Source organism: Physcomitrium patens, chromosome 3 (assembly GCF_059467195.1).
Source record: "Physcomitrium patens ecotype Gransden chromosome 3, ASM5946719v1, whole genome shotgun sequence".
Lineage (NCBI taxonomy): Eukaryota > Viridiplantae > Streptophyta > Bryopsida > Funariales > Funariaceae > Physcomitrium > Physcomitrium patens.
This window is the reverse complement of record NC_143412.1, coordinates 25,588,204-25,660,292: the sequence shown is the minus strand read 5'-3', so window position 1 is coordinate 25,660,292 and position 72,089 is coordinate 25,588,204. Positions and strand designations below refer to the sequence as shown.

At 36.2% G+C, this 72,089-nt stretch overlaps 3 protein-coding genes and 2 long non-coding RNA genes across 26 annotated transcripts; 1 reads left to right on the top strand and 4 right to left on the bottom strand.

Annotated features, from left to right (window-relative positions):
* Positions 1 to 29,677: 29,677 nt before the first annotated feature.
* Positions 29,678 to 31,358, bottom strand: LOC112279750 (uncharacterized). The gene is made up of 3 exons (XR_002969137.3): positions 31,056 to 31,358; positions 30,669 to 30,828; positions 29,678 to 30,236 (listed from the first exon to the last, which is right to left on the bottom strand). It is a non-coding gene; the product is annotated as an uncharacterized LOC112279750 (long non-coding RNA).
* A 3,688-nt stretch (positions 31,359 to 35,046) lies between these two features.
* On the top strand, positions 35,047 to 37,668 carry LOC149989615 (uncharacterized). Of its 3 annotated transcripts, XR_016502374.1 has the most exons (4): positions 35,078 to 35,415; positions 35,550 to 35,922; positions 36,051 to 36,782; positions 37,063 to 37,668. It is a non-coding gene; the product is annotated as an uncharacterized LOC149989615 (long non-coding RNA). The 3 variants fall into 3 exon arrangements; XR_016502375.1 differs by lacking the exon at positions 37,063 to 37,668 and having other exon boundaries at positions 35,047 to 35,415; positions 35,543 to 35,922; positions 36,051 to 36,622; XR_016502373.1 differs by lacking the exon at positions 37,063 to 37,668 and having other exon boundaries at positions 35,087 to 35,922; positions 36,051 to 36,622.
* Positions 37,669 to 40,310: 2,642 nt separating this feature from the next.
* Positions 40,311 to 42,988, bottom strand: LOC112279546 (uncharacterized). 12 transcript variants are annotated; one of them, XM_024514113.3, is made up of 4 exons: positions 42,731 to 42,988; positions 41,726 to 41,958; positions 41,153 to 41,583; positions 40,311 to 41,034 (listed from the first exon to the last, which is right to left on the bottom strand). In XM_024514113.3, the coding sequence occupies exons 2-4, from the start codon at positions 41,844 to 41,846 to the stop codon at positions 40,588 to 40,590; spliced, it is 999 nt and encodes a 332-aa protein (XP_024369881.1). In that variant the 5' UTR covers positions 41,847 to 41,958; positions 42,731 to 42,988; the 3' UTR covers positions 40,311 to 40,587. The 12 variants fall into 12 exon arrangements, with proteins under 12 accessions (XP_024369881.1, XP_024369874.1, XP_024369872.1 ...); XM_024514106.3 differs by having other exon boundaries at positions 40,311 to 41,049; positions 42,509 to 42,935; XM_024514104.3 differs by having other exon boundaries at positions 40,311 to 41,049; positions 42,731 to 42,935.
* Positions 42,989 to 54,959: 11,971 nt separating this feature from the next.
* LOC112279545 (phototropic-responsive NPH3 family protein NPY4) lies at positions 54,960 to 61,596 on the bottom strand. Of its 9 annotated transcripts, none has more exons than XM_090249370.1 (8): positions 61,083 to 61,596; positions 59,688 to 59,839; positions 58,581 to 59,310; positions 58,373 to 58,442; positions 57,639 to 57,980; positions 56,587 to 57,522; positions 56,261 to 56,389; positions 54,960 to 56,050 (listed from the first exon to the last, which is right to left on the bottom strand). In XM_090249370.1, the coding sequence occupies exons 3-8, from the start codon at positions 58,637 to 58,639 to the stop codon at positions 55,604 to 55,606; spliced, it is 1,983 nt and encodes a 660-aa protein (XP_090105496.1). In that variant the 5' UTR covers positions 58,640 to 59,310; positions 59,688 to 59,839; positions 61,083 to 61,596; the 3' UTR covers positions 54,960 to 55,603. The 9 variants fall into 9 exon arrangements, with proteins under 9 accessions (XP_090105496.1, XP_090105497.1, XP_090105492.1 ...); XM_090249371.1 differs by having other exon boundaries at positions 59,688 to 59,829; XM_090249366.1 differs by lacking the exon at positions 61,083 to 61,596 and adding an exon at positions 60,782 to 61,076 and having other exon boundaries at positions 59,688 to 59,866.
* A 4,122-nt stretch (positions 61,597 to 65,718) lies between these two features.
* On the bottom strand, positions 65,719 to 72,006 carry LOC112279735 (BTB/POZ domain-containing protein At1g67900). Its single transcript, XM_024514410.3, has 6 exons — positions 69,867 to 72,006; positions 69,279 to 69,348; positions 68,625 to 68,966; positions 67,291 to 68,241; positions 67,004 to 67,132; positions 65,719 to 66,812 (listed from the first exon to the last, which is right to left on the bottom strand). The coding sequence occupies exons 1-6, from the start codon at positions 70,064 to 70,066 to the stop codon at positions 66,354 to 66,356; spliced, it is 2,151 nt and encodes a 716-aa protein (XP_024370178.1). The 5' UTR covers positions 70,067 to 72,006; the 3' UTR covers positions 65,719 to 66,353.
* Positions 72,007 to 72,089: the final 83 nt, after the last annotated feature.

Sequence of the window (72,089 nt, the reverse complement as noted above, 5' to 3'; positions counted from 1 at the left end):
GAATTCATGGAACTTCCAAAAGTCAATAATATTATCACCACAGATGAGATATTATATTTAGTGAAAGGTATTAGTACTGTTATTATCAGAGAAATATACTGTGAATTCTTTTTCAAAGAAAGGATATCATCGAAGACAATCCCTAAGTTCAATGCGGAGATTGTATTATTCCTTGAATAAAAATATTACAAAGAAGAAGGGATGGCATTAAGAATTAAAAGAAACAAAGAAAGAAGTAGAATAAGCCATGAGAAGTTCAAGATTAACTCAACAAGGATCATATCCAAAGCACATACTCATTGCAAGATAGAACTTGAAAAGCTAGATGATGATTGTGAGACTAAGCTTTAAGAACTTACACTCGAACATACGAGACCTTCTACAATTCTACAAATATTCAAACTAATCAACAAGCTCATATCTAGTCTTGATCTTTGAAGCTATAGATTTCCAAAGCTTGTTGATATAACAATAAAAGAGCTTACGAGGAACTACTCATCAAGAGGATCTATATCTCTAAAGCTTGATGGCACAAGATTATTCCTTACATGCTATGAAGCAATTGTATATGCTATATCAACTAAAGGAGAAGAGATAGTTATCGACTCAAGTCTTTGTAATTGTAACTTGCTTACTCTCTTTGATACAGAAGCTGTTGATAATATGTACTATGCATTTAATATTGTCATATTGGATGGAATAGTGGTTGCTAATAAGCTATTAATCGAAAGGATAAGGATGATACCTCAAGCATGCTTAACAATCAATAAAGCTACTCAAAGGAGATTGATAGTTGCAAAAAGACATTTTATGTTTAAGACATTCTTTGTATTGTTTAGACAACATCAGATACTAGAAAAGTAAATCTAAGAAAATAAGTATGATGGTCTAACATATATGCACTTTCAAACTTACCTTGATCATGTTATAAGGTAGAAACCTCAAAAAACTGTTAATCTATTATATCAAGGAAAGGTTTTAATGGCATGTAATAAGAAAAAAAATATAAATTCTAGGCTCAAGATATCACAAGATAGTATAGAACCAAAAGAGAATGTTATTTTAGAGTTTGTTATAAACCTTAATGGGACTGTAACATTACTAAGGGAAAGAAATGATAAGGCGTATCCAAATTCTATTCCAATAGTAGAAAGAATCAAAAAGATAATAAGAGAAGAGAAGAATATATTTAATATCTTTAAAGGATTAACACTGTCCATAATGAGATCCTATTACAATGAAGTTAAAAGATCTCTTTTAAAGAAGGGAACTAATTATTTGTTAAACGTTGGATCAGGATTGGAAGGAGACATTACAAAGTATGTTCATTATAAAAGCATTAAGTGCATAGATCCGTCTCATAACAACATCAAAGAGCTTTAAAGAAGGCTTCGTACTAATAAAAAAAATAAGAGTGATACAAACAAGAATAGAACACTTAAGAAGATTTGAAAAGTCCATAATAATGTTATTGTGCTTCTTCTGCATTACTCTTATTGGCATTGACAAGCTTATTAGAATTGCTCAAAATATATTCTCTGACAAATATAAATACATATTTTGACGTATCGCTATGTCCAAGAAGTATATAATGGAGTTCTTTGAAACAAGAAAAATAAGAGAATACACATATGAAGCATATTCTAATAAGTTACAAAGTAGCAATAAGGTATACATACATATTCTTAATACTATTGTGATAGATCAAATAGAAGATTTAGTAGACGTAGATAAGTTGATGAAACAATTCACTAGTATAGGATTCAAGTTGGAAACAAGAAATAGACTTAACAAGAATAAGTTTATATCTTCCAATGAGTATTTACTATCTTGCATGTACAAGTCTCTAGTAATAATAAGAACAAAATAAATTTAATCCAATAGTAAACTAGTTGTAATATAATAGATTTTTTTTATCTATTAGTGCCAATGATTTTTTTATTATATACTACAAAAAAGTATCATCTATTTTTGTTATAAACATTCATCAACATGGAGACCAAACGTAAAATCTTAACATTGATACCTATACTACTAAGTAAGACATCCAAGAAGGTATATCCTTCATCTCTACAAAAGTCTTACAAGTACTTTTCATAGAAGGTTGAAGATACAGACACATCAGAGGTATTCACCTACATTCCAAAGAAGGTCCTTTGTAAAGAAAAGATCAAGTATGTTGTATCTCAAATAATTACTAAAAACATGCTTATAGCGATTGACCTTTTCAAGCAACTAAAGAATACCAATAACATTAGTAACATCAGTAGTGCAGACTTTGAAGCTCTTATCACTAAACCTCTTGATAAGTTTTTTGATGGAAGAGTAGTTAAGAAGCAACAAGAAAGAATAAATCCGTTTGATATACCTAGAGATGTTACAGATTCCTTTCAAGTTCTTGAGTATACTCAAGTGATAAGATACAGATGTCACAGCTATCAAAGTTAAGGACAATCAATCATCATTGTCATCTACATCAAGATTGCTTAGGATGTACATATCAAACAATCTAGAGAAGAATGGAAAACAAATAGTACTTAATATTACACTCAGGAATCGCTTTACAAAAAACCAAATAGAAGAGTTGTACAACAAAAATAAAGAAGACTTTATAATGCAAGGTCATATATAGAAGCTAGCATCTCTTTTGGTAACAAAAAGTGTATTAAAAAAGTTTTATTTTATTCTAGATTTAATCTATACTTCCATCCGTTAAGATCACAAATCTTCATATCTTTCTTTGATAGAAGTATCATCTTATCATCATACATATGTCGAATAGCCATCATCTTATTATCGATCTCAACAAATATGAACTTGGTATTTAGATCAATATATACATCTTCCATGTGTTCAATAGGTCGTAGCTTCATTTCTACTGGTGATTTTCTTTAGTGCTTCTTTATACCAATGGCATCATGGAAGCTATTTATTTGTTTCTCCTTACTTTCATTAAGGAGTCCATCAACTTTCATCATCATATTCAAATGTTTCTTACAGAAATCAAAGTTTATAGTTCTTGGAAGAGAATACTTCCTACCTATACTGGCACCACTTTGAAGTACCTTCTGATAGGTTTTTACATCGTTTCTAAAGGATTTAGAACTGGACTCTATCACAATGGAGATATGAGCAGACTAAAAAGTCCTCGATGCTACATTATTTATGATGTTAGTGTGAGCTTCAAGATTTGGTATTTTCTCTATCAGGTTTGCAATAAAGTTTTGGCATAAGGCCCAACTGAGTTGGACATTAACATCTTTAAGGACACTTTTTAACTTATTTATATCAAAGGAGTCCATATCTTATTGCTTATACCTACCTTGAAATAATCTTAAGAATAAATAAACTAATACAACAATCAGTATGTCTAACGAAGAATTAATAATACATGCTCCTCTACTATCTTATATTAAAGAGGCATGTACAAGACAATCTCATTGTCAGTTACAGAAGCTTAGTGAGAATAAAAGAGAGACATTCATTGCAAGGTACTCTCAAGTTGAAGTGTGCCCTAGGGAGGATGTAAGTGTCATAGCAACACAATCTATTGGACAATCAACTATTTAGATAGCTCTCAGTTCATTTCATAGTACTAGTACTACAGCCATAGAAGTACTTGAGGGTATATCTAGACTAGAATCTATTTTGAATTGTTGATTCAAGTAATCGACATCAACTATATGTACTACAAGAAATACAATTCCTTCAGACTTTGTGTATCTAACCATTCTTGATATAATGTCATTTTATTATATAGAACACGATTTAGACTCTTGGTGGTATACAATAGTAAAAAAATATTGTTTCTATGCAACTCCTACTAGTTACAATGAAGGTGTAGTATTTAGGATGATTGTTGATAGCAAGAAGATGAAAGCTTACAAAATAAGCTTGAAGTTGACAAGAGATAGGATTGTTGAGTCAATGTATGGAAATAATATTATACGTATACTCATCTCTTTGGAGTTTAAGTATACTATAGATATAGCAATACAACATGCAACAAAAAGTAAAGACATAGAAATATATATATATATATATATATATATATATATAATCTAGTTAAGTCTATAATATTTCGTATACAAATGCCACAAATTATCAACAAAGGTATAGAACATGTAATTATCAATAATGATGAAGTAAAGACAAAGGATTCTAATCTAGTAAGTACATTGGGACTTGATTTTGTAGATGCTAAGCTTACTACTTTTGACTCAACTGTGGATATTCTAAACTGTCTAGGAATAGAAGCTGCAAGGAATGTATTGATAAGAAAATTATCAAAGGTACTCAAAGGCAATGTACGATTTGATGACAAGCATATTAATCTACTTGCAAACTTTATGACAAATAATGGTAAGATGATACCTGTAAATATATTTGGAATAGTTGAGAGAGGCCACAACTACCTGACTAGAGTATCTAATGAATAGAAAATAATAGAGTTAGCTAGAGCTGCATGCAAGGAAGTAGTAAAATTAGTACAAAGTATATCTAACAGTATAATAACACATAGTACATCAAAAGTATGAACATGCATTATTGATATATTTCATCACACTTAAAAATATTATATAATTTTTATTATTTTTATTATTTTTATTTTTTATTTTTTTTTATTATAAGACATTGATGTTAAGTGTACTTTAGACCCATTCTTATGTTAGCTATAGATAATTCTTGAGCTAGTAACTTAGAGCTATTAGATAATTGTTGTTCCTTCATATTCCTTTCATTGCAATTAATACATGGACTACTAGAGCATATTGTACTACAGTCATGACATATCCATATCTCACATAAATCAAAAGTGTTCTTTAATTTTTCAAGAAGCATCAATGTTATTCTATGTACTATAAGACAATCCTTCTCTATCTCTTTAAATTGCAGTTGTATTTTTCTTAATTGTCCTTCAATTAGTTGTTTTGTAAGGCCTTATATGATACCTTTAGATATTGAATGCACTTTGTCTCTAGCTTGATGCCTAAAAGTGTGATAGTAACATATATCAGTTGCAACTCTTGCTTCTATAGGTAATCTTGTAGTACCACAATATATCTTCTCTTTAGAGAATCTAGTTATATTAGCTTCAAAGCTTCTATGAGCTCTATTAAATGTTGTTGCATCTATACAATTGCTCTCTCTAGACTTTGGCTTTAGAGGAAGCATTGGATCTTAAACATTATTTAAATCTAATATGTAGATTTTACCCATCACCATCTCTAGTATGTGATCCATAATTATCCTATTAGGTATTCCATCAAGGTTGATTATAAGATGACGTACTATTCTATCTTTGATAAATTATAAATCTTCTTAAGATAGAATAGCTCCTGTTACACCTTTTTGTGAATGTCGTGATGTAAACTTATCTCCTACAATAGAAAATCTGTATAGCAGTATCCTTACTATAACTATTTTGTTTCTTTCAACACTTGTGTACTTAGTTACCTTATCAATCCATCCTGATATAAAGCTCATTAGTACTATCTTCTCTATGCTTTATTTTTATTTTTATTTTTTTTCTATTATTATTAGTTTAGTAGCAATAGTATCACAATCTTTTACTTGTTGACTAACTAATATAATGCCATCATTATCATATAAGATATCTCCATCTGGAATGTATACAAGAGTTTCATTCATGAATTTATTCTCTACAATCTCAACAACTTCATATTTAATGCTTGAGAATAGTCCTCTGTTTATTAATGACTTGTTAAACAATAAAGAGTTTTCTTTATTGTATCTAGAGTATGACAATACAACAATCACAACATTTACTCCATTGTATTTCTTAATTATATTTAATATAGTTGTTATACATATTGGCTTTTGAGCATATGTTAATATCTTAGAATTTGATACCATGCTTGTCATTATATCGAAAGTGAGAGGCATTTCTTGCTTGTTCATAGCTAATTGAAATACTATTCTTGATGATTAGTTGAAGTTAGCATAGGAAGTCATAGATATTGATAATTCAAACATAAACAATAGATGTAGTTCAACATGTATATGTTGATTTCAGATATTATTATATGTTGTAGCAATAAAATATTGCATCTGTTCTATTGCATCTATCATCTCCAACATGCCAGACTTATTTAGATCATCAACTATAGCATTGCTACAGACTGGTACATTTCCATTAATACAAATTAATAGAGGCCTATATTTACTTCTAATTGTTTGAATATGTATTTCTTTATCTGATGAATAGTATGCAGATACAAATATGAATGCTTCTTCTTTTCACTTGTATGCCTTTATGCTTCTAAGTATGTTATCCTTTGATGTCTTTGCAACAAATAATCCATTGATAAACAAAGCATCATTTCTTCAAGGCAATACACCAAGATAATTTAAAATATCATTAGGATCAATGTACGATGTTATTGTATATGTTGATGATAAGTACTTAACAGCACTTACATCAGGACCTTCTAATATTTTATAGGGACTTATATATCCAAGCTGAGTTGGATGTATTTATCTCATTACAACACTTGCTCTTCCTTTGGAGCTAATTTTAACTCTCCTAACATGAAACAATGAATCAAGAGTAGACTTTCAAGACAATGCTTGAGATTTAGTTCTTTTATTGTTACCTTGGGTGTAGCCTTCTCATATGCTTGTCTTAAAGTTGTTTTGGATATCCTTTGATATTCGATTTAGTACACTTATTATTACTACTATTAAAAAATACAGAGAGATATTTTAAAGAAATGATTTTATGATATAGTAAGGTATTTGGATTTGAATCATATGAAATAGTGTGCGTTGATCCAAGTATTATAACACCTATGGTTATTTTCAAAATTCTATATGAACTATGGAATTTGAAACTAATTCTAGTTTCAAAGGTTCATATGCAAAAGCTAATCAAATTACTCAATGTAATCAGGAAATCCGAATTGCCACAATTTCTGAATTAAGTATAGTTTAAATCGGTTCAAACACAAGGGAAAGAACTGTCGCATGAGTTAATTGTTAAGGTCACCATTAATTGAATATAATCATTTGATATTCAATAAGTTAATTTCCAATCACTGAATTGTATAATATTAATTCTTCAGTACCATGTCTAATTTAATAACTTCAATTACAACATTCTCAATTTCTTATCAATTCTCTGTAATTCTAACTTCATTTATATTTTCCAACTCAATGGTCATTCAATCATTTTCAAACTATCATCTCTCAATCTATAACACTATTTCATGTGCAATGTATAGAACCAATTCTGGTCCAATACAGCATTCACTATAACACTGTGATCAACACACAATTCTCATAAACTTCTCTTTATAAACACAACGAAACATCAAAATACAAAAGGAAAGAAATAGAAAAAAATAGAGGTAGCACCCAAGCATACCCCGGCTCTAAGACTCACAAGTCTGGCCTTAAGCTAATCAATCTTTCTCTTACTATATCCTTTTTTCAGATTCCAACCGGTTTTTGTCAGTTAACTGTATCTTGGAACCTTTCACATGACTATTGGTTTCCTGATTTCATCAATACCGGTTCTAATCTACTAAAGTCAAAATTTTAGCACTAACTAATTTACCCGTTCTACATAGCCCCACTCCTAACTGTACCGCATCCTCGCAAACATCCAATTCTAGAACCAATTCTCCTAATATTATTGGTTGTCAGCATTGGTTGGCTCTGATAATTCATCCAATAAGATCGTTTCAACTGGTGCTTGTGCCTGAAAATTGGGTTCTTCGATTTCCTCTTCTTCTTCTTCTTCTGCCTTTTCCAATTGCTCAGTTAAGTCTTCATTGGCAAATCCCAACACTCGCACTTGCTCTTCTAACCTTGCAATATACTTCTGATGGTCATCAAGCTTGGTCTTCAATTCTGTAACTTCTTCAGAATTGGAAGTACTCACCGGTTGTCTTGTTAAATCCAATTCTGCTTCCAAATTTCCAATGCGATCCCATATTGTAGCAACTTCTAACAACGTCTGTTGATGGTCTTTCTCCAATTTCGCACATTTCTCTAGAGATTCTTGCAATTGTGTCCTTGTTAGATCTCGTTCCTGCTTCGAAAGATCTTCTGCAGCTTGATGAAGCATTCTATCCATCCGCCAATCCTTGTCCATTTTGTTTAACCTAACCTCCAATTTTGTATACTTCGTCACTTTCTCAGCCAACTTCTCTTCCAATTCTGCAATTGTCTTCTGTTGAGTTGCAACCAATTTCTTCTGATTCTCCAAATCTTTACTCAGCTCATCACTATCTTGTAATTTGTGCACCATTCTATGCAACCTGTTGAATTGGGGTAAGAGTGTCTCCACTTGATATAACAGCATCTCTTTAGCACTTCCTCATTTATCACCAGAACTGTGTTGACCCTCGAATTGGGTAGATGTCTCTTCAGTCAACCGGTTTGGTAAAACCAAAGCTAAAGATGGTTCAGGTCTTTGATCCAATTTTTCCTTAGCCTTAGAACTGGTACCCACCGCGATTGATGGCTGATTGGTTTGCTCCTGCTGATTTTGTACTATCTACTCAGGTGACTTGGCTCGCTCAGTCTCCTTCTGTCTTTCTTCAAAGGTGACTACCTTCCTTGACTTCTTCAACCTCTCCTTCTCTTGTTCTTCCAACCTGGCCCTTCACAAACGCGTCGGCCTTCGAACGAAAATATAGCTCCAGATTGAACTCCACCGTCACCTCCGATCCTACGGCCAGTTCTCCAATTGGCAAATACAAAACTTTGTGTAGAATGGGCGCCTCCAATCCCACAATACGATTATGCACCACACTCGAACCATCTGATGGGTCATAATGTCGCACAAATTCTTCTACAATAGACGGATCTAATGGCAGTAAAACTCTTGAATATTGCAAGAAACCATAAACGTCCGCCTCCTTGAAATCTTTCTCGAATTTCCTCTGCCACAGCAAGTCAATCTGGCAATTCTCCATATTTGTGAACGTTACCAGCTCCAATTCTGGTAACTCATTCCTAAACCTCACATTCCTTGACCTATCATTCCTCTCTTTTGTTCGCTTAAGACGTCTCGCCATTGTGAAACCCTAATAACAAAACCTCTCACCCTAACACAAAAACACTTCTTTCGGTGTACTCAATTGCTCGGCTACAATTGCAAGAATGGAGGTACTGATTCAGAAGTGCCCCTCTCCTATCAGTTGCAATGGGTTACATCAAAATTACAGCGTACTTAACAAGTCTCCCCTCCTCATCATTAAACATACCCGTCCTCGGGTTAAGAGGAAATAATAATGAATTTGGACTGATTAGACAATTATATTTGATATAACTTTAACCGATAACCATTAATACGTGTACGCAATTTAATGCCAAAAAAATCTTCCAATTGTACTGATCCATTAGGATAACAGTCAATAACTTTGTAAAGTCCATACCATCGTACTTGAAATTTTCCTGGAAAATTCTGAAACCGGCTATCATACAGCAAAACCAAATCATTGGGTTTAATGGTTTTCAATTGTAATTTGCTATCGTAATAATTTTTCCGTCGTTTTTGAATGGCTTCCATAACCATCAAAGCGTGAGCTCGATTCTCATCCAATTTCTCCAATTCAGATAACCTAAATTGAAGCGACGCTATATCATCTAAGCATTCATCCACTGCAATCCGTAAACTGGGTACTTCCAATTCAATTGGTAAAATAGCCTCTTGCCCATACACCAATTGGAAAGGCGTAGAATTGGTCGTAACTTTATAAGCAGTACGATAAGCCCATAAAGCCGCAAACAATTTTGTGTCCCAATCGGTGCCAGCACCCGAAATTGTCTTGGTTAATATTTTACATAAAATTCCATGTCTTTTCAGTTTGACCATTGGCCCGAGGGTGATAAGGAGAAGTTTTACGATGCTTGATCTCGTACTTATTTGTTAACGCAGCGATAGTGTTATTAATAAAATGAGTTCCACGGTCACTGACCAATTCCTTAGGGCATCCAAACTGGGTAATAATATTTTCATACAGAAAATTGGCTACAGTGGCAGCACTATCAGTTCGAGTAGCAACAGCCTCAGCCCATTTTGTAACATAATCCGTAGCGTCCAATATATATCGCTTTTGTCCATTGCGAGAAGCCGGTGCAATTGGTCCCACAAAGTCAATACCCCATTTTTCAAAAGGTGTTTGAGCTAGAATTGGTACTAGTGGCATTGCAGACGTAACAGTTAGTCTACCAATTCGCTGACATGGGTCACAACGCCGGACATATTGATGGGCATCCGCAAACATTGTAGGCCACTAATAACCAGCCAATAAGGCCTTTCGGGCCGTAGCATCTCCAGCAAAATGACCACCACAACTATCCATGTGACACCCTTCTAAAATTAAGTCAACTTCACTTTGATATATACACCGTCGTAAGACATCATCTTTGCCCTTTTTGTACAGTACATTTCCAATCATTGTGTAAGGAGTGCTCTTATAAAGTAATTGCTTCTTCATTGTATCCGTAAAAGTTATAGGAAATATTTGTGATGTTAAATATTGAATTAAATCGGCATACTCTTCCGAAATTATATCAACAGCAAACAAATTAGCATCAGGTAGGGAATCTAGAACAGGGTCATCTCCCATCTCCTTAGTTAATCGTGACAAATGATCGGCATTGGCATGAGATTTACCAGGTCTGACAATAACTGTAAAATTAAATTCTTGTAGCAATAATACCCAATGAGCAATTTGTCCACTTAATTGAGGTTTATTAATCATATATTTTAAAGCATCATGATCTACGTGGAACACAAAAGAATATTCCAATAGATAATGCCGAAATTTTTGAACTGAATAAACCATTCCCAAAGCTTCTCGCTCAGTGGTGGTATAATTGCGTTCAGCAGCAACCAATTGCCGACTTGCATAATAAATTGGATGATCACAATTCTTTTCATCTTTTTGACTTAAGACCGCACCAATTGCAACATTGGATGTATCCACATATACATGAAAAACTTTAGTCCAGCAAGGAGAGACCAATATTGGAGCGGATACCAATCTGCGTTTTAAATCCTCGAAAGCAACGGTACACTCACGTGTCCAAATAGGACTCATCCCATCGGATATTGGCTTCTTTAAAAGATTAGTTAAGGGTTGGCCAATTACTGCAAATGATTGGATAAACCTTCGATAATAACTAACATGTCCCACAAAACCTCACACACCAGAAACTGTATTGGGTCTAAGTAAATTGGCTATTTTTTTCACTTTATCTGGGTCAGTAGCAATTCCTTTTTTGGAAACAATATGCCCCAATAGTTTCCCTGAAGGAACACCAAACGTATATTTTTTGGAATTCAAAGATATACCGAAGTGATCACATTGATCCAAACAATTGCCTAGCCATTTCAAGTGATCACAACGTTTACTAAATGTGCAGAAATCATCCAGGAAAATTTCTATGGAACTATGCAAATATTTATGAAAAGCCTGAGTCATAACACGTTGAAATGTAGTTGGAGCATTACATAGCCCAAATGGCATAACTGTATACGTGTAGGTACCCCAATCAGTTGTAAACGTGGTCTTTAATTGGTCATCTTTAGCAATCTTTACTTGATTATACCCTGAAAATCCATCTAAAAAGGAATAACACTCATGTCCAGCGACTGCATTCAATATACTGTCCGTAAAGGGTAATGGAAAATAATCTTTCTTAGTAACAACATTCCATTTGTGATAATCTTGGCAAATGCGGATTTTTCCATTCTTTTTAGGTACCATTACAATTGGAGAAACCCACTCACTATATGGAACTTCGTAAATAAATCCAACTCGTAATAATTTATCTAATTCTTCTTTTACTAACAGCGAATACTTCGGATTCAGCCGATGTTGTCTTTGGCAAATTGGTCTCGCAGTTTCTTCTAACACAATTCTATGTTCTGCAATTTCCGCCGGTATCCCTCGTAAATCATTGTAAGTCCAAGCAAATGCAGGTTTATGCTTATGGAAAAAATTGATCCAATCTTGAAGCTCTCGTCCTTGTATACCACCATAAACTTGAATGGGTTGACTCTGGGTCTCTAATCCCAGATTAATCTCCTGACAAACTGGTTCTACCAATTTCGGTGCTTCCAGTTGTTCATCCGGTTCTGAACCCGTTATCAATTCTGATGAATTGGCACCATCCATTTCTAGCTCCATCGCACTAATATGGTTGACTACGTAATTGTTCATCCATCTTGCAATGGCATGGTCAGAATTGTCAATATCTTCTTGGTGAATTAAGTACTCCCCTGATCCACCACATTGATAAATAACTCCTGTATGTTTTGTAAGAGATTGAATTTGTTCATATTGTTCGTTTCCATGAAATGGATCCTCATCGTCGCTTGATTCACTATGTCCTTCTGAAGTAAATTCCGTGCAGGGTACTTGTGATTCGCCATGATAGGAAACTGGATACATTTGCAAAACAATTTTATTGCACTTTTTCCCAATCGTCAAGGTCCCTCGTCCCCAATCATTACGAGCCTTCGCATGAAATAACCAAGGTCTACCCAATAGAATTGGGTATGATAACGCTGAACTCTTCAATTGAAAGACTACATAGTCGATCTTGTATGTAATTTCTGCAATAATTGTCTCCACATCTATCAGAACTCCCATTGGATGGACTTTACTATGATCCGCCATACGTAGTAATAAAGTAGTAGGCAATAATCTAGTCAAACCCAATTTCTCTATGGTATCCTTTGTCATCAGATTGACGCTAGAACCACCATCTACTTGGACGCCTGAGATTAAAACTCCGTCAATAGTAACATCAATTGTAGGTGCTTCAGGATCCGGATTTAAACTCACCTCATGAATCTCTTTGTCTCGATGTCTTCATCGTATCAATAAAGAAGTTAGAGTAGAATGACACTCTGGTGCTATAGCCAATAATTGCTTCATGGTAATAGCTGGTTGGATTTCATCAAGATCCTTTAATATATCATATGGAGTTAAATCAGTAGTAATGCCCAACGCTTTCTTCCGTCGAGTCTTTGGAAACTTCAATCCCTTAGAAATTGGCATACTCTGAATTGGATTGGATATCGGAACCTTATTGGATTGCGAAACAGAATTAGGTGGTTTGATTGGTGTGGATATTGGAATACGCGATAACGTTGGTACTGTTTCTATTGGAATTGATTGTACTGGACATTGAAAATTGACTCCTCCTGATGCAATCGGAGTCGAATTGAATTAATCGATAGGAACCAATACTGGTTGCAATTGGTTCGCTGGTTTTACAAATATAGTCGCCTTCTTTTGAATTGGTTCAGGTTGTTCTTCAATAATTTTATCCTTTTTAAGAATTGATTGAAGGTACCGTTGACCTCGAGTTTGTACTGCTTGGACCACTTCAATATGATTAACCGGAGAGTCTTGAAGAACTGGATTGGTATCCTCTTGGGAACTTTGAATTTGAACCTGCTGATTGCGATTATTAAAATTAAAAGGTGCGTTACATTGGGCTGTTGTATGTCCCGATTGTTTATAATTTCCACAAATTGGTGCATATTCTTCCGAAGCACTAGAGTTAGAACATTCATTCGCATAGTACCCATACTAGCGACATCGAAAACAACGAACTGGTTTTCGTCCCATCCCACTGGGTATATTGGAAGTTTCAATTGGGATATAACGACTTGGTATGTTCCAAGTAGCCTGAGTAAATGATCCTGGTTGACCCGTTTGTAAGGAAGGCTCGGACATAAACCCGTTATTTCCTTGATAATTTCGTTGATTTGGGTGGAACTTCTGAGAATTAGGTCCAAAATTTTGGTTATTAGAATAATTGCGGTTTTGATTATTAAATCGATTACCATTCCATCCATTATGGTTGCTCCCTTGAATTTGATTTACATCCCATGACATTGGTGGTGACATGGTATTATTAAAATGTGGATTTGACAAATACCAACAGTTATTAGTCGGATGCTTCCCTCCACAATTCATACATCGAATTTTCATGTTTCCTGGTAAAGGACAATCTTGAACCATATGACCTTGTCCCTTACAATTGGTACACCATACATTGGCTCAGAAATTGGTCTGCTTTGGTAGTTTCTCTTTTTTTTTGGCCATATTTATTGCCAACTCTTCCATTTTCTTGGTTAAATTCAATAACAACATTTCGTTGGTTTCTTTCGAACCTGGTAACATAGGTAATTCCTGCGTATTAACGCCAGGCGGTTGATACGGTGCAAATTGAGGGTAAGTGCTCGCCATCGGAGATGGTACAGCTTGTAACGGAACTAGGTTAAGTACCCCTTGGATTGGTACGGTAGAATGAGTCGCAGGTGCCATTGCTCCAGTAATACTATTGGCTAAATTATTCCAATTTGGAAACTTAGAAGATCCTTGAGTAGGAATTAGTATCGGATTTGAATTTAGGATTCGGTCATAATGACATTCCTCCCACACTTTGGCTCTAACAAGCGATAATGCAACTGTGGCGGGTTGATTTTCCTTAACGAACATTTTCAATTCTGGTGGATAGAGCCCATTGATCAATATTGATAAAATGAAATTTTTAGGTAAATGATTATTGGGCCAACGGCGAATTATGTCAGCTACTCGCCCATAATATGACTCCACAGCCTCTCCTGGTATCATATGACTTCGCATTAATTGTTCTCTCAATCGGTCTTCATATCCGATTGGTCTAAAATGAAGAAGAAAAGCAGCTCTTAAAGCTTCCCAATTTGGAAACGAACCCGCTGGTTGTCGATTATACCATTCGAAAGCAGTATCCTTCAAAGTTGCAGGTTACCATCTTAACCACACATCTTCTGTTCGTCCATTATTGGCGACACAAGCGGTCAAAAATTGGGATAGATGTTGATCTGGATCAGCACCGGGCCATCCGCTAAAAATTGATAGTGGTACTATACTTGTAGTTTGATCTCCTACTTGGCCCATTGGAACAGAAATTCGTACTGCTGGTCCAATTGGTCCTATTGGTAGTACCGGTGGTCCTGTAGGAACACTGGATACACCTCCTGATGCCATTGGTAATAATACAATTGGTGGTAAAATCAGAAGTGTGATAGTTTCTGATTCCGTAATTCGTTCAATGTCTTTAATAATCTCTTCCACCGGGCTACTTAATACCTCAGCAGGTAATTCCAATTGTTTAAATTTATTTGGCAATAATGCTCCTTGAAATAATGAGCCGAATTCTTTGGTAAATATTCTTTTCTTTACAAATCGTTTGACAGACTTAACTATTAAACTAGAAGAGTTTCCTGCCAATGAAAGAGGTAATTTAGATAAAGAAATATAATTCTGAAATATTGCCTCCCTCTCAAGAATTGAATATGATCGTATATGTCGACATGCATGCAACCACGGTTTAATCCAACTCTGTCGTCTCCTCTTTTTCTGTAATACTTCTCCCACAATACGGTTTATATTCCTTGCAGCCAATCTCAATTGTCGGTCTCATTTTTGTTTAATACGTCTTTCATAATCAAAATCATGTTGATGTATCATAACATTATTTCCCTTTTATTTCATAATCTCATTCTTTCTTAATCATTTCACAATTACCACAATTGTCCAATCTTACAACTCCTCATTCAATATCAAATTTCTCAATTAATGCTCAACACTCATAACTGTTGTCTTTCCCCGGCAGCGGCGCCAAAATGTAATCAGGAAATCCGAATTGCCACAATTTCTGAATTAAGTATAGTTTAAATCGGTTCAAACACAAGGGAAAGAACTGTCGCATGAGTTAATTGTTAAGGTCACCATTAATTGAATATAATCATTTGATATTCAATAAGTTAATTTCCAATCACTGAATTGTATAATATTAATTCTTCAGTACCATGTCTAATTTAATAACTTCAATTACAACATTCTCAATTTCTTATCAATTCTCTGTAATTCTAACTTCATTTATATTTTCCAACTCAATGGTCATTCAATCATTTTCAAACTATCATCTCTCAATCTATAACACTATTTCATGTGCAATGTATAGAACCAATTCTGGTCCAATACAGCATTCACTATAACACTGTGATCAACACACAATTCTCATAAACTTCTCTTTATAAACACAACGAAACATCAAAATACAAAAGGAAAGAAATAGAAAAAAATAGAGGTAGCACCCAAGCATACCCCGGCTCTAAGACTCACAAGTCTGGCCTTAAGCTAATCAATCTTTCTCTTACTATATCCTTTTTTCAGATTCCAACCGGTTTTTGTCAGTTAACTGTATCTTGGAACCTTTCACATGACTATTGGTTTCCTGATTTCATCAATACCGGTTCTAATCTACTAAAGTCAAAATTTTAGCACTAACTAATTTACCCGTTCTATACTCAATGCAAAGATTATGATGGATATTTTAAAACCATCTATTGCACCATATTTCAATTAGAGATTTACAATACCTAAGAAGAATGACAGATTGAGGTTTATATAAGATATGCAACTTGTGTTGTATACTGTGATTTATAATCTAAGAATATATGAGATATCTAATTATAGAAAGTTTAATTATAATTTATTGACTAAGGTCTAATAAGTGATTTACTCCACCTTTAACTTATGTACAAAGTCTTCGCTTCCAAAATCTCTTCATTTTATATAAAATATTCAAATTATAGCAAAATCCTTCAAAACATATTTTTTCTATAAAAGATTTTTTTCTTAAACTATAAAAATTTATATCTCTTGATTCAATTGTTAAATTTCTTTCAAATTTCTTTCAAATTTAGAATTTATTCTTAAGCTTTACTACAAAAAATTAAATCATAAATTCACTACCAATCTTTTGGCATCTTAGAAATCCTAGCAAGTGCTCTAAATCCTAATTTTTAAGCACCAAAGTACTATTTTCTTTATATCTAAAAAACTCAAAACTCAAATACCACAAAATTTGTGTATAAAATTTAATAATAAGATTGTACACATTTTGGAAAATTTTGAGCCAAAATCTTGTCATAATTATATAAATTCTAATAGTAATTTTAAACAACATCCTTTTAAAGTAATAATCTAACTATATTCTACAAAAAATTAAAATCCACTAACATGGTTCTTATCATATTACTTAGTAAATTATATATCAAACATATAAATACAATATTTTTACATGGTAGTGGGATCACAATACAACATTAGTAAATGAGATAACTATTAGAAACTTAGATTTAAGTCTAATTGTAGATGAATTTATAGAAGCATTTGTAGGATAAATAATTTATTCTATATGAGATTTTTATTCATAATATGATTAATTTCAATTGGCAATACAAAATAGAGATTTGATAATTATAAGGAAATTATTAAAATTAGTCAGAATGTATATATTACCATAAGCGGCTACAAATTCTATGTCACATATGATGAATAGAATGAATAAAGTATTAAAGGATTTAATTTTAAAAATAATAATACCTTTTTTAGATGATCTGCCAATTAAGAGATGTGAAGAAGAAAGAAAAGATAAGACATTGGATTTCAAGGGATGTAAAAAAAATTGTGGCCAATCATATTGATGATTGTGAGAAATTTTTAATAAGGTTAGAAGAAGTTTATTTAATCCTATTAAGAACAAAATCAATATTTGGAGTAATAGAAGTTTTGGTGGTAGAACACATGTATATATTATATAGACATAAGGTAAGTATGGAAAAAATTGATATTATAAAAAAAAATAGAAGAATGTGCAAATACGACAAAAGTCAAAAGGTTTTTAGGAGTATGTATTTTTATCAAGGACAAGAATTTGATAAAAACTAATAAACAAGTGAGACTTTTCTCAAAGAAAGATGATAAAATAGAAATAACATAATATGTATATTAAGAAAAAAACTAGAATGGCTATTACCAAAAGACAAGAAAACTAGAGACCCTTGAAACTACACTAGAAGAAAGAAATGAATTGATAAGAGTGAAGAGGGCTTTACTCTTGTCTCTATATATACTATCTACCTAGGAGCTATGTAGAAATGTTCTATAGGACCTCTAATATGTGTTGACTTTGTAGGACACATGCCTTGACTTACAAAGTAAGTTTTTCTATGTGTGGGCCACATAGTTAGCTTGGTATTCAAGCTAACAATATGTATGGCACATGGCCAACTTGTTGACAATGTTTCTAATCTAAAAAGATAATTAAAGACACCTATAAAGTTAAATTAGCATCTATAAAGCTTCTAAAAAGCTTTCATATCAAATATTATAGAATTAACTTATTTTTACCTATTTTTTACTTACTTCTACCTATTTATATATGTAATTACTAGCTTACATGCATATGTCCATGACATTATCCCCCCTGCTAATGACGAGTTCCATGATGAATAATCATCATATGTTGAAAAAATCTATGATACAAGGAATTGTATTCGCTACATATTCTAATCTTTGTTCTCTTCAAAGATGATTGATAGGGCCTCTCAACTATTGATATTGTCTTATATCAGGGCAAGAAGACCATCTAGTTATTTAATCATTGTTGAGGACTTCATAACTTCCTTCAAATAAAACATTTGGAATACCATTAGAAGTTGTTCCTACCTCTAGTAAAATCACCAAACATTGGAAGTCCCTTCCAAAGTTGTGATATCAAATGCGTTGTATCTAGCCATCTATTCAAGGAAGAACATGTCGTTCTTAAAGATCTTCATCTCGATTGTGTCGCCTTGAAGGTTGTGACAATTATAATATCTCATCCAATAGGTCAGCAAACAAAGGCTCTTGAGTCAAATTTGTTGGTTATTGGTTCTCCATCTCCTCAACGTCAGAACTACAAAGAAGTTACAAACAAAGATTGAAAGTAGAATATTATCTTGCCTAGATTTTGTTTCTTTTATAAAAAAAAGTTTTTATCTTGATTTTGATGGATGTTTTCAATGAAAAGCCTCCACCGCCTTTGCTGCATTTACAAGATTCTTTACTAGATCCCATGTGCATTCACTAATATCATATCCGTGCCAATAGATAAGATATTTTAATTTATTTCGGCGCCACCTTGAATCTTAGTCTTCTTCCACTTCGAACTCTTTATTATTGTCTACTTCTATAAGAGGAGGTGGAACTTATCTTCTTCTTGGTATGTCCACTATCTTGTATGATTCAGAAGAAACATGTAAAATATTGGATGGATTTTCATTGACTCTGGTAGGTATAAATGATATGTAATTGGATTGATTTATACAAAAATAGAAAATAGTGTAAGCCTTTGATAGTTCAACTTGTCACAAGGACGAGTAGTCTTGATATTGTGACAAAATAATCATACCTTATCACCTACATGAAATGGTGGTTGTTCCTTTCGATAGACATCTGCATTGACCTTTTATTATTCTTGAGCTTCATTTAATTATGCCTTAATCGTTGCATATAGCTCTCACAAATGAATTGCCAAATCTTTCGTTGCAAGATTATTAGCTTTTGAAAAGTCAAAAGTATCAAGTTGTAGATAATAACCATGATTGGCAAAGAAAGGTGTTTGTTTTGTAGAAGAATGTACCGTGTTATTGTAAGCAAACTCTATCAATGGCAAAAGAGTTGTTCAATTATCTTATTGATAATTGATAGAACATCATAAATATTACTCCAAAACTTCATTACTACACTCCGTTTGTCCATCAATTTGAGGATGGAATGTCAAAGATAGTTTTATATCCATTTTTAGAATCTTGAAAAGAATCTCCTAAAATCTTGATACAAACTGAGTTCCCCTAACTGATATAATATCTTTGGGTAATCCATGATAGCAATAGATATTGTCAAGAAGAACTTAGTTATTTCTTCACCTGTGATAGATTTTGTACATGGTACAAAATGTCCCATCTTGATAAAACAATCTACTATTATGAATATAGACTCATAAGAACCTGAGATTGGAAGATCCGTGATGAAATCCATAGAAATAAAAGACCATGGTTGTTCTAGAATGGATAATGGTTGAAGAAGTTTGTAAGGTGAATGACGAGGAGTTTTTGATCTTGAGCAAACATGACAAGATTATACAAAATCTTTGATTGCTTTCTACAATTGGAGCTACCAAAAGTCTTTGGATATTAGTTCCAAAGTTTTATTGTACCCAAAATATCTTGCTGCTGAAAAGTCATGACGAGCTTGAAAAACACATAATTAAGCTTTACCTTTTGGAACATATAGACGTCCCTCAAAATATAGTAGATTGTTCTTGAATTCAAACTTGAAAGTATCATGAGACTTAGAAGGATTTCCTTTAATATCACAAATAAGAGGATTAGAAGACATACTTGACTGAACTTGCTTAACGAAAGTTGAATCAACAGTTGGTGTTGATTTCATTACTCGAAGATGAAAATGCTTTAGCTTCAAGAGAATTGTTTGTTGTTGATCAAAAGTAACATTTCTTTCCTTTGGTGTAAGATAAGATTGTCTAGAGAGTGCAAGTGACAAACTTTGTTGTTTTCCTGGTCGATAAGTAATCTTGAATTTGAATCTTCACAAAGACATACTCTAATAGACTTAGTGATGATTCAAAACACATGTTGACATAAAATATTCAAGGTTCTTTTGATTCGTATACATGATGATTGGGCTTGAAGCACCTTCTAGATAATGGTGCCATTCTTGAAACAAATCCATGATTGTAAGAAGTTTTTTGTCGTAGATCTCGTAGTTGATCTTGATTGCTGAAAATTTTCAGGAATAAAAAGCTATTGGATGAAGTTTATCATCTATTACCATTTATTACAATATGGCATTCAAAGCAAAGTCTAATGCGTCTGTTTTCATAAAAAATGGCTTAAAAAAATTGACTCGATATAAGATTGGTGCAAAAACAAAGGTTGTCTTCAAAGCTTCAAATGCTACTTCTGTTTCATGATTCCATTGAAGTTTGTCTTTACAAGTCAAATGTGTAAGTAGAACTACAACTTGAGAGAAGTCTTTGATGAAGTTTCAATAGTAGTTGGCGAATCTCAAAAAGCATCGGACATCTTTTATCATTTTTAGAATCTTCCAATCCATAGTAGTTTGAATTTTCTTAAGATCCATCATAAGTCCATCATTTGAAATGATAGATCCTAAAAAATTGACTTAAGTAGTGTAAAATATATACTTTTCTATTTTGGCATAGAATCATGCATTTCTTAGTTTTTATAACATATGACGGACATGAAGTTCATATTCTTCTAAGTTCTTAGAATAGATTAAGATGTTGTCTAGGTAACAGACAACAAAATGATCTAAAAACTCCCAAAAGACATCATTCATTAGATATTGGAATGCTGTTGCTGCATTTGTAAGTCTAAAAGGCATGACGTTGTATTCAAAATATTCATACCTTATTCGAAACGCAGTCTTCCATTCATCTCCTTCTTTGATGCATACTAGATTGTATGCTCTTCATAGATCTATTTTTGTATAGATCTTAGCTTCATTCAACTGATCAAGGAGTCTACATATCAAAGGTAGCGGATACCTATTCTTGATGGTGATTTTATTGAGTCTTCGATAATCAACACACATTTGTAATGATCCATCTTTTTTCTTCACAAATAAAATTAGAGCTCCTATTGGAGATTTGGAATGGCATATGAAGTTCTTGGCCAAATTTTCTTTAATATACTCCTTGAGTTCAGCCAAATCATTTTTTGATAAATTGTAGATTGGTCCAAATGGTGGTTGTGCTCTTTCTTGAAGATCAATTGAGCAGTCATAGGAACAATGTTCTGAAAGAGTATCCGCATTTTTCTTCTCAAATACATCTTGAAAGTCTTGCTATTGGCTTGGAATGCCACTTGAAGTCTTTCCACTAGTAGAAATAGGTGTGGCATAAATGACACAAAGTGATCCTTCTTTTGCAGCATACCAGAAAGCTCTTGCACCTACAAATATAGATTTAATTATACTAGACTTATAACTTTTTACTTGATTAATTACACCCTTAGTTATACTTTCAGAAAAGTCAAGACTACAAGAAGTCCAATCTATTTTATGGTTATATTTTTCTAGCCATGATAAACCTAAAATAACTAGATTAAAGGGAGATCTAATTATATTAAATATTACAAAGCTACTATGATCATTAGTTGCTACTTCTATTAGAAGGGTTTCATGAGTAACATCTCCTAAAGACAACAGACGACCATCTATGACTTCTACATGAATAAGTTTAGTTTTCTTCACTAAAAGTATCCTATGTCTTTTAGCAAATTCTTTATCTAAGAAACATGCTAAGGCTCCTGAATCTAGCAAGGCAGAGGATTTGTGATGTTTAGGTCCTAGAATAACATTTATCATAAAACATGGAGATGATTCTAAGGAGAGAATAGGATCTTCACTAGATGTTGTACAAGATTTTAGCTGCACGGTTGCTATTGTAGTTGGACAAATTCATTTTTTGACATGCTATCTTCTTTAATTATTGTATTCCTTATTTTATAGTTGTATTGCTTCTTTAGGCAATGTTGAGTAGTGTGCTTAGGTTTTCTACAATATAAGTACAATCCTCCTGATGATGACGAGTCTTTTCTTGCTCAATAAGAGGTTTGAAACGTACTACATCAATTTACATATCCTCTACTTTTGAATGTATGTGTTGAACAGATGTTGGTATTGCCATAAATTATAGTAATGTTGAGGTCGACTTGTACGGTTTTTAGATCAAAATTCAAAAAGACAATTGTCACACTTCACAGCAAAATCAATTGCTTGATTCAATGTTTCAGGATAAGGTAAGTTGAGCATTAATTTTTTTTACCTCATATTGTAACCCGTAGAAAAATTGGCTAACAAATATAGCATCATTTCACTTAATATCAATTATAAGTTGTCAAAACTATGAAGCATACAATGCTACTGATCGATTGTCTTGTCGTAAAATACAGATCTTATTGGTTGTAACATGAATTGCATCATATTCTCCATACATAGATCAAAATTCCATCAAAAAAGCCTCCAAATTATCTAATATTGGATCTCGTCGTTCAAGAAAAGATGAAAATCATGATAATGCTGAACTTGAAAGAAGTGTACTAATGAATCTAACTTGCAATCCTAGAATTGGATAGCTTTGGGATTGAAGTTCAATCACAAGTTGTACTTAATTGATAAATCCTCTAAACTTTGATGGGGTGCCATCAAACTTCTCGGATATAGTAATTCTAAGTTCTTTAACACTGGAAGGGCGTTCCACCATAGGAGAAGAGACATGATTTGGTGCAGATGTTGAAGCAGTTCAAATCATTTCTATATCTTCACTTCCTACTAATTTTGTTACTCCTTGTGGTGGTAAATTGAGTTGATGCATTACAAGCATTAATTCCCTCAATTGCTCTTGTATATGTACTATTACACTCTTCATTTTAACAAGTTCTGTCCTGATAATACTTAGAAAAAAAAGATGTCTAATATCGCTCAAGACAAATAGAAGAGAGGACTTGAGAATAAAAAAAATAGTAAAGATAATATCAGTTTAGAAGAGGATAATCTGTAACTTCTAATACGCTTATGTCTTATGAAGAGAAAGAGGTAATCCACTCTTAATCAAGATTAGACAAAGCTCTGATATTGTAAGTATACTCTGGTCAATCTGTCAAGGACAAGAATTTTATAAAGATAAATAAACAAGTGAGACTTCTTTCAAAGAAAGATGAAAAAATAGAAATAACTCAATATGTATATTAAAATAAAAACTATAATGGCTATTACCAAAAGACAAGAAAATTAGAGACCCTTAAAACTAGACTAGAAGCAAGAAAGGAGTTGATAAGAGTGAAGAGGGCTTCACTCTTATCTCTATATATACTATCTAACTAGGAGCTACGTAGCAATGTTCTATAGGACCTCTAAGATGTGTTGACTTTGTAGGACACATGCCTTGACTTACAAGGCAAGTTTTTCTACATGTGGGCCACATAATTAGCTTGATCTTCAAGCTAACAACATGTGTGGCATATGGCCAACTTGTTGACCACGTTTTTAATCCAAAAAGTCAATTAAAGACACCTATAAAGTCAAAAAAATATCTATAAAGCTTCTAAGAAGCTTCCATAGCAAATATTATAGAATTAACTTACTTTTATCTACTTTTATTTACTTCTACCTATTTATACATGTAATTATTGGCTTACATGCATATATCCGTGACAATAGAGGATATATGCTCAAATCAAAAGAGAATTATGGGGTGTAATAATAGCTATGAAAAATAAAAAAGAGTATTTAATTGGTACATTGATAATTATAAAAATAGATTGTCTATCTTTATTAGATATGATTATAAATTATTCAATTCTTAATATTGTTATATGAATAAAAAATTTAAGTATATTACAAGGAAAGAAATTTTAGTTGTAGATATATTATCAAGAATAAGGTATTATGATCAAAAAGATATGATTGATTTAAATATTATGTCGATACAAATTTTTATACTACTGTATTATGAAAAGAAAAAGATGTATGTTTTAATACACTATTAGAAATATTTTCAAGAGATTTATATGAAAGAAAATAAAAAGATGTTGGAAAGTATTTAAGCACATTAAAGAGATAAGAGGATTGAAAAAATCAAGAATTTAAGAAAATCCATAAGAAAATCTATGGATATTTTTTACATGATGGATATTTATGGAAGCATCCAAAGAGAAGAGGAGAAGTACCACAATAGATTACATGTGGTTTAAATAAAAGTTTATATGTAAGGCATTGAATAATGTAGACAATATTTATTAAGTTGAAAGAAAAATATTCCTAGAAGGGCATCCACAAAGACGTAGCAAATTTTGTAGGATCTTATAAAACATGCCAAGTATATTCAAATATTTGACATCAAGAAGGATTACATCCAACATATCCTTTAGCTTTATATTATAAGTGGGTGATGGATTTAGTGGCAATTTCTATAGAACTTGAACAAATGAAATATTTGATACTTGCATAAGAAGATTTATTAAACATCATTAAAAGACCAGGATTAAGAACAAATGGTATTAAAGGTGTATGCCAATTTTTATTGGAAGGTATTATTTGTTGCTATGGTTGTATTAAAAAAAGTATAATTAATAGGAATGAATTGGATATAAAAGAAGCATGAAATTATTTCAATAGAATAGAAATTAAACTTTTTTTTACAACAATGTATAATCCAAAAGGTAATAGTTAGAGTGTTTATCGATATTTACTTATTATTAAGGCATTAGTTTAGGCATGCAATGGAAAAGCATATGAATGGCCTAAACTACTACTATTTGTACTATGGGTTGATTGCCCAACTCATAATTCAGTAATACATTATATGCCTTCTGAATTAATATATGTAAAAAAATCAATAATTCCAATAGATGAGGTAGTACCTACATAGGATGTATTTTCTTAGAAGGATGATTTCAATAGAAAAGAATTTTTAGCATTACAGATTTAGCAATTAAAAAGAAAATCTAATGATATTGAAGTAGCAATAGAGATGTTGAAAGAAGCAAGGAAAAAAAATAAAGAAAGATTTGATAAAAAAAAAAAACATTGAGTACAATCTAAGGCAATTGAGGATAGCAATTGGATGTTAGTTTATGATAGTAGCTTAGACAATCAACATAGTACAATAAAGAAGTTTGCAAAGAGATAGTTTAGATCTTATATTATTAAACAAATATATAACAATTGAACATACTTCTTATAAGAATTTGATGGTATAGAATTGAAGTTACTTATAGCAAGCAAAAAAATCAAGTTATTTAAACAAATCTATTACAAGACATTGAGATGGAAGTAGAGGAGCAAATTAAAGATTAAAAATTTGAATAAGATAAAAAAAAAAACTCTAAATCAATATAATGAAGACTATAAATAAAAATACTATAAATAAATAAATAAATAAAAGTAGATTAGAAAATAAAATATTATAAGCATATGTAGGAATGACTTAAGACTAGATTTTAGCAAAATTTACCTCAAGAAGCAAAGAATTGATACTTAAAGAGGACCAATTGTCAACTTAGATTGAAATCAATTCTTAAGGCATAAAATTACACACCTACGGTGATTCTAGAATTCTTTGAAAGATTAAAGAGTAGAATTTGACAGAAGACTTGAGAAGAAATTTTTGGGCATTGATTTTATATCAATCAAATTAATATTGAGTTTTTGAAGGATTTTCAAAATTAAAAATGTTCTTGATTGGTCTAGATTTTGAAAAATAAGAACATATTTGCAAATTTGAAGGTCAATTGGATTGAAGTGAATTTTTTTTGTATGAATAAAACACTCAATTTTTAATGTTTAGGTAAAATTTGAGAGAAATTTAATAGTTTAAGAAGGAGATATTGGCATTGAAAGTTTAACATTTAGATTGGAGGCTACTTAACACTTGATTGGATTATCTTATATTTCTTTCAATTAAAAAGTATGATTAATTTCATCTTTCTTGTAATTATTTCTTACTAAGACTTTAATAAGTGTGCAAATTTTAAGTTAATATGAACAATTTTATTATTAGTTTTTGAGGTTCTATTTTGCTATAAGATGTGTTAAGAGTTTATTTAAGATCTAGGATTTGATTAAGATTTGATTTAAGATTTGGTCTAGGATTTGGTTAGAATTATGATTTACTTAAGATTTTATTTAAAACTTATCTAGTATTTATTTAGAATTTAAAAATTCATTAAAATTTTATTAAGATTGACCTAAGATTTTATTGAAATTTAATTAAGTTTTTAATTAGGATTTAACCTAAGATTTGATCTAAAATTTGATTAAATTTTAATTAAAATTTTAATTAATGTTATATTAAGATTTCTATTTTTATTATTTTTTTAGAATTATTTGTATTTTTTTGTGACTTTTTTTAAAAAAATTTCAATGGATTAAAGCTTTATTGCATTATTAGGAATTATTTGAAGTTTATTTAAGGTATTATTAGACTTAATAGAATTATTGTTGCATTATTACTTACCTTCTATAGTTAGGTACTCAATGAATTTTTAAGCAAGAATACATATAATATGATATTTGAAAATGGGATTTGAAAATAGATTGGAGAAGAGATTTTTGGACATTGGTTTTATATCAATATTGAGTTTTTGAAGGATTTTTAAAATTATTGATGTTCTCGATTGGTTTAGATTTTGTAAATAAAAATATGTTTACAAATTTGAAGGTTTCTTGAGTTCTATTGTAAGTATACAAGTGAATATTGAAAAATGTGTTAGTGTGTTAGTTATAAATATTTGTGCAAATTTTGAGGTCAATTGAATAATTAAATCAAAATGTGTAAAGGTTTTTGTAGATTAAGATCTCAAAAATTAGAGTTTGAAGGTCAATGAGTATTTTTAAGATCTTCAATAATTTATCAATTGGATTGAAGTGAATTTTTTTTGTGTAGATATTAGACTCAATTTTTAATGTTTAAATAAAATTTGAGAGCAATTCAATGATTCAAAGAGATATTGGTGTTGGAAATTCAACATTCAGATTAGAGTAGGAGGTTGCCCAACACATGATTGGATTATCTTACATTTCTTTCAATTAGTAAGTGTGATCAATTTCATCTTTCTTATGCTTATTTGTAACTAAGATATTAAGAAGTATGTTAATTTTGAATTGATATCAATAATTTAATCATTATTTGTTGAGGTTCTATTTTGCTATAGGATTTGATTTAGGATTTATCAATAATTTGGTTAGGGCTTAGGATTTGGTCTAGGTTTTGGTTAAGATTAGGTTTTTCTTGAGATTTGGTTTAGAACGTTAGTAGATGTTGATTAAAATTTATCTAAAATTTGTCTAGGATTCAAAATTTTACTAAGGTTTTATTAGGATTTGACCTAAGAGTTGGTTAAGATTCAATTAGGGTTTTTATTTTTAATATTTTTTTAAGATTATTTATTATCTTTTAAAAGTTTCTATTTTTCATATTTTTAAAATATTATTATTATTATTTATTTGAAGGTTTATTTTTATATTTCTTTAAGATTTCTTGTTCTTTTTTTTTTTTGAGATTAGTTTAGGACTTCTTTGTATTTCTTTTATAATTTCTTTTAAATTTATTTTAGATTGATCAAAGTTTGATTAAGATTATTAAGATTTATTTAAAGTTTATTTAAGATTCTATAAAATTTAGTAATATTATTGTTGTATTTTTACTTATCTTCTATAAGAGCCTAGTACATTCTCAAGTAAGAACATACATAATACAATACCATTTTCTAGATTTGCTTCAAATGGATTTAAGACAAGAACATCTTTTAATATTGAAAGTGGAGGTTGTTTACTTAGTTGTTAAGTTTCTACTTGTTTGATCTTTGGTATATTTTTTTTAATAGTGGCTTTAGGGTTTTCTATAGTGGATAATAGATTGGATTGTTTAGATCTAGTAGGATAATGCATCTACACAACTATCAATCTACCATTCAACTTAATGCAATATTATCCATGAAACCACAATAATTTGAATTTTTGCTCCTCCACCTGAAACCCACTTAAAGTACCTTCCGATAGAGAAGGAAAATGGAATAAGAACAATCAAAGAGGGATTTCTTACTTGAGCATTATTTCAAGCAAGATTTTTTTTTATCCTTGATTATTATACAAAACTATTATTGTATAAAAGTGATACTAAGCAATCTTAGTTATAAAAAAGAATTCTATATTGAGACAATAGGAAGCCTAAGCTTTTTTTCTTTTTTTTTTGCCTTTTTACAATAAGATAGTTAGAAAATTACCTACTATCTTAATTAATGACAAAGGTTATATTACAAAAATAATTCTTTGCAACCAATTCACACTATATTGTTGAAGAACTTGCCTAATTATATTTCTAAGCAACTTGTTACTTATTGAAGAATCTCCAAAATATGTGACTTTCTTCTAACCAATTCCAAATTAATAAATTAAAAAGTCATTATGTGATTGGAGAAGGGAAGGATTTTGAGGCTCTATTGAATCCAAAAAATCTATAAGAAGGTCAAGAAGTTATCTCTTCTTGCATCTTTCTCTTAGGTTCTACCTTCAAACTCCTAGTTCTTGCTCCTTGTATTCAAGTAATTCATTAAAAATTCAAGGAAGAAAATAATTGATCAGAGTTTAGAGACTTATTTGCTTGCTAGCTATCAATGCCACTCCTTTCTTCTTATGCTCCTTCTCTCAATCTACAATTTGTATTAGCAAAATTAATAAAAGCCTAATAATTATTATTCACTAGAAAATTATCCTCAACAAAAAAAATCTATTAGGAGAGAGAGTGATGACCTTTGCAAAAAAACTCTTGCTATAAAGAATCAAATTCCTTAGCCAATTTAAGATTGTGTTCCACTTGGTAATCCTACACACAAAAATCAACCAATAAAACAAAATCCCTTGCCTTCCAAACAATTAGAACTGCTTTCCTCCTGGCAAATGCATCAAAATGTGAACCAAAATAAATCCTTTCTTAATTAAAAGTCTATTCCAATTCACAACAAATTGAATTATCTTAAGGTTCTAATATGCATTCAATTATCGTTTGATTAAGTATTTAAGAAGTTCTCCAAAGAGCTAAAATAACTCCTTTGAATATGTGCCTTCATACTAATATACACTTAAAAAACAATCTTTCATATGATTTAATTTAAATCTATATAATTTTTATTTTTTATTTCTTTATTTTATATTTTTATATTTTTTTGGTTTTTTATATTTTTTTTGTAGTATTAATTATCATCCAAAAATTAAAACTTCATCTACTGACAAGCTTCATTTGTGAATGAATTTTCATCCACAAATAAATTCTCATCCATGAATGAAAAATCATCCAAGTTAATTCAATATTCATCTATAATTTTTCATCTACTTTGACCCTAAGTTCATTCAACTTAAACCTAATTCACCCCATCTTTCACTGTTTCATTATACGTTGTTCAGGCAATGTTTCCTTCTGAATGCTTCTAGCTCTTTTTATCGGTTCCTTCCCAGCTCCCATGTGGTCAAACCCTGTTGATAGAAGCCCTCCAAAGCTCCATAGCACCACCGTGGAAATTGATTGTTACTCGAGAGAGCCTCTGCAGCTCAACTCGCGTGTCGAATTGGTACCGAAACGATAAATGAACTGAGTTAGTGACACTCCAACTCAGACCATACACCACCCAATGATGTCCAGATTATTGCCTAGCCTATCTTGATAGGAAACGCCAACTTCAAGGCCTACTTGAACCTGATGATGGATAACTAACGCGAAATTGTAAACACATGGATCGCACCCGCGTCAAGAGCCTCCACCTGAATCAATACTTTATAGGCTTTAGTTCAAGTGGATTCGTTTTCAACTTCAGCCACTTCGATACCTACTGCATTCTTTATAAATTGCATTGTAAATCGTTTGGAGAAGGATGGACGTCGGCAGCGTAGGCCTTGATTGCAGACCACCGTGCATGGACTCCTCTTCCAGCAATGTAGTCTGAATTGTATCACTCTACTCCGTCTTAACCTTGGTAGCTCTCTTAATTATACTTGCAGCTTGTCGAACTACCGCGCTAGGTGCTCTCAAGCACTATCAATCACCAATCACGAAGCACGCCAAAGCAGAGCCAAATGTGATGTTGTGAATACACCCTCAACGCACTTTGCGAGACCTTTGCCAATCACTCCGCACCACAAGCATAAGCAACAACGACAGAAAGAGCCGAACTTCAGTGGCACTACGCCTCTTACCTGGAATAGCTTCTACAATACAGAACCAAAAAGGGGCAGAAACAAAGTTGCTTAGAACTGCTGCTTGATGAGATCAGGGCTCCAACCATAATTCTTGCAAGAACCAGGCGTCCGACGGCTTCAACAGCAACTCACACAACAGCCTAGACAGATCGTTGTACTGCCACAGCACAGCGTAATAGAACGAAACGTCGCCTAAGAAGAGAATCAATTGTGAACTACAAGAATTGCAACACAACCATGGAAAATTAGAGCAACTGAGAGCATCTACGCTCCCCGCCGCAACCTACTTGAGAACACCACTAAGAACATAGCAAAAAGATCGACTGCAGCAACACCGAAAATTATCCAATGCAATCCCTGATTACAAAGTCAGTCATAGAATACCCATTGACAACCAACCAAGAGAGATTCCGCTCCCAAGTAGCAGCCGCCAACATGAAGAAGGAACAAGGTTGTTGTACGCCGCCGTAGACAACGAAGGAACCAGAGCTCTCTTTGCCACTTAGCACCCACGTCTAGAAAATTTTGCGATGCTCTGACCGCCAGCACTTCCACGGTAAGTCACCATGGTTGATGGCATCTACAACCTGAGTGTTATCTTTATAGTCGATCACACCCACTGAATATGGATCTTGTTCCAGCTCGCTCCGCCACCGCAAACTACACCAAAAGAGGGGGACGACCTTCCGCAACCACCATAAACTTGGAGACCCAAAACAAAACATACACCAAAAAAAACAAGAGAGGGGAGTGCGGCACCGCAGCACTCCCACAACGTGTAAGGAACAGAAAAAAAAAAAACTCATTTTGAAGCACTGGAGCTCGTGAGATGTGAACAGGAAAAAAAAACTAAACGCACGAGAAGAGAGTCCAGGTCTGTGGCGGCCCAGACCCTTATTGGTAGAGAGGCTGCCGGAATTCGGGGGCAACCTTTCGCCCCCCATCAATCTTTTGCTTTTTCCGTTTTTTCTTTATTTTTTTCCTTTTCCCTTCTTTTTCTGCTAATTCTTTTTCTTTGCTTTCCTACTCTTCTTTCTGTTTTTCTTTTTTCTTTTTTCTTTCTTTCTTTTGTCCTTGTTGGATGGTTTTTAAATCAAAGATTCTACCTTACCTTCTAATATAATTTAAATTTTTTTAGTATCCATAAAGACCACTACTATCACATTAAGACTTATATTAGCTAAATTGAGAAAAGACTATATAATTTGGAATTCTTTCTCAAGGAATTTTTGCAAAAGATCTATTTTAGCCACTACATTCAACTAATTGCTATTTATCTCAAAATTCCTCAATCAACTCCTTAAACTAATGACTTTAAGGACCATAAGTGCATCTTTTGTGTTTAAACCTACAAGTGAGTCAATTGTGGGACTCACAAAGAGGCTTAAGGTGGCAAGGTTGAACAACAAAGAGAGGTTTGATAAAATTCATTGATTGAGGCCTAAGCCAATTAAAGAAGGTGATTGGATTTTGGTTTATGATAGTACTTTGGTGCACAAATATTCTACTCTTTGTAAGTATGCACAATATTAGATTAGACCCTATGTGGTGGTTGAAGTGCATAATAATGCAATTTATTTTCTTCAAAAGTTAGATGGGATACCATTGAAGACAAGGATTGGAGAAAAAAAAATTAAAGTCTTCAAGTGACAAGATGAGATGAATTATACGGAAGATTTAGATGCTTTTGAGATTCAATATTTTGATTAATAGTTCAAAAATGATATGGCTCACAATGACTCAGAATTTGATAACACAGGTGTTGGGATCTAATTCTTTGGCACATACCAAAATATGTGCAAGTTTGGAAAGAATAAATGTTCTTATGCACTTAATTTAAGAGCATCAAAGTTATTTAGAGGGCAATTAATTTTACTTATAAGAGGGAGGAATATAATGCTAATATATTTATAAATTTGAATGGGATTTAGAATAAGAAATTATTTGCTTCAATGGATTATTCAAGATTTAAAAGTATTGCATTTTAAGATACATATTTGGCTCTATAGTAGTTTAAGGTGGATATTGGAAGAAGGTTATGACAAGGTTTGACATCAAATAAGGCTTCTTTGAGTTAGAGTGAAGAGAGAGCTATGATGAGGGAGATCAATGCAAATTCAAGAGAAGGGGATCATTAGGAATATTTGGGCGACAAGATTGAAGAGTGGTTTGAGTTTTTCCATGCCATTCACTAAGTTTTTATCTTTTTGTCTTGAAATTTTGGAAATAACTACATCATATTGTTTTCTTTCTAATAAGCCTTTGCATGCAAGAAAAGAATCTATGATAAGAGAGATCTATACAAATTTGTAAGAGGAGGTTATTAGGAATATTTGAGCAATGGGATTCCAAACTAATTCAAGTTTTTCTATGCAATTTATTGGATTTTTATCATTTTATTTTGAAATTTTGAGAAAAACTAGATCTTGTTGTTAGCTTTCCAACAAGTCTTTGAATGCAAGAAAAATAATTGTCACAAAGGAGATCCATATAAAATTGTGGAAGGAGGATTACTAAGATTATTTCGGTGACATGATTCAAGACTAGTATGGATTTTTCCATGCCATTCACAAGGTTTTCATCTTTTTATCTTAAGATTTTGAAGAAATCTAGATCTTAAAACTTAAAAAGTTTTATAATTCATATAAATTTTAATAAATCTTTTTTTATTAAATTTAGTAATATAGTATCAATATACCTAATATGCCTATTAAATATAAGTCTTCATTTATAATAGGTACAAAATAATTAGAAGAAATTACCTATAATAGTTAAAGTTGAATAAAGATAAGATTAGATCAAATTCTAGTATTATATCTAACAAATAATTACTACTATTATATTTGTTTATTATATCTAACAAATAATTACTATTATATTTTTTTATTATATCTAACAAATAATTACTATTATATTTGTTTATTATATCTAATAAAGAATATTAACTTTTAAAAATTTATTAGATTTCTATTTTTAAAGATATTAGATATATAGTTCTATTATTATTAGATTAAAAAATTAAAATTAAAATTTATTATCAAAACCTTCTTATTTAAAAACAAGATATATTCAAAAATATTAAGCTTTGTTTTAAAAGGTAGTTTTGATATTTTGACAAATTGTGGATATTTATTTAAGTACTTATTTATATTTTTTTGATAAAAAAAATTATGATATTTTAAAATGTTAGCATGTGATTTCTTTCTTATATTGATAATTGATTGCTATTTACAAAAAATAATTGAAACAATTAATATTGCCACATACTTTACTAAGATATGATTGTTAATTAGTTTATATGAAAAAAGTCGATCTTATGTAACTGTTTTTTTAAAGTAGAAAAATTTACCAAAGTAACATAGCTTGGATATACATTTTGATCCAAATCAAACTTATACTATCTAACAAAAATATATATCTCAGAAAAAAAAAAAAAAAAAAAAAAAAAAAATTCTACAAGGTTTAATAAATAAAATAAATATCAGTCTATTTACTATTACCATTACTACCTACTAACTTCAATTCTTTGGTTTTGCCCGTAACTCTAGGATTTTTTGTTAATTTATTTTAATGTCTTAAAGAACAAGAGATTAGTTTCACAAAAACAATCATATTAAATTTATGAACACTAATTTATTTTTATCAGTAACTTGATATTTATCAATTAAAAAAATTATTCCACTCTTTATTAAGTTGTCAAAATATAAGTGCAATTCATTCAATTTAATATCATAATTTAATATTTATTAAATACTTTGTCAATCCACAAAGATTATAATTCTTCTGTCAATACCATATGGTTCCAATTGTTATTTATAAAATTTTAAATTTATATAGGTACTCAATAGAATATAATATATATATATATATAATATTATAAAATAGTATCTATATATATAGATATTATAATGTGCATAATATAGCATACATTATGATACTATTTCAAGCAATATTTTACACACTCATTTACAAATTTTTTTAAAATTGAGTGAATGAGTTTTTACAGCAATAAAATTAACAATTGTTTTGTCTATAGTTTTTATGGGTTTCTAAGAAAAATTAAGATGATATAGTTTGAATATATTGTGTACTGTCAATAGTATCATGTTTTGAATCTAAATATGTATATGTGTTTGTCATACACAAAAGTTTTGCAGATGAACGTTGGACGAAAAATGGTTTTGCAATGAACCAAATTTTGCAAAGCTCTACAGAGACTTACAGTGTGCATTTGGGTTTGAATGTAAAATGGGGCAGCACAGTTTAGGAACCGGAGGAGCAAGTGAGAGAGCCCTCGTGAAGGAACAGTAAAGTCGTGTTCCAAGCAACAGACTACAATTCCAGTGCTTCACTGTTAACATCGTACTTGACAAACTGCAAGGACCATGTCAAGCTTAGCATTGTATTGTTGCTTTGGCCTTCAACTTCTGCTCTTGATGCAAAGCGGGCAAGAGTGAGGTTCAGTTGGGAGTGAGAGAGTTTTCAACACTCATGTCGACCGACGGAGGAGGACCCACATGGCCACGAAGCGGAAGATATGTTGCTCCCACTCATTCAGGAACTACACACCAGCTCGGATTCACCTTCGCAGCATGTATTGCTTCCAGGCGACGCACGCTAAATTGACCCACGTTTCCACGAGATTGGACTCCAGGACCTGAAGTGAAGAGGATGATGAAGATGTAGCAGTGTGTTTGCAAATTTCTACCTCCAGCCTCGGTCTGGAGTTGCAGCACGTGTACAGGTGTGCAGTTATTGCAATGGCTTTGAGTTTTTTCCTCCAGAAACTATGGAATCTATTCAGCTCGTGTTCCAAGAGACTTCAACTCGGAAACTCACTTGTGCTTACTGAAATTGCTGTGTTGGTCAAGTCTACAGCTGCCCAAACAATCAGACATGGTGTGCTGCATCGCTTTATTAGGTTTCCTTGCTCTTCATAGTATGAAATGTTGCAAGTGTCATCGACATATGTCGAAATATGGGCGGTGGATTGTTAGCTTTGACTTCGGACTTTGTCAATCCACAAGTGTGACTTACAGCAGTCGTCGCTCTCCAACGTCCCAGTCGACTCGTCGGCGCCAGCTACTTTCGCTTCACTGACATGCCACCAAACATTCTAGTCCTCATCTTCGGGGTGTTATTCGGATTCAAAGGGGCAGCCCCAAGAAGCTGAGGTGTGGATCTCTACCCCGACAACTTGTATCCTGTGCATGCACCACGCACGCCCATTAGTCAACCCATGGCATCCTCGGTACCCAGCACCCCTCTCGTGACTATCTCCATTGCTGCATATGAAGCGACGCATTCGTGTTTAGTGGACAATGTTCTTTGAGCCCTCTCCCAGATAAGTGTTTCATCTCAAGCTCCGTATTATTGCAGGAGAAAACGACACAGGGGCCTCCGATTGCTTTACAACATGACGCGGTATTCGAAGACCCTTTTCGCACACCGAAGCAGCAAAATTTATCTGAGGCAGCATCGATTTACTTCTGTTTGTGGCAACCATCTGCCACGATAACCCTCACAGCCTCCTCTCCTAGAACAGCAAAGTCCAAACCTCGTTTCAAAACGAAGTGTCTTGGATCAACTTTTCACATGAGTTACGTTTCCTGTATATGTAAACATTGGGTTTCGTTGGCTTGAAAAGAAATTTCAGAACTTGGGGATGGTTTGTTGAGATGGAGGAAGTACCCATTGAGCATGCACCAGATGAAAGTAGCTCGCGGACATTGCTAGACTCACGAAGCGCTCAGCATGATATTTTTTATGCATACGATCCCAAATTTGGTTTTCCAGATACAAATCAGTCCCGAGGTGATACAGTAGCCCCTTTTGCCTATTAACAGGAAGTGACTTTGTGATTCCGAAATCGAACTTCTCTGCTGTAATTTGATCCTCAGATCAATTCAGATACAGTAAAGTGATCGGGCCCATTTGCTTTTCCTTTCCAATTTCTTAGAGTTTTCTTTGATACAAAGTTTACGATTGTGTTGTAAGTTAGAGCTGGTTTGGAGATATCTAAGTTGGAAGTTGGACGAGGACACAGTGCTGAAGAAGGTTTGGGTGGGAGAATTCATTCATGCACTTCTTGATGCCTTTTGATGGACAGTGGTACGTAGCTGAAACCTGTACTGAGTGTCGGGCATTCCGACCTAGAAAATCGTGACCTAGTTTCTTCGTACCATTTCCTTGTGAGCGTTGACGGTTCCAGCGCTGAAGGTTAGCATTAGGTTAAGGGTTTTTGAATGTTGGGCCGTAGGAATTTCCAGCGGCCTTGCTCCGATTTGAATTGCATAAGATGAACTATAAGAATCGAATGATTTCTTATTCTAAGAATTCTGGGTCTTGGTTGTTACGGGGTTTTTCTGAACCGTAATTTTTAATTGTTCAGTAGGGGTGACGTGTGAGGGAACAAGATTGCCAAAAGTGATATCGGGGACCGGGGAGTTGAGTGGGGAGACATATAAGTAGCCTCCGATCAAGGCAGGTGCAGGTGAAGCTTTGCTGTTTGGAGCTCTGCCAAAAGGTCAATGTAAGAACTATTCATTGGGTGTCGTACTTTGTCTTTCAAGGCATGTTCTTGTTAGAAGCTAGTCTTTTCTGTCACTGGAATATTGATGTTCATGTTTTTCTGTCATTTCAAAGGAGACAGAAACTTCATGAAATTTGAGAATTGAAGGGCTTTCAGCGGATAGCCTGGTTACTTTTGACAAGAGAAATGTATGCTGTAAATCGCGTCGAACGGAAAGCCCATGTTCGGGTTTTGTGAAATGCGAAACGTAGACTTTCCTATTTCAAAAACATAAATCGGAGCATAAAGTTCTGCATATCATGTGCGGGTAAATGTACCAGTCGGGAATGTGCCGCTAGAGGAATAACATATTGGGAAGTCATCAGGCAGTTTTTAAAGCAAATAGTCCTCATATAACTCAAGTGCTCTCAACCAGGGACTCGAAGAAATTCAGTTTGTTAATTGGGACTTGTGAGGTCGGTTTAATGTGGGCACCGACATGGGCATTTTTGTGGGTGATGTTACCAGTCCCCTCTACAACCCTGTTGTGGATGCTAGCAGTAGCATGCATTATTGCAGAATTCAGACCGCTACTGCATGTGCTCATTCTCATCATGGAGACTCTCACACTCTTCCTACTACTTAGTTGGTAGGGCATGATTTCCTCTTCGTGAACTGGTATTGATCTTTGCAGAGAAGTTAACCTTTGAAGGTTTTCTGGGTTTAAAGCTGAAAAATCAGACAATGCCTTTGTAATGATAATGGATTTAGAATTTTGAGTGCAATGTGAAGTTTGAGTGAATGTTCCAAGGTTAACTCCATAATCACTAAGATTTCACTGTTATTCCCTAGATTTTAAGGTTTATGTCTTCAGGAACTATACTGTAGTTTAATGCCCACTCAAATGGTTTGAATCTGAAGTCACAAGTATTTGAAATTTAAAAGAGAGGATATAAAGATTCATGTTGGAAACAGGGATAGTTCCCGTTGAGCAGCGAAAGATTGGCATAGTACCGCACTACTCGATTAAGAAGGTACTCTGAGAAATACAATACGTTGCTCTATATAGTATCAGTGATGTTCTGTGAGGACGTTAAGATTCTTTCTTTCACATTTCTAGTGGGAATATGAAATTATAATCGAGCTGTAGCTTACTAAAGGTGGAAACAACTATAGAACACGATGGGAGGTGAAAGTAAATAACCAGACTAAGCATTAGAACAGTCCATGGAGACGAGTAATGTGTGACTTTAGGTTAAATTCCTAATCATAGATGAGTCTTCTTGCTACGATCCATGATCACATATACCATAGCATGTTCGTGGTCAGTAATCGGCGTGTATTATCATCATGGTTCTTAAACTCAAATTCATGCTTTTCAAGGTATCCCTGCAATGTAGGCACTCTCAATGTGTTTAGTGTGCTTTGGTTTGATATAACAATGTCTGATCTATTTCATTTCTGCGATAGCACAATGTTTTTAGCAACAATTTATTCTTCACTTAGACCGCCGATGCTATAACTATTTGCTTATTGCACATGATGTTCTGGAAAACTGGGACTTGGTTGAGGACTCGTGCTTAACCAAAAAGTAGAAGCTGTGAGCCATCTTTTGCTTGAGTCTAATAAACAACGCAAGAGATACTGTGTATGGCTGGACATGGAACGCAGCCTGATTTTGTGTGAACTAAATAAGTTATGCAGATCGTGCATAACATGATGCACTCACTTAGAGACAACATTTTCAGTTGCAGCTCTAGTTTTGTTCCAGAATACACTATCATGTCTCCAATGAAAGGATACCGTTCTACCATACAAGATATGTTGCTATGGTGAAAAGTGGCACTGAACCCATTAATAAACTTTCTAATTTTCACAGGGAATGCTTTTCTTTAACACCAATCTCTTTAACATTTCGATGTACCCATTCTTGGTTCTGAGCTGGCTTTTCTTGACCTGGATACCCTTAAAATATGTTTACAGGCGAGTTTCTTACCATCACTGATAATGATAGAAAAGACTATCTGCAGAGCGAGGATGCATTCATTCTCGTGCACATCTATGAGACTCCTCTACAGCAATGCAGATGCTGAGGTATCTGTAGAGTCTCTGCGAGGAAGCTAAAAGTACTTTTACTTTACGGTGCAGTCCACAACTTATGCTAGGAAAGTGTCTGTAAACAATGTGTATCACGAGTTCTCTCTTCTTGAACAGTTCTGAGCATACGTAACATCCAGTTTTCGATTTTTTGGTATCGCAGAATATACCAATGGAACACCTAATAAGTTTCTCGTAATTAAGAGTTACTACCTGGGAATACATCAGCACACACTCTCCTGCCTAGCACAAAGACTTCGATTCAACATTGTCCTAGATAGCACTTCCAATTCAAGCATCTCACCAATTCAAAAGAAATGTCTGCTGGGTCCAAAATTAGTTGACCATGGGCTATTCAATTCACTGTAAAATCTCCGTAGTCAAGAATTACGATTCTCTACTTTCACACCGGCCCGTGGTGAAATGTCCAAATTACGAATTCAAATGTGAAAATGTAGAAAGACAAGGTCCAAAAAAACTGGTGGCAGTATAGAGACGACAGAAGTGACAGAAAAATAAGGTACTAATGAACTACATAAAGAGATGATGGAGTCTAAACGGGTTGCTCTCGACTTTCTCCTCGAACACTGCGTCACCCTGTACCGTTGGTAATAAGCCCTTCTCCCCCAACGATAAATTCAAACTCGAACGAATTTGTTACAAAATCAGCTAGGGGTAATTTCTGCTATTCAATTCAAGGTACGTAGTCAGTTTCGCTGCTAAGACATGACCAATTACGGCAGATACTGCCTACGAACTACTCGAAACACTCATGACATTTTCAAGGTTGGCAGGGGATATGTTCCTCCGCACTTGCAACTCTGCAATTGACGAATCTGCGCGAGCGCCAAAGGAAAGACACCAATTTCATAATCGACAGCGTCACGACGTCAGAGTGTTGGAGACTCGGGCAAGAAAGACACAACTTTGTTGTTCAACAAATCACTAAGAAAACGTATAATTCGGGTATTAGGCAGTAGATATTGAAATCACAAGCAGAGTAACAGTGCAGTAAGACATGCATGGAAATGTATCGAAAAACTCATTTATTTCAGTGCGAGGCCAAATTACTGCAAATTCGATTGCTCAAGCATCTGATAATTATTTACAAGAGCCAATCTACAAGTCATAGCGCTCACCGAATTCCGAGCCCAGGTGGAGGATGACTGCAGGTTGTTAACATCGAATCCTAATCCAGCTGATTTGTTAGTGGTGGTGTCTCGGTCCTATTAGGGATGAGTGGCTCCTCATAGAAATTTGAGGTGAAATCATGTGGAATAGTATGTACATGAACTCGTGGACGTTGATTCATGGCCAGTCCCACCACGGGAGGACCCCGCTTTGCTGGTCCAGATGGAGCAGAAGATAATTACATGACTGGTCTTCATGAAAATTGTCCTCCAGTTTTACGGCGGTGTCTAATCGTATCTTCTCTTCAGGATAGGTGTCTAGCAATTGAGGGTGTCCCATCAAGCTCTCGGGCGGGAAGTCGGAGCTCTGTATCACTGATTTTCGACTGCTGTTTGTGGTTCGAGGGCTGTCCGCGTCTACGATGTCGCTGGAGTTCCCATCGGTGCTGCCGCTTATCTCGTCTTTCACACGGGAGATGTCTACTGTCGGAGACGACCTGGAGTTGAGCTGCCTTGCATCAGAATCTGACACATGTCGGTCTCTTTCAGGAGTTTGGATGGACTCCAAGCCTAGATTGTTATCATCTTGTTTGGATGCTGGAACGTCTCTGGATTTCCGTTGAAGCTGTTCGAAAGAAAACTAACGAAAACAATCAGCACACAAAGTGCAAACATGTTGCTATCCACACAAGTAAACTAGAGCGACGACAGACGACAAGAATAATAAGGACCTAGTTCTTCACCTCGGCCTTCAAGTGATTCTTCTCACTCAATACTTGCTCGTAATCCGCCTTGAGTCTCTTGTAGTCCGATTCCAGCGTCTCATAGTCGCGCTCCAACTGTTTTGTCTTCCAGCGCGCGCGTCGGTTCTGAAACCAGATCGCCACTTGACGCGGTCGCAGTCCCAGCTCCTTGGCCAACCTCATTTTCCTTTCAGGTTCCAGCTTATTCTCCGCTTCAAAATTTTTCTCAAGCGACCTGACTTGTTCTATCGTCAGCCTCCGCTTCTTCTCCAGCTGTGACCCATTTCCCGTGCCATCTTCAGTGCCCTCGTCCGCATCTTCCGGTCCATCTTCCATCTTGGGGGCGTCGTAGCTGGCGAAGTAACGCCGCTTCTGTCCACCTCCTTGCGATTGGCCATCATCTCCCAAACCCCCTCCACTCCTTCGTAGTGCTGTGAAAACCAACACACGGATAAACACTTCCGTAAGTTCATCAGGCCGAAGATGCAGCCCGTAAAATATCCCAAATCCCACCGCTCCACACCCGCTAGGTTATGATGCTCAATTACGGATTTGGTTAAGATCGACGCAAACCTTGAAGATCTACATGAGGGGAGCAGGGTCCGATCATTGCCGCAAACGAATCAGAGGTATTCCCATTCCCCGTAAATACTTCATTCTGGCCGCTGTAGTGTCCCATGCTAGTGATTGCCATCTCCACTTTGAGACAAGGATAGTTGATTCTTTGATATGGCCGCCTGCGTATTCACCTTGCCCTCAACTTATTCCAACGCTGAATTGATCGCGCCCACATTGATATCCTCAGCCTGCAGCATACAATTCACCATGTCAATAATCAGACTAACAGAAAGCCAGCCGTAGACTTTGGCGGACCAAGAGGTTCTAGCTAGATTTGCAAACGCGTTCCTAAACAAATGCTCCATGTCCAACGAGTTCTCTAGGGTTCAAACGAAACTCCTAGATCAGCGAAGACTAGACACACAATGCTAGTTCGACTCTACGAACTTGGGAAACTTGTTCATTCGCCGCATTCTCTCTCTCCTTCTCTGTGTGGCTTCGATCTAGATCAGGTGTGCAAAGCCACAGACTTCGACCAAACACAAACTTAAACTTCGAACAGAACCAGTGGAACCTCGCAAGGTTGGAAGGGGAATGCACCACGCGACCTTCTGCGCGGGTGCCTACAACAGATGCTGAGACTTCGTATCAATCTTACAAGCTGATAGGATAGTGCTACTTATAACTGAGTGCGCTATTGCATTCGACATGCTCTGCCCCACTTCGATCTCGCCAAACAGTCCACTGCAATCGAAGGACCACGCGTTTGTTCCAGTCCCGTACAATGTGAACGCTCACCAGCAGGATCACGCTCGAGGTGCTGGCAGCTCAGCACGGCGAAGACAGATATCATACAGACTCAGATAAGTCGACATTAGGATGGAAGCTGCTGCAATGACGAAGCACTGCAGCACACTTCCACACCGCAGCCCAAAGTCCGCTGCTCAGACTACTCGTGGCACCGGTCAAAAGCCTTTGTAGAGCACTCGTTGAATCGGGAGATGATCTGCAGTGACGTACCTAAGCCTTTGTCGATCAGACCAAACGCGAGTTGTAGACACAACACAGACGGACACAGAAAGCTGGACACCAGTGGTTCTATTCCTGCGAAGACGATGTCCATACAGCACGAGCCTGGAACCAGCGTTGGAGCTTTGTTCTCCACTCTACATCAGCAGCAGGATTCTCTGGCAGACACTGTTACCTCTGAAACGACACCGTAGGCTTTTTATAATAGCTGTGGCTTTTCCCTTCCCTCGTTACATGATTCTACCTTACAAGGTAACAACCCCCTCGAGCCACTGGTGAACCCTGACAACGCTGTCAATAACGTGTGCTTGGGCGCCTGGATGGCGAGGAGTTTTTTCTGTCAGGGGACCGCGGAGGTAGGGGGACGCAGACGCCTATTAGTAGGATAGCAGAAGCAGCACTCCCAGAAGAGAGATGAAGTAAATAGAAGAAGCAGAGGAACAGGAGGCGTAAGGAGGGGGGGGGGGTGGAGGCGGGGGATCCGTGGAGGATTCAGGATGAGAATCCCCTTATCAGGAAAAGAAGTGGTTTTGCCATTTTTCACCACATGTGTCGGTGCCTTGGGCTGCGCTGCCCTGCCCTGCCACACCCTGGTGTTCTGGTGTTCTGGCATTCGGGAGGGAAGGGGAGGGTGCAGAGCTCACTCTTCTCCACTTCACTCCATCTCCATCTCCACTTGGGTGGGGCCCTCCTCCCAACTCGGCCCTTGCGGCATGGCTGCCCCCCTGGAGCACCCTTTCCCCCTCGGTCACTCCGGGATCCCATCCCATCAGACTCTCCCTCAATGTTTTTATTTTACTCACTCCTAACATGAGATGGACTGTTTGTCTTCATAACCAGCATTGCCCCTTGACACACGTTCTGTCCTTTTGACAACTTGATGTCATACTTGTGGACTTTCATAACCATGTCTACACTGTGTGTTAGAACAGAATACTCTGGATTTGGTATATTGTGGATAAGATTTCAATGAATTGGTTGACAGCCCCCTTAAGGTTTAACTTACTGGAGGATTTTGATGAAACCTGGAAAATGTAGAACTTGTGTATACATTTTGCAGTTAAACTGACATCTCCACCAAAAACTATAGATCTAAAAGAACACGAGGATTTTTTTTTTTAAATTTTTTTTTTTTTTTTTACAGTACGTTGTTGATAAATTTTGAAAATCAACCTAGTATAAAGAAGCCGCAAACAAAATAAAAAATAAAAAATAAACTATTACTAAACTACCCATGTCACTAACACTCAATCACTCACTCACACCCACCCACCATTCGCCCTCCCTCCCTCCCATGCTGGAGAGGGTGGCTTAGTGGGCGAGGCTCCATGCAAGTCCACCGGGGCAAAAGTGGGCGGGCAGCAACGGGCTGGCCTGAAAATCTGCCCGAGTGGTCGGTTGTCGGCCTGGGATTAGCAAAGGAACGGACACTTGTAAGCTCCTCGCTCGCAGAACCATACGCGGACCCCGACGCTCGGGGTGCAGTGCCCGCAACGTCAGCGGCACAGAGCGGCACGGGGCGGCAGAGACGGCGGCAGAGGTGGGGGTCATGAGTCGCAGGAGCAGCCAGGAGCAGTCTGGGTTTGAAGAGTGACCGCCACTCTTGACCCCCCCCCCCTCTCCTCTCCTCTCCTCTAAATTTGGTGGGGCCTGCCTCTGTTTTTAGTGACTCTGCGTCGCCAAGGAATGGAAGGGTGTCGCCAAGGCTGTCAGTGCTGGGTGCCTCCTCCTCCGCAGGTCCTCCCACCAGCCACAGAGAACCACCCAAAATCAGGATTGCTAGAGTGTGTGTGTGTGCCGTTCTTTTCTTTTCTTTTCTTTTACTGTCTCAGTTGACTATTGCTCTCTCACGTGTTGCGGGATTGCTTGGCTGGATTCATGGCACTCACATTGGATCGTACCACCTCCCCCGCTTTCTCCCCCTCCCTCCCTTCCTCGTTCTTTTCCTTGTTGTTTATTTGATGGTGATTATCTTTCCTAATTCGTCAATATCTCGACGAGATGAGACTCATGTTTTCGGCTATAATTATATTGAGTGGTTATCAGATAAATCGGATTTAATCCTCTGATTAGGCTTCTAGAAGCTTCGCAACTGTTCATGCGGTGTTGGTTTCGGTCGTCCACCTTCGAGATCAGAAGAGGCGCCCTTGGAGGAAGAATCTCGATAACTAAAATGTCGACGCGGAACCGGGTGTGGCCTCTGTTGCTAACTGAGAATACCTCAAGGCACTGGTTTCAATACTTCAATGCGGGGCGTCGTGACCCAGAAGAATCCCATACAGGATAGGGTCACGCATCTAGGTGCTGGTTAGCCCTTCGTCTTAACGTGACCCAGCATGCCGAGAATACTTGTGAATCGATTGGATTGAATTCGTTTCGGGAAGTATTGCAAGGAGCACATTGTATCGGGAAGCTATCTTTGCCATCTATCCAGATGCAATATCCGATTGAATATTGTTCCATCTCTAAGTCTGCATCGGTAATTGAGCGAGGACGATGGCTACGATTCCATTGTTGTACTCCAGGATACACACTTGATCCTGAGTGTGAAAGACTCGCACATTCGAGTAACCGAAGATTCCGAGGGCAGCACGCAATCCAATAGTTACAGCCTCTGAGACATGGACATGTGCTCAGTTCGAAACAAAAAAACGTAAAAATTGTAGAACTGTTGTGATATTACGGTGCCCCACAAATTGCGCAGTCAACACTGACAGCCCAATCGCTAATCCATATTACTACACTCCGTGGACTCTTTCAGACTCTACAGCCTGACCAACACATCCCCCCCCCCCCCGGCCCTGGTGTGCAGTTGGTCGTAAAGATTTGCCCACCTGACATTTCGCTGGGTATCACGCTCATGTCGGTGAAACCGAGATGACCCCCGCGAATCAGAGCCGAACATTCTAGCGCTACAATTCAACCTACTAGTCCTCTCACTTTCTCTCTCGCTCTTCCTCTCGCCCTTACTGCTCTTCCCCAGTTACACCAACACCTCCAACACATCCACATATTCGAAGTAGTTTTCAGTGGTTCGAAAAGCAATGAGCTTTCCTGCTCCCAAAATAGTGAATTAGTGTCATGACGTTCGTAAAATAAAGCTGGAATTGGATAGGTCAGTGGATTCAATTGGGTGCAAAGTAACTTTCGTTTACTGCTCGGTGAAGGAAAATTCACGTGGGTGCCAATGTTTGAGCGTGAAAAGATGCTGCCCAGCGTCTTGTCAAGTGGATGGCAATGCCCGCAATGATTATGTTGGTGCCGAAGTCGGTGAAGCTCTCAAGGTTCTTCAAGGTGATGATGATCCCTGCACGAGTGCCATTCAATCTGTTGCTTTCGCTGCGCTGGATGTCACATGGGCGCTTCGAGAAAAGCTGGGGAACATAGTACACGATCTGTTCACATAGAGGGAAGCTCTCAGCAAAAACCCTAAAGCCTGCTTTACTTCGGCATCAGCAACTTCATTTAGTGGCATGCAACAGAGCATATGTCACCTTGAGTTCCAGACTGGCCCATGTGGCATCGGCAGTGCAATTTACTTCTCCCAGACAAAGCACTCAAACATGAGCAGCGAAAATAAATATCAGGTTCCCCAGTTCCCTGCCATCCCCCCGAGTGGTGGCGGTCTCAAGTTCGACCAGCTGGGGGTGGCTATCGGCGATGTCGCCTAGGCCTATCTGCACCAGCATTGAATCACGTTGTCTTTGTCAACCTTATTGAATCTCCCCCTGCGCCCTGCAACATCTGTCCAAGAGGTTCCTATTACGGTAATCGAAGAAGGAGGGAATGGTCTGACTTGGTCGATGTCATCCATTTCTAGGCTCCCTCCGCAAAGGATGCCTCAGAAAGCCCTGTGCCCGGCTCACATGATGCCAGTGGTGCGAAATGTTCACAATCTTCCAATAGAATTCGACAACGGTTCACCAGCCATCTCGACTCCAGCGGGCTCATTTGCAGCCAGCAGATGGTCACACTCAAGGCTGGACATATGGACCGAGGCCTCTGCAACGGCCGGACCAACAATATTATGGCGAAAACAACGCTTGCAGAAGCGACAAGCAACGAGCGACAGGGACTTGGAAGTAAGTGAAAGGAAAAGAAGGGCCCCAGGAGGAAAAAATAATAAAAATAAAAATAATAATAAAACCAGAACCAACATGAATCAACGCCACAGATCGGTTAAGAACGGATCGCCAGTAACGCCCACCTCAAGTACACGCGTGGGTACGACGACGACGAGAATCTTGGTTGCCAGGGTGAACGATGCCCATGAATGGGCATCGAGCGCGTCATGAACACCACTCCCTCCCTCGCATTCACATACTCTTTCATCTCGTTCTCTCCATTCATCCATTTCGATCATCCATTTGGGTTACGGTGTATATTTCATCCATCCATCTTCTGCTTGCCTCTTACATTTGTAACTTGCTTGACATTCATGGAATTAGGGTGACATATGGTTGGGTTCTGCTAGAAATGCAGACCAAGAGATGATGAGATACAACGTATTGTTAGCAGTATGCCTGTATTAAATTACATTTTCTCATTTTTTTATGAGAGGAAGTAAATTGCATTCTTGTTAAGCATTAGAAGATTCAAATGTGAGATAATGAATGGTGTGAATTAGGTAAGTTACAAATGGATCCAAATTTACTTCCTCAGCAAATGCAATTCATAGATACAAATTTAGAAGTATCTCCATTTGACTTGGTCTAAACATTTGTATTGGTTACATTGTTTTATACCAATTGTAATGTTTAAGGCAGTTTCAAAGTCTTTTTGGCTAGTTGAGCAAATATCATTTGATGTTATATGTCAATTATGCAACAATTTCAATGATTACAGTAAATAAATGTAATTCTCCAAGAGAAAATAAATACTTTGAAAGCACAAAAAAATGTCAAATTTAGGAATATAAATTTGCATTTTCTTTTACAAATTATCTTAAATCCATGGTCTCTAGATGATTTATACATATATGTATACACTTTAAAATTTTAGAATATATTGAGAAGATAATATTTGTATTTATATTACATATGTATGTATATAAGGTATTCTAAAGAAGTAACAGTTTCAAAAGAGAAAAGCCTATTCAAAGATTTGTGTTATAATCTTAGTTCAAGACAAGATGTTAATTCAGAACTTATTACTCTTTACCAAAAAAATTACATTCTTCAAAATTAAACATCTTAATATTAAACTTTCATATTTATTAATATTACTAATGATTTTTTTAAAATTTTCTTTTCTACTATTTTTCTTATTTTACTATGACAAAGATTTATAAATAGTAAGAATTTCAAATTATTTTTTTATTAAACTTAGATGTATTTAAAAATACTCCAAGTTTTTAAAATCCTTTTGATGCCAATTCTTATCAAGGGGTAACATTTTATTTATTTATTTATGATATAAAGATATTTTAAAAAAATTAAACATAGTTTGATAATAAATTAAAATTTATGATGAAACTTGTTTAGATATTATAATTTTTAAAAATTAAGTAAAATATGAAAATTATCATATTTTTATATGTTTGTGAGTGTATATATATATATATATATATATATACATAAATAATTTCTATTTTTTAAATATTTAACTAATTTGAAGTTTTACAACTAATAATTTGGATTTTAAAAAAATTAAATTAAGTTTTTACCAAGAATTTTTTAAAAATTTCTACAGATTTTTTTAATCTATAATTTATATATTTAGTATTTTTGAAATTATATATATATATAAATATATATATTTTAAATAAATATTATAAGAAATCATTTTAAAGATATTTAACAAAAAAAATTATATTTTGTATAGCATAAATATTCAAATAATATATATATATATATATATATATATATATGTCCTCAAAAATAAATTATATCTATACTTTCCTTAAAAAGAGATATATATCTATATATCTATATACTGTGATACCTTCCATACTTTATAACTTAGGTGAATAAAATTTTTAGAAATTACACAAGGTTTTATAATTTTTTTAATAAAATCATGCAATTTTATGGTTTTTTAATTTTTTTAATTTTTTTTCTTCTTCTTCTTCTTCTTCTTCCTATATCACTTTTTGTATCATGACTAAGAAAGTTTTAAACTCAATGAAAGTTAAGAAATTAGAAAGATAATGTAATAGGAATTGGTTCTTTGACAGAGTATTCTTTTATAATAAGAGGCTGAAAGTAGGACAATTTTTTTTTTTTTTTAATATTGACATTTAAATGAAAATAGATCACTTATTTGATTGTGCAATATGATGAAGAAGATATTTTTAATATAGATGAATCAAGACTATTCTATAATATGTTAGCAAGTTCTATAATTGACAAGTAGCATATTTAAGGTACAAATATAAATAAAAAAATAAATTTTTATTACATTTATACTTATTCTTTTAGAAACTAAAAAATCTAGCTATTTATTATTAATATAATCTAAAAACAAAGTGCATTAAAAAAATCTAGCAAACAATTTAGATTCTATTATTGTTAAAATATAAAATATATGATAACATTAACATTTTTTATTGAATGGCTTCGATTCTTTGATCGCAAAATAAAACAAAAAATTTGAAAAAACTTCTTTTTCTTTCATAATTGCATTGCTCATAGCTTAAATGGTGCAAAAATTTCAAATATCACTTGGAACTTCTTTTTTTTCTCTCCCTTACACCACATCCATTGTCCTACAAATAAATGCTTGAATTAATATTACACTCAAATGATGATATTAGTGCATCTAAATAGAATTTTTTCTTTACAAATTTGGAAACATAAACAATGATTCATACAAGATCAATATATTGCAAGTAATGCACTAGACATGACATGCACGGAATAAAATATCTTTAGAGACAATAACAAAGTATTGAAAATATACATAGCTACTCAATATCACAATTAAACATGATAAGAATAAAAAAGTAGATATTAATATAGAGATTTTTGAAAATGCCATTGAACAAACAATTTAAGATTTAGACATCAAAATTTTTTTATTAGAGTTTTACCTTAATTTGCTATATAAAAACAAAACAATATGCAAGATTTTTAATAATCTTTCTTTGCTTGGTGATACCAAAATTGCAAAATCTTCATGGGATTAGAAATTGCAAAGACAATTATATAAGAAAAAACTTACCAAATTGCATGTAGTAGTACAAGTACTTAAGAATATCAATGTTGACATATATATCAACCTCCAAATCTACCAAATCATGCACAAAGTATAAAATCAAATGCTTGTAGAGCACAATAAGTCATTAAAGATTACAACTATTGACTAAGACTTTTATAAAATAAAATCATCATTAGCCTATTCTTATAGTAAGTAGATTACATACAATAATATATTACCTATACTTCTTGCAATATATTCTATGTTGGGATTAAAAACTTACTAATTTAAATTGATAGAAAGAATATATATAGAAATGTAGTAACTTGCTCATAGATTTGAACTGCAATATTTAATATCAAAGCTTTGTAATTTTTAAAAAAAATAATAGATCTATTTTGAAATATATAATATTTTTTGCCTTGCTTCAAGTCTTATCTAATATAAACTATAATAACATCTTATATAAGATGCTTGGCCTACGTTCTAAGCTTAAATATAATACTAATTTCAATTGATGAACATAATAAATATGCTTTATGATATTATAAATTTTCTTAAATATGTGTCATCTTATTGAACAACTCAAATAAACCACAATTGTGCTTCTTTTGTAACATGCCAACATACTACAATTACTATCAATATACATCAATCATTCATAACTATCGTCAATTTTTTTCCACTTCTTTAATAATTATTATAAGTATTGTAAGACAAAATCAATCAACCAAAAAAATTACTTCTATACTAGTAACTAAATCAGTGAAAAAATAAATAGAACAAAATATGTTTACAATTTATTGAAGCAAAGAAGAAGATGCATCTCTTAAGGTTGCTGTAAATCCTTTAAAGTTCATATTTACCTTTGTCACTATACACCAATTCTAATCATCACAATAATAACCAATATTTTTATTTCTTTAATATAATTCTAGCCATATAACAACCATTCAAATACACCTATGGTTGATATTATATTTAATTTTGGAATCAATAATGATAATCAAAATATCATTATTATTAATTAAATTTTAATGATATATTTTTAATAATAAAAATTAAAAATTCCAATCTATCTTTCAATAAATTCACAATCAAAGTTAAAAACATACAAAAAACTATAAAATTAAAGAAAATAAAAACACATTCTATTATAAAATAGAAAACATAAGATATTTCAATAACTCACTAAAACCACTATGATAAACACTTTTAGTCTTAAGCTCTTAGCAATGGTCTTTTGAAATATTTTTTAGATGATCTATATTTATAACATCAAATAAATAAACAAAGAATTTTTAATAGATCAAATATTCTTTTAACATATAAACATTCTATAAAAATTCTTATATATTAATTTTGCAGCAATGTGCATCAAAATTGATGACATCTACAATGCCATGAGATTTAGTGAATCATATCAAAGATTAATTAAATATTAGTTAATGAATATGAAGATATAATCATATAATATCTAATAACATAATATATCTTTTAGAAGTTTTTAAAGCTATCATAGATCATACAAGCAAATGTAATAATATACAAATCTACACTTATTTTTATTAAAGTCTACAACTTACATTTTGTAACATAAGATCTATATGCATATACAATACACCAATGATAAAAATCAAAACACATCCAAAGCACTTGAAAATTGAAAGAATTAACTTAAATACAAAAAAAATACTCCAATGGCATACAAATATATACAAACATAAATATGGATTATTTTCAAGGATAAGAACTCAAAGAAGATACATGAACAAGTAAAAAATGAAACAAAGAGAGATGACAAACTAGAAATAAGAAAGTAAGTATATTTAATAAGAAACTAGAATGGCTATTGCCAAAGGTTGAATACTATCAAAAGAATTATATTGTCTGGCTGTCCTTTTATTAAATTCTAAATTCTTATACATGATGTGTTCTTTGGTATCTCCTCCCTGTTTTCACGAAGATTCCTGAAGCTCGAAGCATCACTTCAAAGTCTAATTTATACTCTGTGTATTGTGGACACTCCTTTTTGAGATGAGATATAACAACCAATAAATTTGATGCACTTATTGCTATAAATAACACATCATCTTTTAAAGAGAATAAAGTAATGTGATTTTCAAAAGTGGTATTCTTAAAAGAGTAAATGCCATCTTATTGTCCTTGGTTGTTAGTATAAAGGTAAAGAGCGATTGTTGTCTTCACTTATCTTTTGTTTTTACAATATATATATATATATGTATATATGTATATATTTTCTGAGTATAACATGTAAGAAAAATATAGTTTTTTGAAAAAAAATCTGAATATAACTTAAATTCGGTATTAAAAACTTCAATTGAAACAACGATACAATTTCATTCGTAATTTATTCTAAAATTCAGAATCAGTTTTATAATTCAGATTCTGACTTTATTTTTTTATTTTGACCAGAATGAAAAATAAAAGTACTATAATAACTCTGAATATAAATTTTCTTGCATGGTTAATATTTCTTACAATAGAAATTTAGCACATGTATACATGTGGAAGTTGGTAGAATTTAAGTTTGGATTGAACCACCAAATCAATGAATATACTAAAAAAATAAGACAGTAATCAAACAAAAGAAGAAATGGAAAGAGATGAATCGATCCGTAAGTGTAATGACAAGCCAGTTCTTACGAAGTAAAGTGAAATGCATTACAATTAATGATCCGTTTCATAATTTCATATACCAAGGATATTCTGCAGCCCTGCAGTAAGAGCAGGCTTTTGGGGTTCAAGAGCTAGTCAAGGCACATGAGTCAGGGACATTGGATTCTAAATTTTGATCCCACGATGCAGAAAAAATTAACACATTCTTATAATTTCATGGTACTTCTGGAGGTTCGGTTCTTGCAGAGAGAAAAGAGAGTTGGTGCCACATTTGTTTGATTAAAAATACAATACTTTAAACTCATTTTGAATTTCCTGCCTCCAGTTCATCAATGCAAGGTGTTGGGATCTTATCCAACAAGGAGTTGAGAGCTGATGAATTGCTGCTTTGCGTGGTCATCGGTGGAGAATTCGGGCTCTGACCACTTTCTCATTTTAATCTCCAACAGAACATCATATCATCGATTCACCAATGCTACTCGTGAGGTAACCTACGTCATCAAACGCAAGATTCGCTGCTACACAGAACCGAATATCATAGAGATTTTGAAGAGCAATGCAACCTGATTAACACACGATCCTGATATAGTATGCATCAGATGCTAGCAACCATCCTCCCCCCGATCACAGAGCCACACTGCAGCAGGTTTGAACCACAATTGACTAAACCACCTCTGGTTCAGCTCGGAAAAAACAGCCCGAAGAAATGAAACGACAGAACTGCACGAGAGTCCTTCCGCAGCATCAGCTTGTCAGGTGAAAGGCAAAAATGTGCACCTGTGGATAGAGTCAGCTGAACGAAAGGGCATAGCTCTGCAGCAGGTTCATCTCCAGGCTTTATGACGACGTCTGCTAACTGAGAGGTAAACTTCTATTGCTACTTCAGAAAATAGTTGGCTACGTCTTCTAATATTCTTCAGTCAACAAAACGGTGATGTCGAAGTGGGTCTCGACCAGGTCAATGACAGTTGGGTGGTTTAGGGGCTGCGAGAAATTATCGACAGCACGTCCGGATTCCTTCTTCACCTTTCTTCGGCGGAAGATCCTTTTGGGCTTTAAAAGTTTCTGGGCTTTAAATGTTCGGCTTTTGGAAGACAATGCGAGTCTGTGTATTATTAGAAAGAGGATGGTAATGAATCACAAAGCTCCCGCTGACACCTTTTTGCAATATTACAAACACCGACGCATCGAAGACGACGGGCTCATTGGGAGACACGATGAATCGGGCTGTTTGGGGTCCCAATTTGCGGGATGGATGATCGGTTCATAGAGTAGGGCCGGGCCATAACTCTAACCATAACTCTAAACTCAAAATGTACACCTTTTCTAAATGAAAATGATGAAGTAGACATTTTGGTGTTCAGCTAAAAATTAATGTAAAAGTGAAGAATTATCATAGTTGAGATTTATTATTATTATTATTATTATTATTTTGTATATTTGCATTTATTTGAACAGGCTTTTTAAAATAAGGTCCTTAAAATTAAAAACTAAAATAGCCAAAATAGTTTTATTTTTATTTTTATTTTTTCCTGTTAATTTTAAGCAGAAAGAGGATTTGAAAACTTTCTCCCAAATCAAGCACTCAAGGATTTAGTAGCCAAGTTGATTATTATTGTCTTATAGCCTGGAAATTCAATTTAAAAAATGGATTAAGATTAAATGTCCTTGCATACGCACAATAAAACTCTTAATTATATTAAATGTTTTAGAGTAATTTTATTGGGAAAGATTTGTATGCAATGGCTTATTGCATTAATTATTATTTATTAATTGGTTTTTATTAAATTTAACAAAAGTTCATAATAAATTATAATTTTTACTTATTCACTTTTATTGTAACTTTATCCTTAAACTTTTTCTCTTATTCACTTATTTTCATATTTTATTTAGAGAAAAAAAAATTATAACAAAAATCAAATTTTAAGTCTTCTATTCTTTTTTGGTCAAAATTAAACGGACCCTCTTAGAATTGCACTGAAATATAAACAACTATCAATAATGTTTTATTCAATGGTCCTGAGTTCTTGTGTTTTTGTCTTAACTTTGGATTCTACTAAAATAAACTGCTCTATTGCCAGGATTTGCTTCTAAGAAAAGTGAAATTTTGAAAAAATCATAAAAAGACAAGAAGATAAGAAGAAGAAAGAAGCTTTGACTTGCCTTGCTTTAGAAGAAATAAGCACCCTAAACTTTCCAAAATAGATTCAAAATTCAATTAGATGCAATCTCTAACAAATTCATAGTTTTTCAAGATACTTCAATCATAGTTGAATTTTCTTCCAGATACTTTAAATTAAAATCAATTTGATACATTGACAATAAGAAGAAAAAAACGTGTTGAATCATATTTTTTGCACTCCCAGTCAAATGCTCAAGGACACAACTTCCCATATGTTGTATACTTCAAAAGGAGTTTGTGCATCATCTGGCTTCGCAAATACACACCCAATCCACAGAATTTAAATTACTGCAAAAAATTTAAAAAGTTGATAACAAGATTACTTCACGCGATTTAGCAACATTCTAAGTGCTCTTGTCATGGCTTAAAAGTAAACCATACCAATCACATGCAACTATGTGATTACTTAGCCACTGACGAACCCTCCTGAGACTTTTCATTGCGATGTCAGCACCTTCAACACCCACATGGTAACAACATAACAGAATCGCCCTGAGCACTATGGGTTGATGAGACAATCCACAGGACTAGCAGAACATCTACACCTTCCAAGCATGCAACTAGGGAGGGGATTGTTGTTCTCACGGCGCCCATGCAAACTGCTACATTGTCGCTATGAGAATCCACATTTGAAGAATGGTATCACATGCGTATGAATCACGACAGAAATCACCAATTGTTTGGCCTAAAGTACAAGGGGAAGGCGCCCTGTTGCCGTCTCCGATTCTTCTTTGCCCTGAATGGAGAGTTAGATCTGGAGGTATGAAAGTTTCTATTCTCTGGGGTAACGAGGTTCAGCAAGTCTGTACTAGATATACAAAAGTTGTGTACATTTGACTTATGGCAGCTCCACAAAGTAGAGACAGAGAGTGTGTGCAAGTGCGGGAGTGATCACCATCTTGAGGTCAGGCGATGCTGTGCCGAAGCTGCTGCTTGATTGCCATTCTTTGCTCTGCCGTCACTTCAGGACTGATAGAAGTGCGGGAGGATTCGGAGCTCGAGAATCCCCTGCTGGAAAATAGTCTGTTGAAGAGCTTATCGGGCTTGAACGTCGATAATACACCTTTTGCTCTCATGTGCCTGCTGGTGGCATCATGTTGCATTATGCTGCGTTCCTTCTCCGCTTCCGCGATGCGCATCTTGATACTGGCAAGATCGCCTTTCAAGGCAGTGAAATCCTCGTGCACAGTTTCCCAGTTTTCCATACCTGCGGCGGGTTCCATGTGATGGCCATTGTTGGCTCCAGGTAAACGGATTTCATCGCCATACTCTAGCTGCTGGATGCTCCCGGGCAAGTCACCAAGGATGAGTCCTCCGCTCACAGCAGTTCTCACTCGCTCGAAGAACAAAACCTACCAATCAACACATCACCAAATTCTGTGGGCACATCGAAATCTGCCATGTGAAGCTGCAAAGAGTAGTATCTATGTGGAAAATTGAAACACAGTGCATTTTACTTTCATGTTCAAAAAAGCTGCTTACATGCTTACACGAAATGAACTTGTGATGCATGAGTGTCTTTCCTTAACTAGAATTAATTCCACGAAGTTGGGGCGACTGACCTGAACCACAACTCGCAAAGGGAGACGATCATTCTGAGCGGCGTGCATGCACGCATCCATGGATAGCTTCTTACAATCCATCACGCTGCAAATCTTTTTCCGTTCACTCTTTGTAAGCATTGGATGTTCCTGTAATTCAAAATTGTTCCCAACTCAATGTCAGATAATCTACAACCCCCCTACAGCTTTCGAGAATATCACAACCTTGCTATGATAATTCAAAAAAGAGAAAAATGCATTAAAATTTCCAGCGGGTTAAAGTAGTTTCATAAAGCGATAAGATTCAAATTTAGAGTTCGAAAACCACAGGCTGGTGTACAAAAAACCTTGAGGTATATGTCGATGGCGCGGTACAAGCCATCATGGACAGGACGTGCAAAATCGGGAAGAGACTCTGCAAGCTGGATAAATTTTGCGAGGGACATGTTCGCATCCCCCGCCTTCTCCGCAAGATATTGGTCGACCAGCTTGGCTACTTGGAGCTGAGAAGCGTGCGTGGCAGCTGTCATCAGGTGATGACCTCCACTGGAAATATCACCATACATGTCAGTCAAGTGAGCGGTCTGGTTTGTTTGAAGATCCAGACGGAACTGCGTCATGTAATGCTCCACAAAGCTTATCATTAAATCAACGTCACACACAGTGTAGTCACTTGAGTACGATTCAGAGGGGATGATCAGATCCTGCAGAGATACTTCGTCTAACTGCAGACCAACGCGTCTCGCGAGCTCGGTTTTTATGGACTGCGTCGTGTCAAGGACGGTGGATGCCCTGAGCAACCTCAGCAAGAAGCTACAAGTGGAGGTGCCTCTCTCCGACGGTAGGAGGGTAACAATAGTCTCCAGCACATGCTCGTCCCTCGTTGCTATGTCCGTAAACTTGCAAGACGACTTCCCGCAAGTAATTAGAGAATTATTTCCCGTGGGGAACTCTTGGAGCATATCTGGTAAGCACTTGAGTGAGTACACTCTGATGGACTGAGCTACCAACTCTGGTGGTGCACCTTTCGCCTTGATGGCGAGGATCACTCTTCTGTACAGATCAATGTCCAAATCACTTATGTCTTCTAGCCACCAGTCCTTAGGCGCAGGTGCCAACATCCTGCGACTACTCCATGACGTTGAACTGCTGCGCTCGATTCCAGGCAAAACTTGATGATTGAGGGATGAAGTGTGTGGTCTCGGATATGAGAAGGACCAATTTACTTCGGCAGGGTCCACACAAACCTTAGACGAGATTGATTCAATACATCGATTGATGATCTGTCACAATTCATGAGCTTTCATTTTAAATTTCATGTCATAGGTGAAACGGGAAGAAAGTTTAGTTTGCATACAACGCTATCAAATTAGCTTGTTTAGGTGGGATGTGGGAAAACCTTGAGATCTTCGGACCACGGCAGATGGGCTTTACTGCTGCGAAGGCAAATGATGGAATCCTTCCATCCCCGGAGTATGGAAGAGTTCAAAAACACTTCAAGCTTGTAAATAAGGTTGCTCTTCTCAGTTGCTTCAGTCATCTGAAGAAACTCAGCGCCACATCTTACTCCGCACACGTTATGTGGGCTCAAGGTTATGGTAATGCCGTAACAGTACTTGGCACACATCTCGAAGCAGCTGACTCCTCCAGGGAAGTCGAGAATATAAACCTCTCCACTTCGCGATTCAACGGCAGCTGCAATGAGTTTGTTGAGGCGTCCCCACTTCGCCAACAGAGGAAACTTCCAACAGCCAACAGGAGGCATTCCTCACCATGTCAGGTGGAATCAGTAGAAGAGCACAGATCGTGTTCTAATCTAGCGTACTTTTTATACTTTCAAAGAGACCATGCGAACTAAATCCTGGGAAAAGAAGATGACTCCTATGAATCAAGGAATACAATGAAAGGGCATCCCTTAGTTGAGGAGGAGCTATATTTTAGCGAGAATTTATGAAGATGCATTTCACAACAGCAGTGCCTGTTCTACTCAATGCAAGGAATTAACTATGCTACTGGAATTGTACGGGTCACCACTTGAGCGCGCGCAATACCTCAAGCATTTCCTAGCTAACATGCATGATAAAAAGTTGAGAGGTCCGAATCAGATGCGTCTGAAATATAGTAGAAAACTACCTTGTGGAGGTGGAATTTGTGGCCATCGACATCGAAGGTTATGTCACTCGACAGTTCTGAGGCAACAAAACTGCATTACGATGACACTCCACTTTTAATTTCTTTCTCCAAATCAACTATCAAGATAAAACTCAATCACTTCTTGTACCGAACCTTCCAACGTTGCGCTAACTATCCTACATGAACTTAATTTGGATGTCTTACTTACGTAGAATCTTCGCGAGCAGTGAAGATGTCCGGCTTCGATCCCAATTTCATAAACTTCATTGTGGCAAGCTGTACCTTTAAACCTGCCCTAATTTAAAATGCATTTTTAATTCTAGATCACTGATGCTGAAACTAAAGATTTACCTACTAGGTGGCTAGTTCCACCCAAGGCCGTCAGCAATAAAGTCCTGGGCTTGTACCCTTTCCTCGAGGGAAGTGAAAGAGAATATGTACGAAGTCTGGCGAATGTAAAGCTTGCCGGTCTATGAATCAATTCAAAGCAGGCAGAATCCGTTAGAAACCCCTGCCTTTACAGCAAACACCGTCCCTACGAAGCCTGCGGAACAACGGCCTCTTAACTCACACGATTCATCGAATTTCTCATCTTTGGAATCCGTTCAGAACCATTTCCTAGCAGGATAAACGATAAACTTCCCATGAAACTATGTAAGATGGCCATGTTGGAGGTGGTGGAAAGTACTGATGGTGGGAAAAAATTAGAGGACCGTTTCTTATTACGAGACTCATCTACAGTGCAACGGAGAAAGAGGAAAGGAGTTCGAAATGGACGTGAAGAGACCGAAGCATCAACTAAACTCAGGAACCTGAGCCAATTAAAAAACCTAATATGCCCCATAAATTCGATGCTTGCAGCGGGCCACCATCATTCTCTCATGGTTCTTCCGCGAGGTTCCCACAGCTTCATTAGTACTCCGCAGTGATGAGGAAACCTGCACAATAGCCAGCACATTAACCTGAGTAAACGCTTCGAAACACTAATGCTAAGTCACCTGGGCCAGAACTCTAATCGATGTATGCAGGAAAAAGCGTTCAACTCCTTCCAGCGACAAACACAGAGAAGCCTAGCTTGGCTCGGCTGTACAATTAATCTCCTCTACCTCGAAGGAAATACAAAGATTCATACTCTATGCCACATTCTCCACCCAATAGGAAGAATGCTAGAAATCTGAAAAATCAGATTTTTTATGGAGTTCACTACGGCACTTTTCTCAATAAAAGTTTTCTAGAAATTGATTTACGAAAGACACAAGGACAGAAAGATCGCATTTTTCATGTAAATTTTCAGTCAAAGACAGAATGTACTCACCCGGGCATGTTGTTGCTATCAAAGAGTCATTCTCAATCTTTAATTCAATGGCTCTACGGTGCAACAAGACGCCAAGGAAAACCTTGAATTAACGCTGGAACTGATCCAGATGCAGCGACCATGTGATTACCTTCAATAAATTCTGCGCATGACTAAAGGCACTGGGGTTGAGAACTCCACTGCGAAGACAGATGCAAACTCAATGTCAAAATGGCTACATGAGAGGGTACTTATGGCAGATTCCTAATCGGATCCGAACAAATTTATTGCTATTCTGAAGCGAAAAGGAACGTCTCGCTCATAACGAAGGATTGTCACAGGACCACTGACTGCTACTGACATCCGACAATGAACGCAGCACTTTTACAGAACAAATGTGTACAACAATGTAAAAAACAGTGCACTTATTCCTTCACATTTCTAGTAAATCGACTCTCATGACAGCTGCCTTCACGCCATTGCAACTATAAAAAAACTCGTTAAGATCACAGCCGAATAGCCGGTAGAGGAACAGAAGGAACGAACGGTAGGGGTAACCATGTCAACGCGAACCCACATGAAACTCGAGAACTCGGTCTTGAAAGGTAGGGAGTAGGATGCCTAAAGAAGCTGAAGAAATCGGCTGCACTGATGTAAATTATTCCTGCCCAAATCGACGTTTCTAAAAAGTGCAGCGATCCAAGTGGCACCAGCTCACGAGAGAAAATGTGTAAGCCAGCGAAGACAGCAGAGAAAATTATTGGTTTCTAACTATCCCGTCCCTTTGTCGAGGAATCGCCGAGTTGACCTGATATTCATCACAAGTCCAGCACTACCCAAGTACAACTCGACTTCGCCAGTGGATTCGGGAGCCTAAATGGCAATACTAGTAACTGGTTCTCGCGGCTCTTACTTAAAGGTACTCATTCGACACATCGATGAGTAGAACTAGCGGCGATGACGACCTAGATCCACAACGACTTGGTGAAACTAAATCCAACACATGCCAATTTTTCATCGAGATTGATTCCTCGTCGTGTAATTGAGTTTGCGAACTGACTTTGTCATAAGAGGTCCACTAACGACCCATCTGTCCCCTACAGAAATTGAAGTACCTTGGAAGATATCAAAGTTCAGAGCTAATCTGGCAAAACAGCTACCGAATACTTCAATAAGGACGCTTCTGTTTGTATAATTACACTGGCTCGAAACTGAGATGGTCTCCCCACACGCAAATGACGGTGAGGTTGAGCATATACGAAGGTCACAAACAAGCAGTCCTCAAGTGATACTGCCGTCCACTATCATACTAAAAAATCAATCTCACAAACCAAAAGGTTGATCAAATGGAACTTCAAGACTAGGGCAAGTATCGACTGCCCAACCAGGCCAACGATGGTGTACTGTACTACTTACTCCTCACTTCTCCATGAGAAGCAAAAGTCTTGTGTAGGCAAAGAGCTTGCAATTCATCATTGGGCGCTTCTTCACCCAACCGGGGCTGCACATGGGGAGGACCCACCCTAAGGCTGTAACGTCCAAGCGTTGGTTTTCTTGAGGGAGCATCCAGAAAATCATCAGTCATGACCGCGGCAGAGCGACGATCCTACTGATTGGTCACGCCATAATCTAAACCTGCGAGGCGCAAATGAGGACTCATGTCCAAAACTCTACCACCTCTGCGGTAGCCCTCAGAAGTGGAGCCCTCTCAGGCACAGTTGCAACCACCATCATGTACTCCACAGATGAACAAAATAATGCCGACCTGCGCAGTCCATCTAACAGAAAAAGTTTACATCGACTCCATGGCGATACCATCATCACATGGCGCACTCTGACAACATTGCCAGCATGGTAGGGCAGCCTTCTATCCATGACAATGGCACTGCAACAACAAACTCTCTCTCTCGATCACCCAAGATTCAATCCTCCTCTACAACTACGACGACTGCCACTATTACCACCTCCATAATCAGCACCGCTTCGTCAACTCGCGCCTTCACAAAATCTTACTTGCGGATGATGCCGATTACATCAACCGGCACGTCTGTGTCACTGCTTCTTCTTCTCCTTCTCTCTTTTGCTCCCTCTCCTCTTAGATTATTTGTTGCTGCAACAACAAGCTTATCACACTCAGGCCAGACGCCAAGAGCTTTACCAGCTGCAGCTTTTGGCTCAAACCGATCCTAAGGCCTTTTTACAGCAACTCACGTACGCGCCGGCTGCAGGGACAGTCATGGGCACTGCTCTCAAACACCTGCAGCAGCGAAGAGTACAGTTCCTTCCAGCACAAGAGAAACTCATTCGCTCAAGACATCAATCCAACCATTGGCACCGCCGCACGCATCCAACGAAGAGGATCGTGAGCACAAAACGGCACGCGGCGCCGGAGTTGCTAATTCCGAGCGAGGAGCAGAGTGCTGCTGCAGGGATGGGCTTGGATCCATCCACGATGCGTGCCTCTACTCAAACGCAAACGTAAAAGAGGCAATGGCGGCGGCATCTATGGTGTGTGTGTGTGTGTGAGAGAGAGAGAGAGAGAGAGCCTTCTCTTCTCATTTTGGGATTTTGTTTCATTTTGTTGTTGTTGCTTGGCTTTGAGGTCCCTTGTTGGAGGGACATGATGGAGGGAGGGCATCCACCTCAGATATAGTGTCGCTTCCTTCTATTCTATTCGACTTCGATCTCTGATGGCCGAGAAAGAAAGGTGGTAACAACGATCATAGCCGCCTTTACCAGACAGACAAACAGCCACACAAGACATTGTTGATTACACTGCTTCTAATGCAGACTAGCTTTTCTTACTTGGCATAATTCTTTTGTAGATCCCCCGGGCGTGGAGCAAGCAAGCTTCCATGCCTGTGAGAAGGTCTCTCTCTAATTAGCATATCATTTAATCTCTGGTTTGTTGAAAAGGATTCGTCAAGATGGCAGCACAGCTACTCCAGCTCTTTCAACACTCGACGGCACCCTGGCTGCCAACATTCTTCAATCGCCATCTTTCTCCAGAACCCACGGTCTGATGGCAAACGATGTCGTACCGTTGTCTCTTGAGAAGAAATAGCAAAATTGTGATACATTACCTCTCTGTCTATGTATATATATATATATATATATATATCGTTTTGCAATAATCATGATACAAAAAGGCATTGGTTGAAAAAATAAGAGGTAATCAAAAGTATATTTTCGACTGTAAAAATCTACAATTAGTCATTTAAAACTATAGTATATATGAAAGGGACGGACTTATTTTAATAAATAATGAAATTTCATTATGCCTTAAATCTTATGATTTTAAAATGATACAAATTTAAAATTACATGCTAAATTTTGGCAATAGACTAAAATAAAGGAGCTTAGTGAATTTTATTATAAAGTTGAGAATTTCACATATAAAATTTGTACTTCAATTCAAACTTCCTAAATTTGATAGTTCATTATATTAAAAACAAAAATAAATAAATAAAACACAAAAAAATAAAACAAAATTTTATTAATAAATAAATGAACCAAACATCAACAAAAAGAGTTTTTTAAAAAATAATATTTAATACTTGATTAACATAGTCTTCTACTTTTTTTTTAATACATTTTTGTTACAGATTTTTTTTTTTTTTTTTTTCAACTTGATTTTATTTATGAATTTTCTGAAGTCGAATTAGTTAATCAGGTTTTGTTTTAAGATAAGTAAATCATTAAAAATTTAACAATGAGAATCTTATGATATTTTATTTCATAGAGATCATGACAAGAAATAGATATCTGTTTCTAGAACCTACAAGAATTTATTTTGATCTTAATGAAACTGTAGAAACTAACATCTTGTATAACAATATCAACCGTGACCTGAAAACAATTAATGATGCTCAATCTGCCTTATATTAGTAAATTCCACGAATTTAGAGTTGATGAGTATGTTCAATTTGATTTGATAAAAGCAAAGCAAAAGGCTATTTATGTGGAGTAAAGATTATACTCTCACATAAACATTGAATAATACAGCCTTTCGGCTTTTGCAAGTTGTGATTTTCACGTCTGAAGTTTTTATCTTTGAAAGATGCATAGATGAATGTAGAGAAATGTATAGCAAAACCAACATTTGATTTTTAAAAAAAAGATAAGTAAAAAGACCTTTCTACAGCACCCGATTAAATGATACATGCAGTAGCTTTTTGAATTAAAATTTTTCCTTGCCACAATTACCAATTCATTGACAAAATAAAACGTGACGATATTTGAAAGCACACCAAACCAATTTATTGTGTGTAATAGTACAAGCCAAGTAAAGACCCCACCAAATGATTAAAAGAAAAGAAAAGAAACGAGAGAGAAAAAAAGAAAAAAAGGAATAAAACAAGAAGAAGAAGAAGATAGATAGATGATCTATTTTTACCCTTTTTTTTTATAAAAAAAGCCGAAAAAAGACTCTTCTTGTTCTGGAACTTGATCTTAGCCAAAAGTACTTGTGCTTACGACAAAAGATTTTCAATTGTGTCTCTATGTGTGTATGTTTGTTTGTTTTTTTGTTTTTTTGTTTTTTTTTTTCCATACATGAAACAGAGCAACCAACTTCATTCTTAAATTATACAGAAAACCAGCAGAAAATAAATAACGAAAGAAAGAAATAAAGAAAAGGGGTGTTAAAGGAAAACAAGCTCAAACACATTCAAATGGGACATGAATGGCCCCCTCCCCATCCCCTTGACTTTAGAACGCTCTTCCTTTTGTAGTAGTAATAGTACTTAGAAACTAACTAACTAATTAAATAATTAAATTAATAAATGTTGATGATGTATATTTATATGTATGTATGGCCCTGGCTTCTACACCTAGTAACCATTTCAGTCCTTCTCTTGTTTTTTCTTTGATGTCATGTATGCTTGCTTTGAATAGGATTTGTGTTTCGTAGTTGCAGGTTAGGATAATTTGGATTTTGGTTTTTTTGTAATTGGCTTTGATGTTAGTGTTGACAGCACATTGCAACTGTGGGTGGATTGCTTTAGTAAAAGACTAGGTCTATTTAACATTCTCTTGTTTTTATTATTAAAAATAAGTTTATCATCAAAATCTAGAATGTTCAACTAACTCTTTAAGCTCAAATTGAATACAAGTTTAAACAACAATAAAAAATGAATTCATGTTCCCTTAAAATTTGGGTATGGAGGAACAAAAATTGCAATAAAATATATTGATCTTTTTCTATGATAAATTTCTATAATTTTAGTACTAATTTTATTTTAGTTTAAATATTTAAATCTGGACACAAACTTCGCAATGTATAAAAAAATTAAAATATAAAAATAAATAAATAAATTTTATATTATATAATTCAAATTGTAACAAAATTTCCATTCGACACTTAATAAAATGTAATTCTAAATGATTGGCATGAGGTAATCATTACATCTTCTATTAGTAATTTTGTCTATCTCAAAATGTTCTTTTACACATGTAATTAAATTTTTTTTGTTTTGGCACATGTATCATTTACATTTTTCAAGATGACATAAAAAGTTCAAGTGGTCTACACACAATTTTAAGTTTAAAAAATTGTACACAAAGAGTGCAAGGTGCAGACTTTCTGTGGATAATTGCATACAAAGATCAATGCAGTTTTCTATACCAAGGTAGTACATCACAAGTTTGCAAAACATGACATGACAGGATGCTACCAACTCATTTTGGACCTACTCTGCCCAAGAATTCTAGTGAAAAAATAGAGCATGACAGCAAATGTGCGCTTGAAGCACATGATGGCAGGCTACAGATCACATGGGCAGTATCGGACTGATACCACTGGTAGTTCCAAAGCAAGTGAAAGTGTCAGACCAAAAGTGCAAGTCCCAGGATCCAGACAGACAGGTTTGGGTAACGATCTGCTCAATTCTGCAGGTTCACTGCAAACAGATAATCCCAAGATTACGTGAAACAAGCTTACATGTTTCGACGTCATCACTGCACATCTTGCAACGCCATGGGCTATCTACCCATGATCGTGCCCTACTGGCTCCTATTCCATGACAACCCAGATAGTAAACCAAAACCTTGATAAGTCCAAGAGCATGCAAAAGTTTTTATTAAAGCAAATGTGAGCCTGTTTTGATTTGAGGCGCATGCAATTAAAAACTCTGGGCATGCAGCTTATTGAAGCCCCCCTGGTCTGGGGCTACAATGCCCATCTGCTGTTCTACAAACAAGAAACTGTATGGTACAAATAGTTCTACAAATACAACACTGATCCAGCAGACATGATAAGCTAGTAAAGTGCAGTAAGAACAAAGATTGCGATCAGTGTTGCCTGCATCCCAGACTCTCCATAGATTGATCTCACTTGGTTCAAAGCAGTCGCGACGCCATGCTTCTCGAGGATATGCTTGACACAGCAGGGTCTGGCTTCGGAAGCAAATACATCCTATGTTCACGCATCGCAGGGCAGGTCCCTACCATCTTGATTGTCATGTCGATTACATCCTGCTCTATGATCTGATGGACAATAGAAGAAGTTCCTCAAGGGGTCTTCTGAAAATGACTAGCATGAGATGATAACATTGAGAATTTGAGGCTGTTGAAATAATGCTTTGATGGTGCAAGATCCAGCTCCATGCTATGGCCAACCCCATCGAAGAAATTTTGGATCAACACTGGGGGAATGATTGAAAGCAACGAAGTCGATAATTGCGTTGCTTAAATCATGGAGTGGCGCCGTGGCAGCCTTGCAGAGGGCTTGCTCTGAGGGGGCGTTATGGAACCCAGTGTTTCAGAGTCCTTTGTCGAGCCGGAGTTGGACACCTTCTTGCTTATCAGTTTCTGGAAGAATTTCTTAGCCTTACCGAACTTCGTGTCGGTTGGTTTCGAAGGTTGTAGGGGACTGGTGACAGTTGGTGAAGCGTGCTTCCTCTCTGCTTCTGCAACTCGATTCTTGAGATCGGCCAAGTCATCCTTCAAGGTAGAGAAGTCATGGTGCAGCGCGAAGCGGCCTTGGCCGGCAAACGGGATGGACGGGACGTTGTGGTCAGTATGCACATCAGAAACGCTGATGTCATCGCTGGATTCTTGACCCATGAGTGCACGAATGCTGCCTGGCATCTCATTGAGGATGAATCCTCCGGTTGCTGCTGTCCGGACTTGCTCAAAAAATAGCACCTGCAAGCAGCAGACAGGAGGACTTGGATGAAAAATGAGGAAAAAATATTCAGAACAGTCGCATGTACATTGAGGAATACGCTCGACAAGAATGGACATGTTCGGAGTTCGTAGCTTGAGGAAAATGATTTGTGACAGACCAATTATCTTATATCACTAGAAGCATCGTATGAAGAGCAGGATTCCTTTACCTGAACAACAGTGCGGAGGGGCAAGCGCTCGTTTTGTGCAGCGTGCATGCACGCATCCATTGACAACTTTCTGCAGTCCATCAATCTGCAGATCTTTTTCTTTTCCCCCTTCGATAGGTTTGGATGCTCCTGCCAAATTAAGCAAGTTCAGAGCTACGCTAAAAATAGTCCTACTTTGAAAATGTGAGGATTTACAACAGCTCCGGCAACTTCGAATATTCATCAATCGCAAGAAAATATATCGTGCTTTACCGAGTGAATTGTTACCCCATAACTTGTAAACTGACCTTTAAATACATATCAATCGCGCGATACAACCCATCGTGGAAGGGGCGGGTAAAATCAGGAATAGACTCTGCAAGTTGTATGAATTTGGCGAGAGTGAGGTTCGGATCTCGTGCAACTTCAGCCAAATAGCCGTCTATAAGCTTAGCTACTTTAAGCTTAGAACCATGGATTGCAGCTGTAGAGTGCTGGCTGTCTGAAAGATCATTAATCTCCGCAGGTCGTGTTCTTCGCCTCTCGCAAGGATTAGCCATCACTCCCTCATGTGGGCTAAGTGGAGGACTCTGATTGTGCAGAAGATAGTGTTCCACCATTTGAATCACCACGTCAACGTCATAAAGTGATTCATTCGCGAAGGGGAGAGAAGGTATTAACAAATCACGAAGTGAAGCTTCCTCAAGTAGCAACCCAATTCGTCCAGCCAACTCTGCTTTCGAAGATGGTGAAGCGTTCAAAACGGTAGCCGCCTTGAGCAACTTCAGCAAGAAACTGCAAGGGCAAGAGCTTTTCTCGTCTGGAAGCAGGCTGACAATGGTCTCCAGCATTCGCCTATGTGTGGATGTCTCCTGCGCGTAGTTCATAGCTAACCTCATCCCTCGAGTGCTATCCACCATGCCATGCTCCTCAGTTACTCCTGGTAACCATCGCTGCGTGTACAACCTGAGAGCCTCTCCCACAAGCTCGCTAGCCGCACCTTTCGCTTTCACTGCCCCCATGACTCTCCAGAACAAATCAACTTCTAAGTCACAAACATCCTCCAACCACCAATCCTTCGGTATTGGGGACAACCATGGACACCCCTGGACGCCATTCCAAACGGCTGGAGTCGCTGGTTGGCTCACTGAAACATGCTCCAGTGATACAGACGCCCTTGAGTATGAGAATGACCAGTCCACTTCGACAGGATCGATGACCACCTTCGAGGAGATTGATTCGACGCATCGACTAATTATCTGGTGACAACCAAAAACAATCATAAGAATACAACTAGATCGAAAATTCGTTTATGTACTTCGAAAATTGATTCAACGAGGTCTAGTAATAACACCCATTCACGATGGAGTTCAATTGAGTGTATATGTACATTTATAAAACAAATACCTTAAGCTGCAGCATCTAGTTAAGGAATTGTAGCTCCTACGAAAGTTGTACTGCTAGACGCCTAGAAAAAAGCGCCCCAATGCTGTAATTAGTGACGATAACAATTATTCAAGACATATTTAAGCGTGAGATGAAGGCAGTAGTAATATGTAAAGGAAAATTCTTTGATTAAGCTCGGTTATCGAGAACGCAACTGGGAGAGGACGGAACACTGGCTTGTAAGTTTGCAACTTACTTTCAAATCTTCGGACCATGGCTGATAATCTCTACAGCTTTGAAGGCAGATGATTGAATCCTTCCAACCTCGTACTATAGAAGTATTCAAAAAAAATTCGAGCTTGTAGATGAGGTTGCTCTTTTCTACAGTCTCCGTCATTTTCAGGAACTCTGCACCGCATCGGACTTCGCCTACATTGTGTGCATTTATGGTTACCGTGACACCATAGCAGAATTTCGCACAAATTTCAAAACATTCCGCGCTTCCAGGGAAGTCCTCAATCTTCAGCTCATCTTCGCCCGCTTCAACTGCTGCCGTGACAAGCTTTGTCAGAGCTCCACACTTCGCTAGAAGTGGAAACTGCAAAGCAAAAAACATCCGGAGCTGACACACGTGAGCACAGATACTGGTAACCAGCAAAGCCATGCGTGCTCACTCCGCTGCAACTAACAGTAGCATCCGTGTTTTGTGATATTCGACACTATCTTCCTTGAGCACTGTTCCCAGATTCTAACGAGCAAATGATTAGAGTCACCAAGAAAGAGGAGTCAAAATGGCAAGATATATCTTAAAACAACATCCTTTAAAGCACATGTGCACACTTCTGTCGGGTAAAAACAAAATTCTAGTAACAGGATGCAAATTATGATCGACTTGCACAGTTGTGCATACCAAGTGAAGATGGAATTTGTGTCCATCCACATCCAAAACAATGTCACTCACGAGATCCCATTTCACCGAACTGCATAGCGACAAGAAAGCTTCTCGATTAGAAACAAAACATGGCCTAGCACAGGTTATAGAAGTGCATTCTGCACCACACTTCCAAATGCTTGCATCTTATCATATCGCTTAATGAACAAAAGGGAAAAAGTACACTTGTGCTAGAGGTCCAAAACCCAGCCACCCGACAAAAAAATTAAAATAAATAAGCTGGAAGTCCATTGAAACTGTATCTAATACATCAAGGACAACGACATTTTGATGTTTGTTATTAGGTCATAACTTAAAACTGCGACTCCAAAAAATTAATAGCGTCTAGAAGCAAGTGCACAGCAGCCTAATCTAGAATTGAAACCAACTTCAGTATTTGCGTCAATCTGATTAAGGATGTCGACACTGGCAAATACAAGAGCTCTCTTCAGAACATCTGCAGTTAATGAAAAACAGATTACATTGATAATAACAATGAAAAAAACAACAATTATACCAACAATGATGATGACTGTAACAACAATACACCCTAGAGTTGAGACTTACGTGATGTTTCCGCGGGTTGAAAAGCAATCAGGCCTTGATCCCAACTTAATGAACTTCATTGTATCAATATCTGGTGTCACTCTAACACCCTCTGATTGGTAGCTTTGGGTGGTACTGCAATCCCTCAGATACTGTTCAAAACTTTGGAAACAGTGCTCACCACAGTGCTGACCCCTGCTTTGATGTACTACCCTCACCATCTACTCAAGACCCTCCCTGCTGTGCTGAGGAAGACATCCTTCTTTCACAGAGACAATCTTAAAGGAGAAATCACCGCCACCCTTAACAATTTTTGCCGAAGAAGTTCGCAACACATCACCGTAAGTACAGAAAACAAGTTTGTCTTCCTAGAAGAGATTCTGACGGCTGTGAGAGGAAGCACTGGAAATCAATAAGAACCAAGCGCTCATTCTGTACACTTCAAGACTGCGTCACGGTGGCGCGTCAAATTCCCTGACGTATTCCCACTCCTCAAACAAGCATATTTTCTTCCAAGTTTGCCGCCCATCTTTTCATAACCAGACCATTCGTCTCAACCTTCTTGAACTTGCAATTGCTGATATCGCAGAGTCCGGACGAAGAGCCCCATAATTGAATTGACACTCCCAGCGAATTCTCATCTCCAAAACTGGGATCCACATCCCCGAGGCTTGGTCACGTACTCATCACTATCTATTACTTACAGGGGACGCACGTTGGTGCTACACTAAGGAGTAGCTGCAAATTAGTCAACGAGTTCACCACCCAAGACTCACAATGTAACCAACTTTGCACTGCAAGGACGGACCTCCGCAAATTGCTGGCGTGAACTACAACAAAAGAATTGATTGGTCACGCCAGCGACCTATCCATCTGTAAGACAGGGACACGGCTACGACTGAACAGGGGATTCACGTAACTAAAATATTGTGGATTGCACTGTAGATAAGATACTGAAAGAGCAGGAGAAACTGGCAGACACGGAAATTATAAATGAACCCAGGCTATGCCCTTCAAGACAGTCTACGCAGGAGAAGGGGATACGAAAACAGTGACAGGTTTACCAAGCGGGTAAACTAGGTAAGTCACTCCATGGATGACATCATTGAGGCTGACATGCAAGCAACAACACAGGCACCAGAGGACGTGGTATGTGACGAAGAAGAGCGTACAGGGTGAGACTGTAGATCATGCAGAACTAGAAGCGCCAGAGCTGCTGTACGCATTACCGACCAAGAGGAAACCCATGAAGGTTGTGTTGCGGTGGCAGGCCAGAGCTCAACGAAAAGCTACGCAAGCAGTAACAAGGAATGGAGCCAGAAGTCGTCAGGAACGAGCAGGCTCGGCCAAAGAAAAGCTGACATATGCCCCGAACTGTACCCGCAGACCAACCTCCACCCTGTACACTCCCAGTTTTTAAAAACTTTCTTCCACCGGCCAAGGTTGCTTATTCCCTACTGGTTTCGTAACCTCACAGTTCCTCCCAAGGATGAAAATAAAAATAAAATGAGCACAACATTCACTTGGTTTGATGGAGCCGATAATCTTCGGCTTGTCAAAAGATGACTTGTGGATGATAAGCAACTCTCAAAAGAATCGGAGAAGTCACATGCCCCGAGAACCGACCACACTCTGGACACCCGATGCCCAAGAACCTCGATGACCACCCTAGTTTGCAAGGATTACCTCCGCTAGTGATTATCTCCTTGTCTCGTTCCCAATATGCAAGCATTCTCGCGGAAATCCCCTCTTCCTTCGCCAGCAAGTTTTCAGTGATAACTTGCAACCTGAAAGCTCCAATCCCAAAGCAGCCAAAGTGCAGCGCTCACAGAAGCAGCACTTCAACGTTCCTCCTGACGTCTTCCCTCCCCGTCCCCGACATGACCTAATTCCTCTTTTCCTTCTCACCACTGCTACGAAGGAAGTTCGATTGATGCGAAATTGGCCGGATGTGGGATCGTGCTGTCAGCTGGGAAGAGGAGCATGTAAGCCCTGGAACAGCACAAGAATTGCGCGGGTGAGGGCGTAAGGTTCTACAAACTCCGGGTTAAGTAACGGCGAGGACTGTGGTGGGGACGACGATGGCGGTGCAGCCAGCCAGCGGGAGACGATGACGACGACGACGCTCCACACCGCGACCAGGAGGAGGAGCAGTAGGACAGAAGGAGGGAGGAGCTCAGAATATGGTGGCGAAATCACCTCTGCAAGTAGAGCAAGCATGGGAAAATCCATCCATCCATTTAT

What these genes read in the sequence shown, in the direction of transcription:
- LOC112279546 (XM_024514106.3), bottom strand. Translation starts at nt 41,846, where the DNA reads ATGGCAATCACTAGCATGGGACACTACAGCGGCCAGAATGAAGTATTT. An exon ending in CCCTCATGTAGATCTTCAAG is followed by an intron (nt 41,584 to 41,725) that starts GTTTGCGTCGAT and finishes TGGTTTTCACAG; the next exon opens with CACTACGAAGGAGTGGAGGG. An exon ending in AGAATCACTTGAAGGCCGAG is followed by an intron (nt 41,050 to 41,152) that starts GTGAAGAACTAG and finishes TGTTTTCGTTAG; the next exon opens with TTTTCTTTCGAACAGCTTCA.
- LOC112279545 (XM_090249370.1), bottom strand. Translation starts at nt 58,639, where the DNA reads ATGAAGTTTATGAAATTGGGATCGAAGCCGGACATCTTCACTGCTCGC. An exon ending in ACTGCTCGCGAAGATTCTAC is followed by an intron (nt 58,443 to 58,580) that starts GTAAGTAAGACA and finishes ATCGTAATGCAG; the next exon opens with TTTTGTTGCCTCAGAACTGT. An exon ending in ACAAATTCCACCTCCACAAG is followed by an intron (nt 57,981 to 58,372) that starts GTAGTTTTCTAC and finishes GGCTGTTGGAAG; the next exon opens with TTTCCTCTGTTGGCGAAGTG.
- LOC112279735 (XM_024514410.3), bottom strand. Translation starts at nt 70,066, where the DNA reads ATGGTGAGGGTAGTACATCAAAGCAGGGGTCAGCACTGTGGTGAGCAC. An exon ending in CATGGTCCGAAGATTTGAAA is followed by an intron (nt 68,242 to 68,624) that starts GTAAGTTGCAAA and finishes GGTTGTCACCAG; the next exon opens with ATAATTAGTCGATGCGTCGA. An exon ending in CGATTGATATGTATTTAAAG is followed by an intron (nt 67,133 to 67,290) that starts GTCAGTTTACAA and finishes TTAATTTGGCAG; the next exon opens with GAGCATCCAAACCTATCGAA.